Source organism: Phaseolus vulgaris, chromosome 4 (genome assembly GCF_051622355.1).
Source record: "Phaseolus vulgaris cultivar YP4 chromosome 4, ASM5162235v1, whole genome shotgun sequence".
Classification (NCBI taxonomy): domain Eukaryota; kingdom Viridiplantae; phylum Streptophyta; class Magnoliopsida; order Fabales; family Fabaceae; genus Phaseolus; species Phaseolus vulgaris.
Window position 1 is genome coordinate 27,155,080 of NC_143501.1, and position 72,089 is coordinate 27,227,168.

The 72,089-nt window shown below is 44.0% G+C and overlaps 1 protein-coding gene across 2 annotated transcripts; it reads right to left on the reverse strand.

Moving 5' to 3' along the window:
* Positions 1-5,766: 5,766 nt before the first annotated feature.
* LOC137837518 (uncharacterized) lies at positions 5,767-36,074 on the reverse strand. Of its 2 annotated transcripts, XM_068646533.2 has the most exons (3): positions 35,720-36,074; positions 34,890-34,970; positions 5,767-6,534 (listed from the first exon to the last, which is right to left on the reverse strand). In XM_068646533.2, the coding sequence occupies exons 1-3, from the start codon at positions 35,876-35,878 to the stop codon at positions 6,151-6,153; spliced, it is 624 nt and encodes a 207-aa protein (XP_068502634.1). In that variant the 5' UTR covers positions 35,879-36,074; the 3' UTR covers positions 5,767-6,150. The 2 variants fall into 2 exon arrangements, with proteins under 2 accessions (XP_068502634.1, XP_068502633.2); XM_068646532.2 differs by lacking the exons at positions 34,890-34,970; positions 35,720-36,074 and adding an exon at positions 7,346-19,537 and having other exon boundaries at positions 6,395-6,534.
* Positions 36,075-72,089: the final 36,015 nt, after the last annotated feature.

Sequence of the window (72,089 nt, forward strand, 5' to 3'; positions counted from 1 at the left end):
CTGAAAAAAGAGGAGGGGTAGGGGTAAATTGTTTTTGAAAGATTTTCGCAATTATTGGAGGTAGAGTGAAAGGCTATGAAGAATTAATCAATGGAAAATATATCTAGCCAAATATAAAATTGTTTTTAAGCTTTATGCATAAAATCAACCGGTTGCTTTTACGAAACAGTCAATATTTTTTATCAGCAATTTATAAAAACAAAGTTAAAGTAGTTTAAAGAGTGTAAGGATAAAGAGATTCACACAGAATGTTTATACTGGTTCACTTAACACCTGAGCTACATCCAGTCCTCAGAAACCACTGAGAATTCACTATTTAATCAACCCTAGATTTCAAACTACACACACTAAGAGTGATGATCTTGAACCCCTCAAGAACACACACCACTCCTTGGAAAAAACAACAGCAAGAATGTTGATCTTGATCCCCTCAAGAACACACAACACTTCTTGGCAACACCAGTTCTTTATAGAAATACAAATCAAAGAGAGAAAGGAATAGAATACACCTGATACAATCACCAATTGGATTGAAAGAATACACAACAACCCTATTCCACTCTTAGCAAAAAAATCAAAAGCCTTAAGCAATCTTGGAAAAACTTATTTTGAAAGTGTTAATTTGAATGTCGCGTAACCAGGAGCGTATAACCATTTATTTATACTCCAATCCGTTATTAAAACATTTAATGACAAAGCCAAAAATCAGTTTTAAAACAAACAAAACAGATTGAATCAGTTAAACTGAATTCTGTTAAAGATTTTCAAAAAACAGTCAGTTGATTTTTCGAAATAACCGACTGAATTCGTTTGACAACAAAGTCAACCAAAGTCAAACAATTTAAAAACCATTCAAACAAGCTAACAGAAAAAGCAACCGATTAAAACGAGAAATCAACGGGTTGTTTTTTTGCTTCTCTTTGAAAACACATTTTTTTCAAAAGGATTAAAATCAAATAACCTTGGATCAATTCTATGAGTGAATTACAAATTCAAACTACCCAAAACACACCCAGAAACCCATAATCAAAGTCTTCAAGCAATCCACATAGATTTGTTGACATCAAAGTCAATGTTCAACAATTGTGTTCTCCTCACTAGTTGAGGTTTTCTTCTTGGGCACCATAGAATCCTTGGCCGCCCTCATCCTTTTGGCACGCCTAGTCAGCTCAACCTTGTTGATTGAAGAGAGCATGTTATTTGCAAAACAAATAAAGATGTAGTTTCAAAATTCATGAATCATGGGCTCTTGAAAGCTGAGGCTAAAAGAGGGGTACACCAATGTAGATCTTAAGAGCACCCGGAAGGTATTCTTTGTCAAAAGTGTGGGCGTCTCGAAGTCAACTTTGAGGTTATCCAGGAATTCACATTTACCTCGTTCCCTTGGGGACAAACCGTCAAGACGCTGAGCACTCTGGAATCGGGGGTTCGATGACCAATACTGTACCGACCAATCCTCGGATGTCGTTGACTACTAGTAGACATGGGGCCACGTAAGCTAGGTCCCACGAGCAGCGTGGGCCAATGCCTTGCAGACGGCATGCACAGGGTATCGAGGAGTGGTCAGGCGTCGGTCACATAAGTTGGGTCCCACAAGCGGTACGCCCAGGGTGCCTCACAGACAGTACGCCAAGAGGGTCGAGGAGTGGTCAGGCATCGGTCATCAGGATATGCTTATGTGTCCTCGGACATCGGCAAGTCAAACAGCAGAGCTGGGCCACGAGAGGTGGATCCCAGACAGCACACCAGTTACCAGTTAGGGAGAAGCCTAGATCACGAGGGGCCCATGCGTGTGGTGTGGATGATGCGTTCAGACATAACACAACTAAAGAGCCACTAGAAGAGATAACGCCCGTAAGGGTTATGTTCTAGGGGTAAACTGCATGCATGGCACGTGAACAGCTAGGGCACTCCCAGGACGGATGGCCCCAGAGATTAGGTGCACAAGTTGGTACCCAGGTGGTCATCCCGTCAGAGGTTGCACTCCAGCGAGGGAGCCTTACGTGTTAGATTGCCCTAAGAGTGGGTGATAGCGGCGCTAGGGCACACCCCCAGTAACCCTAATTGCGGTTAGCAAAAATAGCGAAAACCCTAGAATATATAAGGGGAAGTAACAAACCTAATGAGGTATGCAACATTTACACGAATACACACACAGATTACACACAGAGATTTTTACAGCTAAGTTTCGGTCCTAGCCCAATACTGACTTGAGCGTCGAAGTGCAAACAGCCTCTAGGGCGCCCTTTTGTCTTTACATTTTCAAGTATTTGATCGAAGAAAGACACGAACGAAGGCAGGGAAAATTGGGCGTGTGATCGTCGTAGTCGTACAAAGGTAATCGAGTCAACCGGCAGGAACAAATACAAAGGAAACCATCTAGCAAAGATGGATCTCCGGCCGAGGCGCGAACCTTTATGAACCGACCTTTAATGTTTTTGTAGGAGGATTGAAAAAGGGTAAGTAGACCTCGCCCGGGAACACCACTCAAAGAAACCCATAGTTGTCGATCGGATTGTTTGAATTCAAAAAAGTAAAAGAACAATTCCACAATGGACGAAATGTTGAGCTAGAAACATAAAATAATGAAGGCTCAAATGAATGCCTAGTTGTTCGGATGCAACTGGGCAGGAGCCACGTTGAGCTCAGTCAATATCTCTTTTTCAAAAATTGAGAAGGGAAGACACAACAAAATTTTGGTAAAAAAGGTGACATAGAAAAAGCATAATGACCCCTCTGGGTCTAACAACTCATCACTACATATCAGCTCACCCACTCTGCATACCACAACTTTCATTAAACTCTCATCTTTTTTTATTAGACCACCCCCAGTCCCTCAATACTCTAACTTTAAAACGAGTAGTATAAACTTGTAAAAGAGGGTATGAAAGTGACACTCTCCCTCAACCATTATCACTGAGGCCTTCGCGAAACTGTGCCATCCATTGATGCCTCGAAAACCGCGAGTCAACCACCCTCTAATTCAATGTCTTGTCACACAATTAAACCTCTTCGCCTCGCCATGCTTGACTCGAGGTTGGGGGGCTATGTACTGGTCAGATGTGTTCGGGGCTCGACCCGAGCACTTAAGTGCGTTATTCTGACCCACTTAGTCTATAAAGGAAGAATGCTTAGCTCGACCCAAAAACGTTGATAGGCCCAATAACGCATCAAGTAGTCGGCCCAAACAGTTGACAGGGTATTTTGATAAGATAACTAAAATAAAAAATAATTGAATGAACAACTGAATGAACGAGTCACGAGTCACAAATATTTACTCTAAGATTCGATGAAAACTAAAATTTAGAGATAATGTTCTACCTGCACCCCTAAAATAACAAGGTATGTTAACAGAATATTTTTATCTTTATTAACTCTTGAAGGGAGATCTACAAATGCGATAAAAGGGTCTTAAGACCCTGAATAACGGTGGAGTTCCCATCACTGTAAATTATAAGCATCTCGAAGCAGCAATAGCAAAAAAGGAAATTCAATTCAGAGTTTACTACCAAAGTCTGATCCAGGTCAGCTGACAAGAACACTCACAATTACAATAAATCATCCTCCCAAATCCATTCTACCATTCCTGAATCCAAACAACCTCACACATCTTGTCCAATCCTCGCAAATTCACTCTCTTTTCTTCCCACAAATCCTCTTCTCAATCCAAACACATCATTAGAAAATCAAAGAGATTTCTTAAAGGGGAAGAGATAATGAAATATGTGAAAGAACTATTGAGAAAACAAACCAAATAGAAAGGTATATTTCCTTTAGTGGTATTAAAGGAAAGAGGACACACAATCTCTCAATGCCTAAATTAATAAACATCACTAAATGACCTAAAAGAGTTAAAAAGATAAAGATTCGAAAGAAAAAGATAAAACAAAAGTATAATACTCTTATTCTACTCTAACTCGTTATTTAAGTGTGATGATTTTCTTTTGAAGGAAATCAAAGTAGTTGTTCCTAAATAGGAATGCAAAATTATATATTTTTTAACCCTATATGTTCATAAGTGATTATTTTTTTATGAAGAGAATCGAAGAAGTGATTCCAAAGATTGAATGCAAATCATCAAATGAATTTGAATTTTCAAAGACACTTGATATTGTAACGAAGAAGCCTTTGCTTTTCCAAGTTGTTGAAAAGACTAGTGATAATGAGTATAAACTTTAGTTGATCAATGTTACATTTATTATGGTTGACTTAAACTTATTTTATACAAATAATTATCCAAAATGAGGACATTTATTTAACAGTGAAGTAATGAGATCTTGTCAATATCCAATTATTTTCAGTATCTTTTGTAATGGATAAAATATCCAATGATTAAAGCAAGATATGAATTAAAAAGGCTTTTTAAAGCTTAATCATATGATCAAACTAAGAACTATGTCATATTACATTGTGAAGAAATAATTTTGGGAGCAAAATGAGAGTCTAATGCTTTATACCTAAGATGCATGTGTGGCCTAGAGTTTATTTAATTTGGAGGGTATTTCTTTTTTCACACTACCCCACAAATATGAAAATTTCCACTTTAATTTTTTATTTATGAAAAAATGGTTTTTTAATTATATAATCAGAAAATTATTTTTATCATGAAAAAACTTTTAATTTGGAGTCTTTTAGATTGTGCAATCTCAACTTTTTTACTTATGGTTTTTTACTTATGGATTCACTTTCGAATTTCATAATCTAAAATAATTTTTTGCATTGAAAAAAAGATTTTAGATTATTCAATCTAAAAATTCTTTTTAAAAAAAAAGCTTTTGAGTTGTATAATCCTAAATTACACAATTTTGATAAAAAAACAATTTTTTTCTTGAATTCATTCATGACACAACTCGTATATAAGGGTAATGATAAAGACGACAATGGCGAGGAGGTGACAACAACAAAGGATGAGTGACGGTAACAAGGTGTAGTTTTGCCTTTTAACCATCCTATAGAAGTGCACATGGAAACTATCGGGTACAAAACGAAATGGCCTTGGGTGGATTGCTTAGTTTTAGGATGTAAAGAACCAACCGAAACTCATTTTCTATTTTTCATGAATTTTCATATTTAATTTTGATATAATAAGTTCATTTAACTCTACATAGTTTTAGATTAATTTTTTTATGTTTACTAATCTTCCCAAGTCATTATAATAGTTCGTGGAGTTTTAATTCTAGTGGAGATTTAATGCTTTCAAGAATTAACTCCTTGGTGGAATAGAATAAGCCTAGATTATTAGGAATAAAAGTATGTTGAATGAAATGAGTTTTTCTCCTCTTTGAAAGCTTCACGTATTTATTGGGAAAACACTTACCTGTTCGTGTAAACATTTGTATAATGAAAAGGAAAAACTACAAAAAGAAAGATAAGTTTTTGGTCAATAAAATTGTTTCAGCATGCCTACAAATTTTATATTTACTTAGAAATCTTGACTTGAGAGCAAATTATTTAATCCTCCCTTTTAACTTACTTAAACATCTCTCTTAACTTACTAAAACACCTTTTGAGGACAAAATTGTATGGAAATAATCATGCTTCAAAGGAAATGATACCTCAAATATAACAATTGAACATAGAAATAAGAGTTTATTTCAATTCGTTCAGAAATCTCATCACTTAGAAGTGGAGGTCCTTCAATGGAATGGGGGAGTTAAAAATGTGTATTGAAGAACAAAAACAAATGAGTCTTTTTTTCTGCAAGTAACCTCAGATAGATCTTTGAACACACAACAGGCAAAGGAAAGCCAGGCAGGCACCAACAACAAAATTGAAGCTGTAAATTGGCATAAAGAGAAAAATTATGTAAGAACAGATTTACATATGAAACTTGAGATAGAATCAGCCCCTTTCATTGAAAAGACAGGCTTTTTGGTGAAAGGGGGAGGGGTGAAACAATTTAAGGTACAAAATAAAACGCTTAAAAGCTGATCAACAAAGAACTTTACAAAAACCACTAAGACCCCAAACTAATCACCCGGTTGACATAAGCATAGTAAAAGGTTAACAGAATTGGGTCCATCCTCCTCTCATTTCTTGCACGATCCAATGACAAAACTCAGATATGGAATTTCCAGGTTGTTGGCTTCTTCTGCAGCTGTTGCAGAAGGCTGGTGAGATAAGGCCCAATTGATAAACCAATATACAGGACTAGTCTGCATGCATATCCATGGCAGAATCATTGGAGCTCACTACTACTGATTCCCTGCCTTCCTGGGGAAGAAAGCCAAGTTCAGTGTTCCGGTTTCCATTGCCCCCCATGGAGGGACCATTGCTGTAGCATCCTCCCTCACTGATTTGATAATGTTGAAGGCTTCGGCGTATTGGACTTGACAAGGCATTCGAAAACACAGAATTCTTTGGTTGATTTTCACCAGGTTCAGCACGGAGTCCTTGTGCAGCTATAGTTTGGACAAAAGATGCTGAAGTGACTGGAAAGCCCAAGCTGGGGACATGCATTGTTGGTTGTGACTGGTGGTGTTGCAGTGGTGCTCTAGGTGACATAGATGGCTCTTCACAATAATCCAGCTCACTCTGCAAGAGGAATGGACTTTCATTTACTTCACAACCAAAACCAATAAAATCAATAATTTTGAAAAAGTGAGCATCACAAATGGCAAAATCGACACTACATGTCTTTTACAATGTTATTATTACCCACTACAATTTTCAACGAAGCATCCCAGGTTCAAATCCTGTAAACAGCCTCTCTGATTGCAGATTGGGTACATCTACCCTCCCCCAAAATCAAGATATCTAAATTGCAACATGAACAAAAAGGTTGCATAATCTGACCATTTTATTGCCATGTGTGGCAAGTATAATCCTACAAATGTTCAATCAGGCAAAACAATAAAGGAACTTAACAATCATCAATCCCAAGGAAATTTGTATTTGCATAAAGCCTAGAATAACTACAAAAGTTTTATCCCAATAAGTGAGATCAGCTGTATAGATTGCATGACATCACCAGACTCAGTTAAAGGATAAAATACTAAAGGATATTGTTGACCATAAGATCAATCTTAACTCTTTTCTAGTGTCCTTATTGGTCAATATTCACAACCACGGAGTATATCTAGATGTATAGCACTATGATAAAACTCTCCTTTGAGTTTATAGGGTACTTTGTAATCACAAACATTGGAAAGCCCAAAGATGGATTAAAAGAATTCATACAATTGTGCTTGCATTGAAATAACACATGTATACTAATACAATTCACCTGTTATATAAGTACAGAAAGTGAAACATGGAGGGAGCAAAACAGCTTTTATCCATCGGAGAAATCAAGATGGGTTTTCCCACTTGGAATTTTAAACAAACTTTTACACAATTAACTGACCAGAACTTTCCTAGATGAGTTATGATCCTGCCGGCAACTCGAACGTGGAGGAATCGCTTCGTAGCACTCTCTGCCCTGTCCACGCGACTGCGTCTCCTGCAGAATCACCCTCAGAACCTTCTCTTGGATCTCCAAATGTGACCTGCAAAATACACAGACGGCGCCTCTAGCGGCCGTTTGCACTCCGACGATCAAGTTAGTTCAACAGAACCACCAGAAACTGGAAACTTAGTAAAAATGTGTATCTGAGAAAAACTTGCACTCTGTTTTTCTTCTCCTCCCCCCTCACTCTCCCTCTGGTTCCTCCTTTTATCTCTCTTTCCCTGTTTCTGGGCATAACAGAATTCTGTTATGCTTTTCTGGCATGTGTCAGAACCCTGTCGTGCTTTTCAGAGACAGCGTACCTTCAGAATCAGCAATGGGGAGCGTGAGAGTCTGCGCATGCCTGTGCTTGGCTGCGCCTGTCTGTACCTTTAGCGGTACGGAGTGCTCTTTTATCTGGACCGCGCCCCTCTCAGATGGTGACATGTGGAGGCCTGCAACTCACATCTAACCACACACGCGTCACTTACTGGAAGGGCTCTAGCGCCTCTCTTTGTCTGCCTAAGTTACGCCCTTGCGGAGTAACTTAGGATGCTTCTCTTATCTGGGTAAATTGCATACTCTTAGCAGAGCGTCGGGTGTGGCTGGTCTAGGCGCACTCACCAAACGTCACTCTCTGCGTAGGCGACTTACCCTTCGGGATGACACGCACGTAATGGGTTGAGGGAATCACCAATCACCGACTGGCTTACTAGTTCCCTCAGGCCACTCTCGTGCATGATTCCTTGAGGGGTGCTCATGCGAGGTCCATGCGTAACGCTCTCGCTGGGAACCTTAGTTCCAGTTTAACTGCGTGTAACACGAGACCCCGATGACAATACACCCGATGACTGATCAGTGTTTATTCGCTACTCGCGCTCTGCCCTCAGGCGCGAGTCTGGGAACTGGTCTGCTGGTGGTCACTTGGCTACTGACCACCGATCACCATTCTGGGTGATCTATCCCCCGACCCCTCTGCCGTCTGATCTGTCGTTCGTAACTTGGCTACTAACCACCGATCACCTCTCTTGGCGATCGTCCCCCTACCTCTCTGCCACCTGGTCCACGTGTCACCCTGCGAGTGGTCCACGTGGTTCTCTGATGCTGACGTCATCGACTACCGATGACCGATCGGATCACAAGCCCCCCAGTCTCGAGTCGAGAACTCGTTCTCAGCGAAGAGACTAAGTGGTCGTGCCCTCAGTCCACGTGGCAAGTGGGGCCGCCTCACGTGCCACCTCACGTGCTGCTTCTTTAACGTTTGGGCTTCCTTCCTTAATCTCGCGACACGTGGCACCATCAACGGCCAGCGTTGTGCGTCGCTAGCGCTTCTCTTATTCAAAATGGCGCGCCCTCCCACTGTTCCTCCATCTTCTTCATTTGACTCCCAAACTCTCCGCGAACTTTTCTTCTGCGCACCCATCTTTCTTCGAATTCTCTGTGATCCTATACTCCTACGATCATTCAAAGGTATGGTTTTTCTTTTCCCTGGCCCCCTTTTGGTCATCTTTACTGATTGCATTTACCATTCTAGTTATCATGCATTCACCGTCCCTGTTTTTCTTCTTCTCAACCCGCGCTAGGGTTTTTCTCATGTTTCCGTTTTGACTTCTGCCTCCCCTTCTTTCTCCTTTACCTGGGCATTTCTTCCTCATTCCCCCTCTATGTTTTTCACCGAACCATCCATCACTCTCTCCCTTTCTATTTCTGACCCTTCGTTTTCCTCCATTGCAGCTATCTCTCGATGGCTCGCTTGAAGCAGACCGCTCGCGTCCTTGCCTCTTCTTCTGGTGCACAGCCCTCCGCGAGTGCACCAGCTTCGCCACCGCCTGTTGTCACCTCATTCCATGACAACGCCAAAGTCTATGACTGGGCCCCTCTGGCGTTGCTATCTGAAACGTCCATCTTGCTACCTGAGGACCATCTTAACTCGCTTCTGAGCCAAGACCCGGATGAACCCTCGTGTTCCATAGACAGGGAAAACGACTTCCACATCCGAGTCCGCATCCCTCCCCGAGGGATGCCCATTTGCGCCGACGACAGGGCCACCAATGGGGTGCCCTTCGTTTTTGTTTACTCCGCAATCTTCAAAAGGTTGAGGCTGCGACTCCCCTTCACCTTCTTCGAGAAAGAGCTGATGATGGAGTTGAACGTCGCGCCCTGCCAACTCCACCCCAATGCCTGGGCCTTCATCCGGGCGTTTCAGATTCTGTGCAACCACTTTGGGCACAACGCCTCGGTGGAGGTGTTCCTCTACTTCTTTGAGGCGAAGAAACCAGGGGACAGGTTCTGGGTCAGCCTGAACGGGGTTGCTGGACGGGTGCTTCTGGGCCTGTACCAACAGTCCTTCAAAGACTGGAAGGGCAGATTTTATATGATATCCGCCACCCCACAAAGCCCTCATCTGCTCGAGGGGTACCCCCTCTACTGGGTTCCCCAGGTTCAATTTAAAAAACCCAAGGACCTCGAGACCATGGCCCCTTACGAGCGCGAGCTGTGTGGGCTGCTCCTGGGGGCTAAGTATGACTCCGCTCGCCTCATCAAGGATGAGTTTGATGTGGTTTCCCTGAAGAAATATATAGGTAGTTCCTTCTCTGCCGCCCCTTAGGACATTTATACCTCCTCATGCATGCTCTCATACTTTTCACCTTGCTTGCGTCTTTTAGCTGTCTAAATTTCCTCTTTCTTGCCTATGCAGATTCAATGTCAGGGAAAGATAGGAGGTTGGCGGTGTTGGAGCTCGCTAAACGCCGAGTGGCCAAAGGGACTGGCTCTTCCTCTTCCACCACCGAGCCAATCGAAGCCCCTCCGCTCTCGGTCGCGCCAGCCGAAGGCCCCGAGCAAGGGAAGAAAAGGAAAAGGCTGGTGAAGGCTTCTTCGCTGGTACCTGCTGCTGCCGCTGCCTCAGTGGAAGAGGAAAGCTCAGGCTCCCCCCTCATTCACCGCCAGAGAAAGAAAGCAGTGGCTGAGGGGGTCTCGTCTCTCCAGCCTGGAGGGATAGAGGTGGTAGAGGTAGAGGAAGGTTCACCACCTCACTCTCCCCCTACCCGACCGACCCCAGAGCCCGCATGCCCACCTTCTCCTGGCCAAAAATCGCCCCCAACCTCTCAACCGCCAACTTCCTCCCCAGCAGGCCAATCACCTGGTCCATCCGCTCACCCTGCTGGGGGTGTTTCTGCTCAAAAAGAGTGTGCCCCGCCTCCAACGACAATCTCCACCGCCAATGCTGAACATGGTGGGTCTGGCTCGCGCCCAAGCAACACTGGAGCCAACCATGAGAACTTCAGTAGAGTTATCTCCATGGTGCGACAGCACATCAGCAATGGGGAGCTCGTCGACTGGAGCGGGGAGGAGATAGACGCACACCTTGCCAAGCAGGTGGTGCTCTCGCTGGAGTTCTCCACCCAGCATCGCAAGCAGAAAGCCCTGGAGAAAAGGGTGAAGGAACTTGAGCACGACAACGAGTCGCTGCACAGTGACCTTGAAGCCGCTCAGGGGTCTGTCGAGCTGTTGCGAGGCATGGTGGAGAAGGCCAGGAGGGAGTACTTGCTGCAGGTCCAGGAGACCATCAAGATGGAGATCTTGATGGGGCAGACTGTTGGTCCTCTGGACTGGAAGGTGGCAGAGTTACAGGCTGAGAATTCCTCTTTGCTCGAACGGAGTCAGATGGTGGAGGAGTTACAGGCTGAGAACTCCTCCCTACGCCAACAGGATTCTCAGCGGGTGGAGATGCTCAAGGCCGCCAAGGAGGCAATTGCTGCCGCCGAAAAGAAGCTTGAGGAGGCAGTGGGCAAGCTGTCTGAAGCTGCCTCCTCCCTTGCTACCCTTACCACGCAGAGGGATGCTGCAGAGGCTTCGAGGCGAAGTCTGGAGGCGGAGAAAGAGGACTTGATGAACGTGGGCGTCGATTCCCTCATTGATGGATTCGAGCTGGCGCTCGAGCAAGTCCGCTGCGTCCTTCCAGAACTGGACCTTGCGCAATTCAGCATTCATCACTCGGTAGTAGATGGGAAACTTAGGCCTCCTACTCCCTGAATCTCTTCCTTTTGTAATTTTGACTTCTTCTTGGTTTCAATTGCTCGATTTTCCTTTGTACTTTCTTTGGACTCCACTTACCTTTATGTGCGCGACTAACTGTTAGCTAGTTTAGGTTCAGCGCGATCTTGGGCTTTACCTTTCCTTTCGCACACGACTAAGTGTCAACAACTCAGGCTTAGCGCGATCTGCTTCTCTTACTCTTTGCGCGCGACTAAGTGTTAACCAACTCAGGCTTAGCGCGATCTGCTTCTCTTACTCTTTGCGCGCGACTAAGTGTTAACCAACTCAGGCTTAGCGCGATCTGCTTGATCTCGAATGGCTGTTCCCTCAGCTTGGTGTTTGACAGTTCTCGTGCGCTGCTTTGTACTACTAGCCAATTACTGACGACTCATCGGTGATCGCTCTTTAGTCCTTACTTAGCTTTCTCTGTCGCTCTAGCGCTAAGTGCATAAAGGACCTTGACATCGATTGCTCAAAGTGAGGCCTCATCTTGGGGAAGAGGAAGTGTTTCTCGCTAACCCCTTTCCCTTTCCCCGAGGTCATCACCCTTTGGCGGGTTGAGTCGCTCACTCCCTGTCTCACTCCTGGGGTGAGAAAGGTTTTCTGACTGAGAGTTTTACTGGGCCAATATTGGTGCATGCCAAGTGGGTAAAGGACGTTTTGTCAAAACCTTTCCTTTCCTTCTCTTGGTCTTACTAGCATCCCTGGCCTTTCAAACCTTTCTGCTTGCGCTCACACCTGGGGTGAGGAAGACTCAGATCGGTGCCAGCAGTTGCGCCTAGGGCAAGTAGGGCCTAACCAATCACCTGCACTTGCACCTGGGGCAAGGAGGATTTTAACCTTAATACTTGAGAACACTTTATATGCTGGAAATTTTTCTCTAATTGGGTGGCCTCGTTAAAAACCCTCTTTAGGGAAAAGAGTGCCACCCTTGTCTGTTCAACTGTTTCCACCACAAACAAAGCATGTGCTTTTTAGCGTGAGAACGCCATTACCGTACAATTTTAACTGAAATAAAATTTTAAATGGGTGGCGTTCCACGTTCTGGGGATTGCTCCTCCCTCCAAAGTCTCTAGGCGATAGGCTCCGTTCTCTAATGTCTCCACCACTCTGTACGGGCCTGTCCACTTCGGGGATAACTTATTCTGCATGTCATTCTGATGCGCCTTTCTCATCACCAGATCACCTTCCCAGAAGCGCCTGGGCCTCACTTTAGAGTTGTGCCTCCGCTCTACTCTTCTCTTCATGGCTTCAGCACTGACTCTGGCCTCCTCTCGCACTTCGTCTAGCAAATCCAGATTCACCTTACGCTCTTCATTGGACTTTTCAGCAATGAAGTTCAAAAATCTGGGGGAGCTCTCCTGTATCTCTACAGGAATCATGGCGTCTGTCCCATAGACAAGGCTGAAGGGTGTCTCATGGGTGCTGGACTGTGGGGTGGTGTGGTAAGACCACACAATTCTGGGGACCTCCTCTGCCCAGCCTCCTTTGGCCTTGTCTAGCCTCCGCTTCAGCCCCCTGAGCAGCACTCGATTTGCTGACTCCACCTGCCCATTTGTTTGTGGGTGCTCCACTGATGCGAAAACCTGTTGTATCTTTAGCTCTTCACACATCTTTCTCAACTGATGACTGGTGAACTGGGTGCCATTGTCAGAAACCAGCCTCTTGGGTATTCCGAAGCGGCAGACAATGTTCTTCCAGACGAAGTGTTCGACTTTCTGTGCAGTGATGTGTGCAACTGGCTCTGCCTCCACCCACTTAGTGAAATATTCGATGGCCACAATGAGGAACTTCATCTGCCTTGTCGCCAGGGGAAAAGGTCCTAGGATGTCAATCCCCCATGTATGGAATGGCCACGGGCTATGGATGGACCTCAACTCCTCAGGGGGCGCCTTGTGCCAATCTGCATGCAGCTGACATTGTTTGCATCGCTGAGCAAACCTTATGCAATCCTCCTTCAGCTTCGGCCAGTAGTACCCCGCGCGGAGTACTCTACTTGCCAAAGCGCGACCACCCACATGGCTTCCGCACACCCCCTCGTGCAGCTCAGACATGAGTCTGGTGCACTGCTCGCCGTGTACACAGATCTGCGCAGGGTGAGAAAATCCGAATCTAAATAGGCTTCCATCTATGAGAGTAAACTTACTTGAACCCCTCTTTATTCTTTTGGCCTCTGCCAGATCGAGCGGGAGCACACCATCTTCTAAGTATAGCCGGTATGGCGTCATCCAGGTATGGGGTTCCTTCTCCGCGTGGACCTCCATCAACTCACCGATCTTTGAGGGTCGCGATCTCACCCTCGGCGCTCTCAGCGTCTCTTGAGTCAACGACCGATGACCGATCGTTAGACGCTCCATTGACTTGTATACATGAAGCACCTGGTTGTCTGATACGAACGCGCGCGGCACCTTCAGGGTCTCCTGAATGACAGTCCTCTGCTTCCCCCCTTTGCCTGAGCTGGCCAGCTTGGCAAGCAGGTCTGCTCGGGCGTTCTGCTCTCTAGGTACATGCACTAACTCAAACTCGGCGAAAGACGTCTTCAGGAGCTGCACATACTCCAGGTAGGCTGCCATCTGGGGGTCCTTTGCTTGGAACTCCCCGGTAACCTGCCCGGTGACCAGTAACGAATCGCTCTTGGCCAGCAGATTTCTTGCTCCCATTTCCCTTGCTAGCAACATTCCCGCGATCAGGGCCTCGTACTCCGCCTGATTGTTGCTAGCTTTGAAGGCGAAACGGAGGGACTGCTCAATCAGTACCCCGTTTGGCCCTTCCAGGATGACCCCAGCACCGCTTCCCTGCTGATTAGAGGAGCCATCCACCGATAACACCCATCGAAAATCTAGCCCTTCTGCAGGTGTCGCGATGGATGATAGCTCGACTACGAAGTCCGCGAACACCTGCCCTTTGATCGGTCCTCGGGGCTCGTACTGAATATCGAATTCCGATAATTCCACTGCCCACTTGACCATCCTTCCTGCCACATCAGGTTTCTTCAATACATTCTGGATAGGCAGATCAGTCATAACCACCACTGTGAAGCTGTGGAAATAATGCCTGAGTCTTCTGGCTGAGAATACCACCGCTAGAGCAGCCTTCTCGAGGGCCTGGTACCTGGTTTCAGGGCCTTGCAGCACCTTGCTGACGAAATAAACAGGCCTCTGGGCCTGGTCCAGCTCTTGCACCAGGACTGAACTGACTGCCCTCTCCGTAACAGCAAAGTATAGACGGAGAGGGATGCCTACCTGGGGCTTTCGCAAGACTGGTGGGCTTGCCAGATATCCCTTCAACTTAATGAAGGCCTCCTCGCACTCCTGCGTCCAGAGAAATCTGCTGTTGCGCTTGAGACACTGGAAGTATGGGTGACCTTTCTCCCCACCAGCAGACATAAACCGGGACAGTGCTGCCAAGCGGCCGGTGAGCTGCTGCACCTCCTTCACCGTCGTTGGGCTCCTCATCGCCACGATCGCCGCACACTTCTCCGGGTTAGCTTCGATTCCTCGCTCTGTTAAGAGGGTGCCCAAAAACTTCCCAGCCTCTACACCGAATATGCATTTCTCAGGGTTGAGCTTCAGCCCATACTTGGCAATGGTGGTGAATAGCTCTTCCAGATCAGCTGCATGATGCTTCTTCTCTTGGGACGTAACCACCATGTCATCTACATAGGCGTGCACGTTCCTTCCCAGCATGGGCGAGAGCACCCTATCCATGAGCCGCTGGTAGGTAGCCCCCGCATTCTTCAACCCGAATGGCATGACCTTGTAGCAGTAGCAAGACCGTTCCGTCATATACGCGGTCTTGCATTCGTCCATTGGGTGCATCCTGATCTGATTATACCCTGAGAAAGCGTCCAAGAAGCTGAGTAGCTTTCCCCCCAAGGCGCTATCGACTAGAGCATCTATACTGGGTAAGGGGTAAGAATCCTTGGGGCAGGCCTTATTGAGGTCAGTGAAGTCCACGCACATTCTCCATTTGCCGCTTGCCTTCCGCACCAGTACCACATTCGCTAGCCACTCGGGGTACTGGATTTCTCTGATATGCCCTGCGACAAGGAGCTTCTGCGCTTCGTCGTGGATCACCTTCCTCTTCTCCTCGTTGAATTTCCTTCTTCTCTGCCGTACCGGTCGAACCATGGGGTCCATTGATAGACGATGGCAGAGGAAATCGGGGTCGATTCCTGGCATGTCGGATGATGACCATGCAAAGGCATTCATGTGCTCCCCGATCACACCCATGATCAGCCTTCGGTCTTCTTCAACGAGGGATCCCCCCAGCTTGAATTTTCTTCCCCTGATGTCCACCTCGACCCATCCTTCAACTGGGTGGGGCCTCCTCTCACTGGCAATGACCGCTCTCGCGATCCCTGACTCGCGAGGAGTGATCGTGCCTTGTGTCTCCCTGTCCGCCAATCGCTCTCCGCGCACGCCTGGTGGTGGTTTTGTGGTGACGTGGCACACACTTCTTTTTTGCTTCAAACTGTTCTCATAACAGCGTCTTGCCTCAGCCTGATCCGATTTGATGGTTATCACGGCCCCTTCCATCGACGGCAGCTTCAACTTCATATGCCTTGTCGATGGTATTGCGCCCAGTCTATTGAGCGTTGGCCTCCCCAACAGGACATTGTACGCGGAAGGGGCGTTCACCACCAGGTACTTTATCCTTTCCGTGCGGGCTGCCGTTCCGTCGGTGAACGTTGTCCTCAGCTCGATGTATCCCCGCACTTCTACCTGGTCCCCTGCGAAACCGTAGAGACAACCAGTATACGGTCTCAACTGATCAGGGGACAACTGTAGCTTGTTGAACGTTGGCCAGAACATGACATCCGCCGAGCTTCCTTGATCCACGAGTACTCTATGCACTCGTCTTCCTGCTGTGATGAGAGAAATGACCACAGGGTCGTTGTCGTGTGGGACAACGTCTCGTAGGTCAGCCTTCCTGAAGACGATGTCCACCTCAGGGTAATGACTCTCATCCACTGCATCTACCGCCATCACAGATCGAGTGTATCTCCTTCTTTGTGAAGCTGTGCATCCCCCACCAGAGAAGCCTCCAGCGATCGTCTGCACTTCCCCATGCACAGGGACTTCATGCTGTTGCTCTCCAGTTTGGGATCCTGACGCGCGATCACCCTGTGGCTCACGCAGGTAATCTGCTAGAAACCCAGACTTCACCAACTCTGCCAGTTGGTGTCCCAGCGCCAAACAGGAATGAAGTGTATGTCCAAAGGCCTGATGAAACTCACACCATTCATTCTTTTTCCTTCCGAGTACCTTGTCTGTCTTCTCTGGTACTCGTAGTCTTGCTGCTACGGCAGGAAGGGCGATGAGGTCCGCCAACCCCACCATGAAGTTGTATCTTGGGGGCGCGTTATTCTCCCTTGCACGCCCCTTACTCTGGTCTTTGCCTGGTGCGTAGGGACGAGGTTTTTCCCGCACCTTCTTCCCCTCTTTGGCCTCATGCACCCTCGCTTGCTGCGGTTTTCCTTGCCCTCCACGCGGTCTGGGTGGTGCAGCACTTCCCCTCTTCTCAGAAACTTCTGTTTCTGCCGCTATGTGCGCCACCGCACGCCGTCGGATCTCTGCAAAGGTGCTGGGATGGCTCCTGATGAGAGACTCACTGAAAGGGCCTGGCAGCACTCCCTTCTTAAACGCGTGCACAAGCATGTCTTCATCTTTGCTGGGTAGTCTAACCACTTGAGCTCCAAAACGGTTGAGGTAGTCTTTCAGCGACTCCCCCTGGTATTGGCGTACGTCGAACAGGTCGTAGGACACCACTGCAGGCGCCTTGTTGACGATGTATTGTTCAATGAAGAGCTTCGAGAACTGAGAGAACGACGTGATATGCCCTTCCGGTAAACTCACGAACCACTCCATGGCGATTCCGCTCAGTGTGCTCATGAACATCTTGCAGTATACAGCGTCTGAGCCCCCAGACAACATCATCTGGGTGTGGAATGCCGTCAGATGCGCCTCCGGGTCTTCTACCCCTTTGAACGACGCTTTTACCCCCACCAGGTTGGAAGGCACCATGGTTCCCATAATCTCAGGGGAGAATGGCATGGGAAATGCCCTTGGAGGTGAAGGATGCCCAGACACCCTTTCGTCAACAACGTGCTCCCTCCGCGCCTGCAGCGTTCTTCTCAACTCTTCGTTGACACGATTCAGTTCGTCGTTCCTGCTTTGCGACGCGGCCAACTCCGTCTGCATCCTTTCTTGTTCGACTTTCGACGCTGCTGCGTTATCCTGCAGCGTGCGCACCATTTCCAGGACCTGCGCCATTGTCACAGCTCCTTCATCAGCGGATGGCGCGGGTGATGGTTGTCTGTTTCTAGGCATCTTCTCTATCAGAGGAACTGATAAAACTCTGGTGAGCTTTAAAACTGTGGTATATATGGGACAACGATTCACTCGTGCCCCACGGTGGGCGCCAAATGATCCTGCCGGCAACTCGAACGTGGAGGAATCGCTTCGTAGCACTCTCTGCCCTGTCCACGCGACTGCGTCTCCTGCAGAATCACCCTCAGAACCTTCTCTTGGATCTCCAAATGTGACCTGCAAAATACACAGACGGCGCCTCTAGCGGCCGTTTGCACTCCGACGATCAAGTTAGTTCAACAGAACCACCAGAAACTGGAAACTTAGTAAAAATGTGTATCTGAGAAAAACTTGCACTCTGTTTTTCTTCTCCTCCCCCCTCACTCTCCCTCTGGTTCCTCCTTTTATCTCTCTTTCCCTGTTTCTGGGCATAACAGAATTCTGTTATGCTTTTCTGGCATGTGTCAGAACCCTGTCGTGCTTTTCAGAGACAGCGTACCTTCAGAATCAGCAATGGGGAGCGTGAGAGTCTGCGCATGCCTGTGCTTGGCTGCGCCTGTCTGTACCTTTAGCGGTACGGAGTGCTCTTTTATCTGGACCGCGCCCCTCTCAGATGGTGACATGTGGAGGCCTGCAACTCACATCTAACCACACACGCGTCACTTACTGGAAGGGCTCTAGCGCCTCTCTTTGTCTGCCTAAGTTACGCCCTTGCGGAGTAACTTAGGATGCTTCTCTTATCTGGGTAAATTGCATACTCTTAGCAGAGCGTCGGGTGTGGCTGGTCTAGGCGCACTCACCAAACGTCACTCTCTGCGTAGGCGACTTACCCTTCGGGATGACACGCACGTAATGGGTTGAGGGAATCACCAATCACCGACTGGCTTACTAGTTCCCTCAGGCCACTCTCGTGCATGATTCCTTGAGGGGTGCTCATGCGAGGTCCATGCGTAACGCTCTCGCTGGGAACCTTAGTTCCAGTTTAACTGCGTGTAACACGAGACCCCGATGACAATACACCCGATGACTGATCAGTGTTTATTCGCTACTCGCGCTCTGCCCTCAGGCGCGAGTCTGGGAACTGGTCTGCTGGTGGTCACTTGGCTACTGACCACCGATCACCATTCTGGGTGATCTATCCCCCGACCCCTCTGCCGTCTGATCTGTCGTTCGTAACTTGGCTACTAACCACCGATCACCTCTCTTGGCGATCGTCCCCCTACCTCTCTGCCACCTGGTCCACGTGTCACCCTGCGAGTGGTCCACGTGGTTCTCTGATGCTGACGTCATCGACTACCGATGACCGATCGGATCAAGTTATTTTTCATAGAAAATAATAATAATTATAACTATTAATAGTGAGTTTATGCCAATTTCAACCTCATAAAACCAGTTTGTAAGATGAGGTTTACAGCTCACTTATATATTATAATATGGTCTTATTTCTAGCCAATGTGGAATTTCCAACATAACCCCCTTACGCTAACTCAAGTATGTAAATATCTTTAGATAGTCTACTAGGAGACTAATATCAATAGCATAATAGCTCCAAAGAACTTGGCTAGAGTAGGACCTAAATAACTCAGATACCATCTTAGTGAGTTTGTCTAACTCAACCTCACAAAAGCAGTTTATAAGATGAGAATTGCATCCCATGTATATATTATAATATGACTTTATTCTTAGACAGTGTGGGATATCCAACAATAATATACATCATAATAAGTAACATTTTAAACAATGCATAAACTACACTATTTCATATTATGAAAAACATTAATGATTAAATTAATCTCAATAATTTAACAAAATAACTATTAACATTCATTCAACGGTCAAACTTGACATCTCAAACCAGAGAGAGAAATAATTGCAACACCAAAAGAAATAAAGGACAACAAATGAAAAAGGCAAAAGGCTTGTTTGTTAGACCAAAGAAAGTGGCCAAAGAGAGGTCAACGATGTTGACCTTGGTTATGGAGACTAAATTGAATAATTAAGCAAGCATCCCTACAAGTTTCTTTGTTATGTAACTCTTTTAAAAAAAAAGAGTTGGTAGTTAGGTTTGGTTCTGTTTTCAAACAGAACAATCGTGTTGTAATTGAAAGTGTGTTTATAAGCCCTTCAAGGGTGCGCCAAAGTTGAGCAATTCTTCGAATTAGAAGACACCTCAATACGACAAAGAGCAAGATTACTGTTGTTTTCAATGGAGGGCAAGGCTTTTGTGTGGCAGCGTCATTACATTAAGACTTTTGATTTCCAACGACAATCTTGGACACAAATCTTGAAGGATGCGGCTCAAAGATTTGATGATGGCGCATTTGATGACTGATCCTGCCTGTTGACCGAAACGCTGGAGCCTTGCCTCGTCAAACCTGGATCGACTTCTGCGCCGTGTTAGCCTCCGTCCTTCACCGCGATCCACCTCAAGAACCTGCAAAAGAAAGAACGGCGCCGCTGCGGCCGATCACGCTCCAACGCCCAAGTCAGCGACTGAACCACCAAATACTAAGAGAAAACTCAAGAACTCTAAGGAACCGTGCACAAATTCTCTCTCAGCGTACTCTCATTCTCGCAGTTGTAAAGAAGTAATCTAAACGCGTGCATACCTCAGAAGTTCATTAGAAACTCTTATATACCTGGGCACTTTCTCTCTCCTGGCAGTTACACATCTGGACACGTGGCTCGCATCCAGCTGTACACGTGCCATCATCTGGAGCATCCTTGACTTAGGCGCTACTTCTTACTCTTCAGGTTTTTTGGCTAAGTTACTTATGCATGATACAACTCAGTGCATAGCTGCCTTTGAGCGTGATCTCTTCTGGGTGGCGAGTTCGGGTGCCTTCGTACACACCTTCCCTGTGGTCTCGCCGGCCGCCTTCATGATCTGCCCTACCTGCTTCACCGTATATGTTCAAGTAAGCTGTCTCCCGACCTCATCCTCTGGCCAGCTAGGAAATGACTATCTGCCTTTACCTTCGGCGGTGTCCTTATTTAGGCAATCTCTAATCACTTGGTCGCCCGGGTTCACATCTGGCGACTTCATCTTCAACCCGGTGACCGCCGGTTTAGGTATGCTGGAGATCGGAGCACGCCAACTTAATAACTGGCGACTACACGAACCCCCCGACTTCCTTCCCTTCTGCCAGCCAGGTGTCCCATCCAACACGTCTATATAATAGCTCGATGCCACGTCATCACTTCCGACTACCAGGGCGGTACACAAGCCCCCCAGTCTTAAGCGAAGACTTGTCCAGCGAAAAGACTAAAGAAGTCACATCACTACCGATCTACGTGGCGCTGGCGCAGAATTCCAAACGTTCGTACTTTCTGCTTTCCTGACGCTCCACCAAACATTCTCCCAATCGCTCGACACGTGGCTTCATCAACGGTCATCTTTAGTTGTCGTTTACGGTTCCAAAAACCATTTGAAAAACCCTTAAACCCATTTCACTTCTACTGTTCCATCACCTCTTTGCCTTCTCAAACGCTCTGAGTTTCTTCTGCAAAAACCCACGACGCTTCTCAACCTTCTGAATCCTCAACTTGCTTCAGCGTTCTTCTGATTATCGAAAGGTACTCCCTTTGCTTCTTCTGTTGAGTTTTCCTGCATTTTAACCGATTCACATCATCCATTAACTGCCTGGTGCATACGCTGTGGGTTGTTTCTTCTGCTTCTCCCTACTCGTAACTTAGGGCTTCGTCTCCACTACAACGAACTTTCGTTCGTTCGTTTTTCACCCTTCCTTCACAATCGAGTCAACCTCTGCAACCTTCGCTCACCTTTCCCTTTCTTTTTCCTTTGCAGTTTCCGCGATGGCTCGTTCAAAGATCACCCCGAATCCTCCTCCCTCGTCACGAAACCCTCCATCTCAAGCTCATAACCCACCGCGAGCACCTGGTGCTTCCTCCTCCCAGGCTGAGAGGCCTGCAACCTCTCATCCCAACCTTGCTCAGGCAACTCCACCCATCGCCGGAGGTGCCTCCATTCCTTCCCCCGACTACAAGAAGCTATACCCATGGGCCACCTTGACTTTGCTGAAGGAGACTTCTTCAGTAAACTCTCCCCTGGCGGTGCTTCGATTGAAGAAAGGGGACGAGCCCAACCTTTCATTCCACAAAGAGCATGACGACAAGCTGATGGTGCTACCTTGCCCCCCCGACGTGCCAGTTTGTGCAGACGACAAAGGGAACAACGACGAGTTGTTCTGCTTTGTGTACACCACTTTATTCAAGAAGGTGAAACTTAGGTTTCCCTTTACTCGTTTCGAAAGGGAGCTACTAACCGAGCTCGACATCGCCGCCGCCCAGCTCCATCCCAACAGCTGGGCATTCGTGCGGGCGTTTCAGATCATATGCGCGCACTTGGGACTACCGGCCTCGGTAGACGTGTACCTTTTTCTCTGTTCGAGGCCAAGAACCCTGGGGATCGCATTTGGGTGAGCCTGAACGGGATTGCTGGGAGGTCGATCCTCTCTATCTTCCAGCAATCCTACAAGGATTGGAAAGGCAAATTTGTCCAAGTGCGCCAAAACGACCAGGACGCTTCGCTGCTCGACGGCTTTCCCTTGTACTGGGTGAACAAGGGAAACAAAGACTCCAAGGGAAGCTTCAGGAAGCCAAGAAGCCCTGACCACATGGGCGCCTTGGACAAGGACCTGTGCCTCTTCTAGAAGAGCGTGGCAGCCGCGAACATTACCTTTCTTACCTCCGCAATCATCTCCTTTGAGTTCTTCGAGGGCCAACTCGAGGCTCGCATAGGTTAGAGCTTACCTTAACATCTAAGTCATTGCCCTGTGCTGTACCTCTGTTAACTGTTGCTGGGCGTCTTGTCTGTTGTGCACAAGACTTGGTTTTTATTTTCTGCATCACTTGTTTTCCTCATTTGCATATCTACTCATGTGTTTATCTTTCTCTTTGAGCTGACCTGTATACCTTTGTATTATGCAGATCTCATGTTGGGCAAAGGAAAACTGTCTGAATTGAGGGCGCTCGCCCGAGCCCATGGGTTGGCGTCGGGCTCCCAGACTGTGCCCAACTCGGTGGTGGAGATCGCCGCTGCCCAGGGCAGATCGCCCCCTAAAGGCCCAGCTCCTTCAGAGGCCCTGCCCGCCCCACAACGTAAAAAACTCATCCTTAGGAAGCCAAAGAGGAAAACCCCTCAGGTGGTCCATGAGGATGAAGAAGAAGACGATGAGGCGACTGAGGACGGCCTCATTACCAAGAGAAGAAGGGTGGCGCCTTCTTCACCACCTGCTCCACCTCCTCCTCCAACATCAACACCGTCCCCACCACCAGCTCCCACTCCGATACCGACTTCTCCCCCAGCTGCAACACCGCCGGTTCAAGCAGTTCCCTTGGCGGCTGCACTCCCCGTGATTGAGGCTACTGAGCCTAACTTCATGGAGAACCCCCCAAGCACCTCCACGCCATTTGTATCTACTGGAGGGGGTCCTCCTTCAACAGCCTCAACTGCGGAAGCTGCACCAGGCGGGGATGAAGGGGCTCACAACTCACCCATCATCATCACCGAGTCCCCCTCGTCACCACCACGCCAAGAAGCTCCAACTCACCAACCAATTCAAGAAGGTGGTGGCGAGAACCAGCAACAAGCTCCCCAGTGCTTCCACGAGCAAACCTTTCCCTCGCGGTCAAAAGGGTGTGGGAACCCTTCTCAGCAAAACTCAAGATGATGGCAGAGGATTTCCCCTCCATCATATCAAAAGCTGTGGAGAGTTCCAGCAAGAAACCCCAAGAGGAGAATCGCCTAATAAGGATCGAGGCGGAGAAGTTGTCCTGCAACCTTATGCTGGCGGAGATCGATCATTCGCGAGTGGAGGATGCTATGAGCACCGAGCTGCGGGTGGCACGCAAGGAAGCCACCGATCTACGCCATAGGGTGCACCTCTTAGCTCAAGAGAAGATCGAGCTGGAGGGCAAGTTGGTCCCCTATCGTCTCAAGGTGGCTGGCCTGGAGGCGTCGATTAAAGCAGATGCCGCCAAGGTAGAAAACCTTGAGAAGAGGTTTGTAGATCGGGAGGTCCTCTTGGGGAAAACTGAAAAAGAGAGAGATGACACCATGGCTAAGCTCGCCGAGGCCAAAAAGGAAAACGAAGGGATCGCCGCAGAGCTGGCCCAAGCGCAGGTGGAGAACAAGAGGGTTACTGAAGACCTTCTTCAAGCTCGGGAGAGGGCTGAAGAACTAAAACAGCAGAACGAGGGGCTCAAGAAGCAGATTGAAGAACTCGAGCTGAGCTCTGGCCAAATCCTCGCTGCTGGGTTTGACGCCGCGCTGGAGCAGTTCGCCTGCCAATACCCTGATCTGGACCTCTCCATGGTGTCTTTAAACAACGAAGTGGTGGATGGGAAGATCGTTCCTTCTGAAGACTAGCTGATTCCCTCCATTCACTTATTCATCTGTTTTCTCTTTGCGCAAACTTCTTGTAATAACTTTCCTCTTTTGTATATGTATTTTGAACTGATACCACTTTATTATAGTTTTTTTATGCCTCTTCCTACAATTTCTCCGTTTGCCTTATCTCTCCTTGTACAATTCGCTTCAAACGAAATTAACTTAGCAATTCTGCGGGCACAACTTGTTTACTTGCTGCTCAAACTATCAACTTTCGAATAACAGCATTCTAATAACTCATAAACTTTTAAAAGCAGCGAACTTCGTCGTAAAAGTACTCACTAAACAGCAAGTTTCACTTCAACTGACGGCTTAAGGCATAGCTTACCTCATCTGCTCCATCAAATGGGCCTTTGCTCGTGCCACCGCCCGAATCCGAGCGCCAGAGGGTCTTGGCAATGTAGGCTTCCTCTTGCCCTCACAACTTGGCCATTGTTCCCTCATCTGGGGGTAGAGGCGCCTTTTGGATCCTTCTCTACCTCCCTGAGCTTCAGAACAAAGAACCGGGTGGCTGGGCGTTCTCTTCGAACCTACCTTAGCCACCCTCTGAACTTCTTCCACCCTTTACACCATACCTGAACTCGTTCAAGACGAAAAGGATTTTATCTTGCCTGAACTCGCTCATCGGCGAGAAGGTCTTTAACTCGCCTGAACTCGCTCATCAACGAGAAGGTCTTTAACTCGCCTGAACTCGCTCATCGGCGAGAAGGTCTTTAACTCGTGCCTCTACATTGCCCCAGGGGCTACATCTTCTCTCCCCTAGAAACACTGAGGACTTTTCACTGATGCCTCTACATTGCCCCAGAGGTTACATCTTCTCTCCCCTGGAAGCACTGAGGACTTTTTGCTGGTGCCTCTACATTGCCCCAGAGGTTACATCTTCTCTCCCCTGGAAGCACTGAGGACTTTTTACTCTAACTCGCCTACACTCGCTCGGCGGCGAGGAGGTCTTTATCTCTTTCTCGCCTCAAGACGCACGAGGGCGTTGAGGTCTTTTAACTGGTGCCTCCGATCGCCTAAAGACGATGAGGACTTTAAACTTTAACTGATGCCGCCAATCGCCGAAAAACGATGGGGACTTAGAAACTTTTTAGAAAGCATGCAACATAACTTCAAAACTTGCCCTAAATCACGTTCGAGTGACAAGGTTTTTTTTCTCTTCAAAACTTTCGCAATAACAACAAGCATGCAATCTAAGCAACTTTAAACTTCGAAAACTCTTCTTTTATTGGGTGGCCTCATTAAAAACCCTCCTTAGGGAAAAAAGAGTGCCCCCTTCAAACTGTTTTAACAGAAAGCTTGCAAACTCTACGTGTTTGTTTTTACTTACAAAGCTTTTAACTGTAATATAACTTGAGGTGCGTGGCGTTCCAAGTGCGAGGAATCGCCCCTCCTCCCAACGTTTCTAAGCGGTAGGCGCCGTTCCCGAGCGCCTCGGTTATCCTGAACGGTCCCGTCCAGTTAGGCGACAGCTTGTTCTCCATTTCGTACTGGTGGGCCTTCCTCATCACCAGGTCGCCTTCTCTGAACTGCCTTGGCATCACCTTCGAGTTATACCTTCGTTCAATCCTTCTCTTCACCGCCTCAGCCTTCACTCTCGCCTCCTCCCTGACTTCATCCAGCAAATCCAGATTCAGCCTTCTTTCCTCATTCGAGTCTTCCGCTACAAAGTTCTGGAATCTCGGCGAGCTCTCCTGGATTTCTACTGGAATCATTGCGTCGCATCCATAGACCAGGCTGAATGGGGTCTCATGGGTTCCTGACTGCTCGGTGGTGTGGTACGCCCAGACTATACGGGGTACCTCCTCAGCCCAACTTCCTTTGGCTTTCTCTAGCCTTTTCTTCAAACCTCTCAGCAATACCCGATTGGCCAACTCTACTTGGCCATTCGTTTGAGGGTGCTCGACAGATGCAAATACTTATTGAATTCCCACCCCTTCGCACAGCTTCTTCAACCGGTGACTTGCAAACTGAGTCCCATTATCTGACACCAGGCGCTTGGGCACACCAAACCGGCACAAGATGTTCTTCCACACAAAGCTTTCGATCTTGTGCGCGGTGATCTGGGCCACTGGTTCTGCTTCGATCCACTTGGTAAAATATTCAATCGCCACTTCCAAGTACTTCATCTGCCTGGTCGCCAGTGGAAAGGGTCCCAGAATGTCGATCCCCCATGTATGAAACGGCCAAGGGCTGTAAATCGACTTCAACTCCTCGGGAGGTGCCTTGTGCCAATCAGCGTGCTGCTGACATTGCTTGCAACACTATGCGTACTTCTTGCAGTCTTCCCTCATTGTTGGCCAGTAGTAACCTGCACGGAGAGTCCTTGCAGCCAGAGCTCGACCCCCGACGTGGCTTCCGCAAATCCCTTCATGGAGCTCGGCCATGATTCTTGTACATTTTTCTCCGTGCACACATTCCAGGAGTGGGTGTGTGAACCCAAACCTATACAGCTCGCCATCAATCATCGTGAACTTGCTGGAGTTCTCCTTTATCTTCCTGGCCTCCGTCGGATCCAGCGGGAGAAGGCCATCCGCCAGGCATCGCTTGTACTGTGTTACCCAGGTGTCTGGCTCATGGGTCGTGCAGACCTGCGTCATGTTCACCTTCTCTCCCCGACATGCTCTTATTCTTGGCGACCTCAAGGTCTCTTGAGTCAAAGACCGGTGACTCCTCGCCGCTTTCTCCGTCGATTTGCTTACCTGAAGAACCAGGTGATCTGCCGCAAATGCTCTGGGTGTCTTCAGAGTTTCTTGGATCACCGTCCTCTGCCTACCCCCCTTGCCTGAACTGGCGAGCTTGGCTAGCAAGTCAGCTCGGGCATTCTGTTCTCGGGGTACATGCACCACTTCAAAGGAGACAAAGGAACTCTTCAACTCCTGGACATACTCTAGGTAAGCCGCCATTTGTGGATCTTTAGCCTGGAACTCGCCTGTTACTTGTCCCGTGACCAACAGCGAGTCACTCTTAGCCATCAACACCCTAGCTCCCATCTCCTTGGCCAGCAAGATTCCGGCGATCAGCGCCTCATACTCTGCTTGGTTGTTGTTGGCTTTGAAGGCAAACCTTAGGGACTGTTCAATCAGCACTCCGTTGGGCCCTTCCAAGATGACTCCAGCACTGCTACCCTGCTGGTTCGATGATCCGTCCACTGAAAGCACCCAACGAAAGTCATCCCCTTCAACTCGTGTTGCTTCTGACGAGAGCTCGACCACGAAATCTGCGAAAATCTGCCCTTTAATCGGACCTCGGGGCTCGTACTTAATATCGAACTCCGACAGCTCCACCGCCCACTTCACCATCCTCCCAGCGACGTCGGGCTTCTTCAAGACCTTCTGGATGGGAAAGTCGGTCATCACCAGTATTGTGAAGCTGTGGAAATAGTGGCGTAACCTTCTCGCCGAAAAAACCACTGCCAGTGCAGCTTTCTCCAAGGCCTGATATCTTACTTCGGGGCCTTGCAGCACCTTGCTGACAAAATAAATAGGCTTTTGAGCCTGATCTTGGTCTTGGGCGAGCACCGCACTCACCGCCCTATCAGTCACAGCGAAATACAACCTGAGAGGGGTCCCCATCAGCGGTTTGCACAAAACCGGCGGGCTCGCCAGGTACTCCTTAAGCTTGATGAAGGCTTCTTCACACTCCTTCGTCCAGGCAAATTTGTTATTCCGCCTTAAACACTGAAAATACGGATGGCCCTTCTCTCTGCTGGCCGACACGAAACGAGACAGGGCGGCCATCCGACCTGTAAGCTGTTGCACTTCCTTCACGGTAGTCGGGCTTCTCATCGCCAAGATGGCAGCACACTTATCAAGATTGGCTTCTATTCCTCTCTCAGTTAAGAGGAACCCCAAGAACTTCCCAGCCTCCACGCCAAAGATGCACTTCTCGGGATTCAGCTTTAACCTGAACTTGGCGATCGTAGTAAACAATTCCTCCAAGTCCGCAACGTGCTTGCTCTTCTCTGGCGAGGTCATGACCATGTCATCTACGTAGGCTTGCACATTCCTTCCCAGCATTGGTGCAAGTACCCGATCCATCAACCTTTGGTACATGGCCCCCGCGTTCTTCAGCCCAAATGGCATCACCTTGTAGCAGTAGCACGATCTCTCGGTCATGAAGGCGGTCTTCTCTTCATCCCTGGGATGCATCTTTATCTGGTTGTACCCCGAGAAGGCATCCAGGAAGCTCAACAACTTACACCCCGCAGCATTGTCGACCAGGGCATCTATACTTGGCAAAGGATATGAATCCTTTGGGCAGGCCTTGTTCAGATCAGTGAAGTCGACGCACATGCGCCACTTCCCATTGCTCTTCTTTACCAGCACGACGTTGGCCAGCGACTCAGGGTACTGCACCTCCCTGATATGGCCTGTAGCGAGGAGCTTCTGGGTTTCGTCTCTAATCGCCTGCCTCCTCTCCTCGTTGAACTTCCTTCTCCTCTGTCGTACCGGTCTGACCTGGTTGTCCATCGCCAAACGATGGCACAAGAAGTCGGGATCGATCCCGGGCATGTCCGAAGTGGACCATGCGAACGCATCCAGATGCCGCTCTATCACCTTGGCGATCTGGTCCTGGAGCTCAGCCTCTAGAGATCTTCCCAGCTTGAAGATTTTTCCCCCGATCTCCCTTTCGAGCCACTGCTCGACGGGTTTTGGTCTGGTTTCTCTGACGATTACCGCTCTGGCGATTCCCAGCTCCCTCGCTTCCTCAGGGCGATTCCTCACCTCTTCTTCCTCTAGACCGGCGTTCTCCTTCCCCAACTCAGCATCCACCATCACCACGTCGCTTCCGGCGGTCTCCTCGATTACCGTCGGCCTGGGCTTCACACCGGGAGGCGGGGTGGTTGTCACGTAACTCACGGACCTCTTGTTCTTCAGGCTATTCTCATAGCACTTCTTTGCTTCTTTCTGGTCGAATTTGATGGTGATCACCACCCCCTCCATAGATGGCAGCTTCACCTTCATGTGCCGGGTCGAAGGTATAGCGCCTATTCTGTTGAGCGTGGGTCTTCCCAACAGAATGTTGTATGCTGAAGGAGCGTTTACGACAAGGTACTTGATTTTCTCTGTTCTCGAGCCCGCCTCATCCGTAAACGTAGTCCTCAACTCAATGTACCCCCTGACCTCCACCTGGTCGCCAGCGAAACCATACAAACACCCTCCATAGGGCCTCAGCTGGTCAAGGGGTAGCTCCAACTGCGTGAAAGTCGGCCAGAACATCACGTCTGCTGAGCTTCCTTGGTCCACCAGAACCCTGTGGACCTTCCTTCCTGCCGTGATCAGCGAGATGACTATGGGGTCGTTGTCATGAGGCACAACGTCCCGAAGATCTTGCTTAGTGAACGTAATGTCCACATCCGGCGAGTGGTCTTCGAACATGTCCACCGTCATCACAGACCTCGCATACTTCTTCCTCTGTGACGCGGTGCATCCACCACCTGAGAAACCTCCTGCAATGGTGTGGATCTCCCCGTGAGTGGGCATCTCGTGCTGCTGAGCCTCACCACCTGTGGGCTGGGAGCTCGACGCGTTTAGGAACCCGCTCTTGACCAGGTCGTCGAGCTGGTATCCTAAAGCCAAACACGAGTCCACAGTGTGGCCAAAGCCCTGGTGGAACTCATACCAGGCGTCTGGCTTTGGTCCCAACACCTTGTCGCCCACCTTCTCGGGCGCCTTCAGCCTAGCTGATATATTGGGAATGGCGATCAGATCTGCCAACCCCATGACAAACTTATGCTTTGGTGGGCGATTATACTCCCGACGTGCTGGCTGAGGGCGCCCTAGGCCCCTGCCCTTATTCTTCCTTGGATCATAAGGATGGCGAGTCCTCTGATCCCTCTTGGCCGCCGCTGTCTCCAGCACCCTCTGTGGCTGGATCCTGGTCTGGGCACGTGGCCTAGCGGGAGCCACACTTCCCCTCTTCTCAGCGACCTCACTTTCATCGGCGATGTGGGCCACCGCAAGTCGCCGAACCTCTGCAAACGTGGCGGGGTGAGCCCTAATCAACGCCTCACAGAAGGGTCCCGGCAGCACGCCCTTCTTGAACGCATAGACCAGCATCTCTTCGTCTTTGGCCGGCGAGCAGACCATCTGCGCCCCAAAACGATTCAAGTAGTCCCTGAGGGACTCTCCCTGGTACTGCCTTATGTCGAACAGATCATAAGACACCCTAGGCGGCGCCTTGTTCACTATATACTGCTCGACGAAGATCTTCGAAAACTGTTGGAAGTTGGTTATGTGACCTGTAGGCAGGCTCACAAACCATTCCAGCGCCGTTCCCTGGAGTGTGCTCACAAACATCTTGCAGTACACGGCATCCGATCCCCCTGATAGCATCATCTGTGTGTGGAACGTGGTGAGATGTGCCTCAGGATCCTCCACACCGGTAAAAACAGCCTTCACGGGTGCCACACTCGTAGGGATTGGCGTGTCTGTAATCGCCTGAGCGAAAGGCATAGGGAAAACGCGGGGCGACGTTGACGGCGCAACCTCTTCAGCGACTGGACGCCCTCGCTGCTCCTGAAGAGCTTGACGCAATTCCTCAGTCACTCTGCTAAGCTCTTCATTCCTGGCCCAAGAGGCGACCAGGTCCTCGTGCATTCTTGCCTGCTCTATACGCGAGGCTTCCACATTCGCCTGTAGCGAACGCATGATTTCCACCATCTGTGCCATAGTCATGGCGCCTTCAGCAGCAACGGGCGCAACTGGACTTGAACGGTTGCTTCTCATCTTTCTCATGAAAACTTGACAAATCACAAAGAGCGACGAACAACACCTTTCTCAGCGACGATCGATTCAACGAACAATCGGTCAGAACTTCGCTGAACTCCGAAGAACTTCAAGAACACAACTTCGACAGCAAAACCTTCATAGAAACTCGCGACTCCACCACAAACCACCGCTTCCTCCGCGAAAATCGAAACAAGCGGCGAAACTCAGATCTTCACCGATTGAAATTCGCGTAAGCAGCGAAAAACCTCACCTCACCGAACAAGAAGTCACACGAACGGTGGAAAACGCGAAGCTACCGAACAAAACAAAACTTAGATGAACAGCGGAAAATGGTTGCACCAGCACACAACCATACAGAAACCGCAGAAACATCCAAGAACTCACGTTGTGGATGGGAACAGGTTTTACACGGCCTCACGGTGGGCGCCTGATGATCCTGCCTGTTGACCGAAACGCTGGAGCCTTGCCTCGTCAAACCTGGATCGACTTCTGCGCCGTGTTAGCCTCCGTCCTTCACCGCGATCCACCTCAAGAACCTGCAAAAGACAGAACGGCGCCGCTGCGGCCGATCACACTCCAACGCCCAAGTCAGCGACTGAACCACCAAATACTAAGAGAAAACTCAAGAACTCTAAGGAACCGTGCACAAATTCTCTCTCAGCGTACTCTCGTTCTCGCAGTTGTAAAGAAGTAATCTAAACGCATGCGTACCTCAGAAGTTCCTTAGAAACTCTTATATACCTGGGCACTTTCTCTCTCCTGGCAGTTACACATCTGGACACGTGGCTCGCATCCGCTACTTCTTACTCTTCAGGTTTTTTGGCTAAGTTACTTATGCATGATACAACTCAGTGCATAGCTGCCTTGGAGCGTGATCTCTTCTGGGTGGCGAGTTCGGGTGCCTTCGTACACACCTTCCCTGTGGTCTCGCCGGCCGCCTTCATGATCTGCCCTACCTGCTTCACCGTATATGTTCAAGTAAGCTGTCTCCCGACCTCATCCTCTGGCCAGCTGGGAAATGACTATCTGCCTTTATCTTCGGCGGTGTCCTTGTTTCGGCGATCTCTAATCACTTGGTCGCCCGGGTTCACATCTGGCGACTTCATCTTCAACCCGGTGACCGCCGGTTTAGGTATGCTGGAGATCGGAGCACGCCAACTTAATAACTGGCGACTACACGAACCCCCGACTTCCTTCCCTTCTGCCAGCCAGGTGTCCCATCCAACACGCCTATATAATAGCTCGATGCCACGTCATCACTTCCGACTACCAGGGCGGTACAATGATCTAGTGGCTGAATTGGCTCGTTTAAAATAGGGAAGTTATTTAGTTGATTATTTGGAAAATTTTGATACTCTTGTTGGTCAGAGTTATGGTTTTTGAAGAAATTGCTTTGAGTGTTTTCTTGTCAGGTTTAGCCGTGAGATTGGAGAAATCAGTTTGTTTACACAAACCTTCTACACTTCAAGAAGCGATGCAATTAGCCAGTCTCTAGGAAGATGTATTACACAAATTGACCATGGGGTTTCAATGGGCAGTTCAAATGAGCAACATTGGAATTTTAAGATAGGGAACCAGTCCCAATTTTACAATAAATCTGCACCTATTATTACTTTGCAATCTCATTCTGTACCAAGTTCCTTTAAGTCGGTGTTAAGATTGGAGAGCAAGACTAATACTACAGGTTCTATTTCAATGAAAGAGGTTAACGAACGTTCTAAGGGGATATTCAAGTTTTGTGGTGAAGAATGGGATAAGAACCATCTAACTAAATGTAAGGTTTGGGGCAAATTAAATGCTATTTTTGTTTCCCAAGATCAGATGGGGGAGGAGGATGAATCAAATAAAGATGTTGAGATGGATTTAATAACACAAGTCTGGATTTGCCGCCGGATTCGCAAGTACATGTTTCTTTACATGCAATTCAAAGAGTGGTTGGTGGAAGTACGTACAGTTAACTGGTATGATTAAAAAACAAAGGGTTCCATCTTTGATGGATACAGGTAGCACCCATAACTTTACTAGTCAGAAGTGGATGAAATCATTGGTTTAAAGACAGTTTTCATCAATGATTTTTCAGTAATTATGCGTCGGATAGACAACTCAAAATCACTAAACAGTGTCTTGGTGTTGAATGGCAGTTTCATAATCAGACTTTTTAGGCTGTTTTTTGGTATTACCTAGCATGGTAGTAAGTATCATGCGATACAAGATATGATTCATACGGAACGATACGTTTTTGCTCTTCCACGATACAAATCGTGTAAATAATCATTTTTGCTCCCGTATCGCACGATACAAGTGTGAATCGTTCCAAAAAATCGCATAATCGCTTATGTATCGTTCCTTGAATCGTTCGATGTATTTGGGTTTGCTAAAAACCTTAACTTTTTTAACCACGAACTTGCTTCTCCTTCAACTATGATTTCCCTCTTCTCTTCCAACGGCCCAAACATAGTGACGCATGGAGAACGACAACGAGAGCAAATGACGAGGAAGCAAACTGCAGGAGGAGCGGGAGGTGCGGTAGGAGCTGGCGGCGTCTGAGGCACGGGAGACGCATACCAACTTGTGCTCTTCCTTATTCCGATTGTCAAGCAACACCATACGAAAAGGAAGAGACAACTGCAGCAGCAGTAACAAGCCCATGGAAAATGAAGAGGCACTTGTGCAGCAGACAACCCTAATGTTGTCTCTCCTTGGGCCACCAACCCAAATATATTTTTTTCATTTAACAAAGGAGTTGGGCCATATAATCCAGCCCAATTCAACCATTATAATATTAATCTAAAATGGTACAACCACTCTTTTTAAATTTGGTTGTGAGTATTAATTATATTTTTACATATTTATATGTTTTATGTTATATTTTTTAAATGTTTATGAATCATACAATTCGCAGTACGAAACAATTCACGATTCGAAATATAAGCTCTCCGATTCACAATTCAACTACCATGTTACCTAGTACTAATTTTGGAGTTATTTTGGTCATGCAATGGTTTCAAACATTAGGGGAGATTGTATGGAATTGTACGCAGCTAACTATGACCTTCAATCATAATGAAGATAAGGTGTCTTTAGTAGGAGAAAAAGAGCAAAATGATAATGTTCAGATTTCCATTAAACTTAAGCCTGCCGAGGGTCAACCAATTTTATTGGCCATACAAGGTGTAGCTACTCTTCAGATTGCATCACATTCTCATATTTGGAGTTTGAGTGCAGAGCAACAACAAACATCAACTGGACAATTTATTAAATCAGTTTGAAGATGCTTTTCAAGAACCTACCCAACTTCCACCACCTAGAAGGTATGACCATAGAATCATTTTAAATAGTTATCGACTGAAACTGAAAGACAAAACAATTGTTATCGACTGGATTTATTAGGGAGAGTTCTAGTTATGAGAGCAATGAGAGTTAGAGTGGTCCAGAAGAGAGGTGAGATTAGGGTTGGAATCAACTTTAACATTTTTCCCCACGTGCAAAAGTAACACTTTCCTAATCCTAACTGGTTTATAGACCGACTATAAGAAGCCTTTTGTAAGGCTTGGTTCAGAAAGCTTATATATTGACAACCTCAAGCGAAAAATTTAGCCCATGATCCGATCAATAGTCCACTACAAGGTTTTAAGACGCAGTCTATCCACAATCCCAGATGTAATTGCATTAGCCATATATTCCTGCAATTTTCTATTATTGTACATGTAATTGCAATGCCACCAGAACCACAACTTTAAAAACATTGATATAAGAAATAATATCTCAACTAAACCAGTTTTGCTAATCTTTTGACCTTTTGTGAGTCAGTAATACGTAACTCATTTGCAAGAACCTATAGTCCAAGACAATACTCCATACTTGTGTGTTATATCTCTGTTTGCTACAGAACAATCCCCCAATTCCAACAGTCCAAACATGCAAAATGACACTATATTATATGCTAGAGGAAGAAATGCCAAACCAACCTGAATGTAGTTGAGCACATCAACTGTTCCAACCCTTGATCCTCCTTCTTGTTGTCTCCAAATCCACTGATAAACTTTTTCCTAAATAAGAACATCCCGCAACAAAAATATAAACACATGGTCAAGACCCCAAACACAAGAGCAAAGCACGTGAATAATTATGCTGCAGATACAACTCGAAAAGTGGAACCTGCAAAAGTTTTGATTCACAACACCAAAGAAAATACGTATATATAACGATACCTACTTGCAACTACACAACCAATAAGCATACATGAAAGATGAAAGAAACAGCACGATGAATACCACTAAAAATGAGGTCAATAAGGAAGTCAAAACAAATCCAACAATCAATAAGAAAACATTAGTTAAAAAAAAAAGAGAAGCAGCTACAACTTGTTCAAATAATGTAGACTCAAACTGTCTAGCAAATGTAGACTCAAAATGAATAAACTCTGATTCAAGCAAGACAGAACAGGAAAAAACAAAACATTCCACATTTTCAAATTCCCCACAATAGCACAGACAATATACAAACAAACAACAAAAAGCATAGATTTTTCATCCAAATCTAATCTACCCGAATTCAAAATTAAACACAAAAGCACATTTCAATTTTAAAAAACTTCAAAAAAATATCATGTTCTCTATTTAACCAACCAAAACAACAACACAACAATCCAAACTCCCAAAAACCGATCAAAAGAAAACCCAAATAAAAGAAAAAGAATCAAATCCAAATTACACTTTTCCAAAAAAAAAAAAAAACTCTTTTTCTTAGCAAAATGGATAACGACAAGAAACAGCGAAAAAGGGGCGAGCTTTATTACGAGAGATTGGCGTTCGCCGGCGTTGAAGGAGAACTTCTGGTGGTTCATGGTGTGCGTGTAGAGCTGGGAGAGGGAATTGGCGGCGGTGCAGAAGGAGGCATAGAGGGTCCGATCGACCTCGTCGAGGCTGGTGGTGATGGACTTGCGCTTCTTGGCCATGGCAGAATCGTGGAGAGAGGGTTCGAGGTGGTTCCTTGAGATTTGGATCACAAGGGTAGGTGTTAGCGGTGGCAGAGGAATGGGGTGTTTGGGTGCACTTTTACAGAGGAAGAAAATAAAAGGTTATGAAGAGACAGAATAAAAGCTACATGCATTGCTCCCATTGTTGGAAAATGTTTATAAACTTGTTTATCTCATCTTTTTCATTTCTATATTATAGTAAATACTTATATTTTAATTTCTTAAAAATTAAATTAAAGATAAAACATATAAATAATAGAAAATATTTCTTAAATTTTAAAATAAAAATTGAATTGAATGATGGTACATTTTGAATTTGGTTTGAAACATGTATCGGTCGGTACCGAAGGACTAGTTTTGGTTTTGGTGACCAATTGAATAAAAAGAAATACCTCTAAGTCAGGTAATAAATGACGATATTGAGTTACAATAACATTTAATATTTTGAAATGTGCGGAAAATATCTCGACAAATTCGTTAAAGGATGGTACAAATATTCTTCAAATACTCTAGTATACCAATATATCTTCTTATAAATAAAGGATAGTGTTATAAATCAGTTAGCAATTGATATTTGATTGATTCATCCCATCACAACAAGGGCCTGTAACTAAACACTTTAAATAAACTCTTTACAGAGGTGTAAGATACGCATTAATCAACTTAACAATATACATTCTTTACATAGAGTACTTACTTGAGCGTTGGAGTGCCTTTTTTAGGTCCACCCCGATCGAGCACCATTAATAAGAGGAAGAGACCTAAAGGAAGGAGAAAAAAGACTACCGACACATCAACAATTGTACAACCAGATTCAGGTACTATCTAGGACCTTATTTGTCTATACAGGTACAATTGTCGCCTACCGTACGACTGAGATAGTTGTCAATTTCAACATCAAGCCCAGATTAGCAACGATGGTGTCAACAAGGAACAATACCAACAATGATCAAGTCGCAGATGAGCAGATCACACTAATCTAAACCCTCCAAGCACAAATGGAGGAGATACGACTAAAAGGCATTGAAGATCAACAACGGAATGAAGAGGATTGACATCAGAATGAAGAGGAGGTACGCCTTCTTAAGGAGCAGAATAATCACTTCAAACAACAACTTGATGGGACCGAACGAGAAAAGCAATCTCGAACATAGACTCATTAGAGTTCCACGCATACCACTCAGTATGCAACGAGTCGACCGCATCATACGTCATTTATGGCCCTCCTTAACGTAAAGCAGGAAAAGGGGGAATCCCTACGGGCATTCATGGAAAGTTTACGCAAGGTTTGCTTGAGCATCCAAAGTCTCATGCCCAAAATAGTCATGCATCACTTGGTTTCGGCAATCCGATTAGGTCGGTTCACCGAAAGTTTGATCAGGAGGCTCGCTAAGGATCTTGACGAATTGAGGAATCAAACAACCAAATTCATGCAGATAGAGAAATTGACCGTTTATCATATAAGCACCCGATTAGAGAATGGGGGACATAAGGGAAGGGAGAAAGATGGAGGAAACCAACCCATCTCTGGTCGGTCGAGTAGGAACAGAGATCGAAGGCCTCAGTTTTTTAATTACACCCCATTAAATGTTTCACGGGGTAAAATTCTTAAAAAAACACTACAAGATTATCTAATCTCGGTACCAAAGCAGTCGCATTAGCCAAGGATTGTTGACATGACTAAACAATGCCAATACCACTACAACTTCGACCATTCGACCGAATCATGTCAGGTGTTGAGGGATAGAATAAAAGAACTCATTCAAGCTGACCATCTACACAAGTTTGTACGGACCGATACTAAGTCATACCGATCCCCACAAAGGGAGAGGAACCTACCAAGGAATCGAGAAGGGCAATATGATCGACGTGGACGGAAGGGCTCACGACGCTTTGACGATAACTCCCACTCGGCTAAACACAAACGAAGAAGTGAAAGTCCAGTGTGAAAGACTCGGCCACAAAGCAAGAGGCCGCATAAACAGGCAAAACACGACGTTCGGGAGGTCATTAACTCCATAGCCCTCTCTAGAAGGTCGAGGCCTAAAACATATACCAGCACAAGTAAACACGATCGCTAGGGGATTTGCTGGAGGTGGATGTTCAAGTTCCGCTTGGAAATAGCATCTTCAGGCTATTACGTCAGTTCATTCAATATCTATCAGGAATCGATCGAGGATACCGTCAATCACCTTCACAGATGACGACTTCACTATTATCGACCCATCCCAGGATGACCCTATGGTGATCACCGTGGAAATAGATAAATTCGTCATCACTGAGGTTCTAGTGGATCAGGGAAGCCCGATCGATATCCTATACTGAAAGACTTTCAAGAAAATGAGAATTTCAGACTCAGAAATCCAACCCTATGACAAACAAATTGTCAAATTACTTGGCGAGTGGTGGATACATGGGGTCTCATCAATCTGTACACCATATTTGGGGAAAAGTGGTATCTTTGCAAGACAATAAAAATCAGGTATCTTTTGCTAAATGCAAATAAATCGGCTACAGGCAATAGTATCCGCCCTGCATCTTGCAATGAAATTCCCATTGGCCGTCGGTGACATCGTAACGGTCCATGTCGATCAGAAGACAGCTCGTGAATGCTATGTTGCAAGTTTAAAGATAGAACCGACCAGTCGACTATATAAAACCTCACCATGCTAACGGTCAATGGGAAGAAGAGGACGTTCTCCAAGGCATAGAGAGACCATTAGGGAACGAGCCTGAGACAGCAAAACCAAAGAGCATATGGTCATTTTTGTCGATCTTGACCCTCGGCTCGATGAAGCACGCATTGGGCCTAGCGAAGACCTTCCCTCTCTTTCCCTCCGATAGATGATCACATAACACATATCGAAACATCCTTAAAGTCGGACGACAAGGAATTGGTAAGTCAAACTTTGATTAATAACGCTGATTTGTTTGCTTGGACAACTACTGACATGCTCGGGATTGGCCCGGATATTATTACACACCGCCTTTCCATTTACAAAGAAACCAAACTAGTAGCCTAGAAAAAATGAAAGATGGGTGAAGAAAAGCGTGAGGCTGTGGGACATGTAGTCGAGATGTTGGTAACGTCCGACTTCATAAAAAAGGCACACTACACTACATGGTTGGCCAATGTGGTCATGGTCCAAAAACAAATGGTAAGTGGAGAATATGTACTGATTATACTGACCTAAAGAAAGCTTGTCCCAAAGATTCTTATCCCCAACCAAGAATTGATCGCCTCGTTGATGGAGCGACTGGTTGATAAGTGCCAAATTTAAGTAATATTTCATATTAAAATATAGACACTTATGAGTATTAATTGATAAAATAAGTAAAAAATGAAATTATACATTTTTACATATTTTATTATTTTAATTTAAATAAGAACAATTTATTCCTAAATTTGTGTTAATTTCAGGTTTCTATGGAAGAATGGAGATAATTGAACGAAAGGAAAATATACAAAGCTAAAAAGAGAAAGTAGGAACACATAAACACTCACCAAAGCTGGCCAAACTCACAAAAAGTCAAGATGCCGCAGTGGATCTTGCTCAAGAGAGCTCAATCTAGGAATGTTGGACCTTTTTACGTTTTACTCGCCCAATAGCGCCCAAACGAGAAGTCACTTAAGCCTAAGCAAAATAGGTTAAATAGAAGGGTTGAGGTAAACCCTAGTATGCAAGATTGAGAGGAAAAAACCATTGAGTGAATTGTAACCCAATTGGGAGAATAAGAGGTGTGAGAAACATTAGAAGAGGCATTCGTCAAGGAGAAATATCTTGGATCTTCTTTTCATGCTTTCCCTGCATGTAATAGTCATCATGTGTGGCTAATTCAACCCTTTGGGATTGGGAGTAATCTGTTCAAACTCTTATGTATTGAGGTGATATCTAAACATAATATTTTGTTCTTGATTGATGATTGGTATTATTGTTTTGCTTCTAAATGATTGGTTTACATAATCTAGAATCTTAAATTTGACTGAAAAGTATTTTTAGGGTTCTGACCTAAATGATAATACTTAACATATTTGAGTGTTAGGTATAGACTTGAAATGTTAATTGCTATAAATGTATAACCTTAATGAGAAGTTATTTTTATAAATATGCGAGAAATCTATATTTAGGAAACATCTTAATAATTTTATATGCGAGAAATCAATATAAATGATTTTTATACGGGCATCAATATCAATCAAAGGACACAATATTGTCATGCTAATCAAAATACAAAAAAGTGAGAAAGATGAAACCCAATCCCTATTTTTCCAACTGAAACAACAAACTCTTTGACTTGTTTTCATATTAACCATTGCCGTCATAACAACTTTCAACAAAATTTTATTATTTTGTTTTATATTTAGTGAATCTTTTACTTGATTATTCAACTGTTCTTTGTGGGTTCAATATTCGTCCTTAGGGACACATTATTGCTTCTGACAACGCGGTGCACTTGCCTTAAAAAGTCATCACCGATCACACCATCTAGAGTTTCTTAGATGTATATTCCGGATACAACCAAATTCAGATGCATTTAAGAGACAAAGAAAAGACAACATTCGTGACTGACTGCAACAACTTCTATTATGAAGTCATGTCATTCGACCTAAAAAATGCAGGTGCCACCTACCAACGATTATTGGACTGCATTTTCAAGGGGATGCTTGGCCGAAATGTTGAAGTCTACGTGGATGATATTGTCGTTAAGTTTGACTCATGCCAACAGCTTACAGGAAGTGTTTCAAGCCCTTCGCGACCACGACATGAGACTTAACCCCAACAAGTGCGCATTCAGAGTGTAAGGAGGAAAGTTCTTGGGTTTTATGCTCACTCATCGTGGCATATAAGCAATCCTCGAGAAATGTCAGGCGATCATCGAGATGCGCAACCTCAAGAATGTCAAGGAAATTCAAAGACTGATCGGGTGGTTTACAACGCTCTTCAGGTTCGTTCCAAAACTAGTGGAAAAAACCAAGCCTATTGTGCACCTACCCACTCTGTGCCACTCTTAACCAAGAATAATGGCTATATAAAGCAATGCAATTAGGTGTTGTTTTCACACAAACAACCTGTTGTTTTTTCCTCTCCTTCGTTCTAAACTTTTCTACAATGTGTCAAAGATACTCTTTGATTTGAGCTATGGCTGGAACTCCTCCATCTACTAAAAGGATGAAGTCCAAGGCTGTTAGAAGTGGTGGAAAGCTTGAAGGGTGGTTCTCAGGAGATGAATAACTCATAAACAAATACCTACATGAAACTAGTAGGAAAAGTGTGAATACACCAAAGCTTGTGTCCTTCACATGGATGAAGCAGCAAAATCTATTCATAGTGAAAAGCCTCCTCAAGGAACAAAGATTGAAGAGATTTCTTGAGCTAACTAGAAACACATATCTAGATTTAGTAAAGGTATTCTACACTAACCTCGAGTTTGATGGTAACTCACTTGTTTCTCATGTGAAAGGTGTATACATGGAGATTACAAATGTTGTGTGGTATGCTGTGACCGGATTAAAGTACTCTAGGCTAAGGATCAACAGAGGAAACCTAGGAATTGTTGAAGAATTCAACAAAATGTAGTTCTACAAAGGTTTTCTCAAGAATCCTCTCTCCAAAGTGAAAAACTTTTCAGTAAAGTTAAAGCTTGAAGAAAGGTTTATAGCCTTCATAGTGTCATGTATCATCACACCAAGGGGGAGCAATCACTCCACTCTCTCTGAGGAAGATCTCCTTCTGATCTATTGCATCATGAATAAAGTGAAAATCAATTGGATTCACACCATCAAAGAGCATATGCAAAAGTCCATGAGGTTATGTGATTTCCACTATCCCTATGCTATTTTAATCTCTAAGTTTCTTCATTATTTTGAAGTGGATATAGAAGGGGAGCTAGCTGAAGTAATCAAGCCCTCTAGTGAGATTAATAGTGGATCCCTAAGTAAAATGGGATTTACTAAAATTGGTGGAAGATGGGTGAGCAAGGATCATGATCAAGCTGGCCCAAGTGGAACAAATGAGGGAGATGAATCTGAAGATGCAGCAACACAAGATGGACCTACTACTGAGGCTCAAGAGGTTGATCATAATGATGCTTACATGGGAGAAAGGATGACCACAATGTCACCTTTTGAAAGATTGATGATGAACCGCATGGACACCATTGCTGAGAATCAAGATTCAATAATATGGAGTCACGTTTCTCAACTCTGGATGAACAAATTGAAGAAGTTTAGAATCAGATTATGGAACTCCAATTTGAAAGGAAGGACAATCCTTCTTTTTAGTTTATTGCTTTAATATTCGGGTTTATTTTTTTTCCTTCATGCTGTTTTTAATCCTTCCTCTTGTTTATTTGAGAAGACAAATAGGGGGAGAGATATGTTGGGATTTGTAAGGATTTGTAATGTTCTTTTGTGTGCTTTTACTGCTTTTGAACATTGCTTAGTCACTGAAATTTTAAAACTGTTAAAAACTCTTATACAAAATTTCAACCGGTTATTCCTGCGAAATAACCTATCTGTTTTTGCACCTTGTATGTTTGTTAGTTTCACATCTGATTTGGCTGATGTTCCTTATAGAAATCACCTAGTGAGGACTGGTTTCTGGTGCTTATTTGATTGGAGTAGATTACCCTGTGTTTGTATGTTTGCTCATGAATGCAAGTTGAACAAATTCTAAACAAAGAACATTCGTAAAAGCATCCCAAGGATTTGTCTCCATCAAATAAGGGGAGATTGTTAAACATAAGAGCTTTGATGTGTCAAATCCACATGAAGCTTGAAGTTGTGCTGCTTTTGGTTTGGGTTTAGATTAGATTGTTTAGAATCTTTGTAAAAGATCAGTTCTTAATCCTTGCACAAAGCTTGACCAATCACTTTTAAAGAAACAAAGTGTTTTTCCATGCAAAGGGAAAACAACCGATTGAATTATCGATATAATCGGTTGTTTGTCACTTAACTGGCTTAAAGGTTTTGAAATTGTTTTTTGAATTGGCTATGCAACTTCCTGATCCATTCAACCGGTTAAATCGTGGTTTCAACCAGTTAAATGTGTGTTTTCATAACAATTTTTTGAAAACCTGTTTTAACTGTTTTAGCTGATTAAAACTGCCTTAAACAACTAGATTTCAAGTGCTATAAATAAAGCCCTTCTTTCAAAGCAAAAAACAACAAAAAAATACAACAAGTTTTGATACAAATTTGAGATCAAAGAGAGATATTAGTCTTTTGAAAGAAGTTTTTCAAAGTTGCAAGATTACTGTTTAAGCTTTGCTCTGGTAATAAGATATGATCATAGGGCTTCCTGTTTTGTGCAAATTCAGGTGTTTTCTATTCTTGTCTAGATACTTGTAATAGTACTTCCTTTATCTGTAATTGTGTTTAAAATCCTGTAAAGACAGCGAGTGTTCTGTCTTGAAGTGTTTGGTGTTGCAAAGAGGGTGAGTGGATCTTGTAGGTTTTCAAGGTCACCTCTTCGTGGTGTGGTGTTGTAATCTGGATTTGATTACTAGTGGAACTCAAAGGTTGTTCTGAGAACTGGATGTAGCTCAAGAGTGAGTGAACCAGTATAAACCTTGTTGTGTAAATCTCTCTATCTCTATCACCTAACAACTGTTTGATTTTATTCTATTTCTGTTGCTGATATAAACAACCGGTTAAATCGTGATTTTAACCGATTAAAATTCTGAAAACAATTTCTGTATCATTTATTTTATTGCTTTCCTGAATTTCTTATCTGTGTTTGTTTGCTAAAGGTTCATTCTTAATCAAATCTTTGCGAAAATCTTTCATAAACAACTCACCCCCTCTTGTTTAAGCCATCAATTCTTACAAAAATGGTTTGGAAAAGTTTTGTCTTTGCCTTTGTTGTCAAACAAATTTTAACAGGTTGAAATTTCGAAACAACAGGTTGTTTGACACTTAGTGGATTTTAAAATGATTTGGGAAAACTTTGTCTCTGCCTTTGCTGTCAAACAAATTTCAACAAGTTAAAATTTCGAACCAACAGGGTTTTTGAAACTTAGTGGATTTTAATGCTGTCAAATAAAAATCATCCGATTGTTTTGCTGAAAACCTTAACCAAATTCTGTTAAGTGGTTTTTCTATTTTAAATGATTCCAACAACTTTTGGGCTTTTGTTGTAACTGTTTTAACCATTTGATTGAAAGATAAAAATGTGGTTTTACGCTCCTATGCATTAACTAAGTAAGAGAGATGAATAAAAAATAGTTTTCAAGTTTTCAAAGAGCTTTTGGATAATCTTAAATGTGGAATAGGATTGGGTCTTGTATTCTGAACTTTGATCTTGTGATTTACCCAGGTGTATTCTATTCCCTTCCTTCTTAATAATTGTATTTTTGTGCTGGTGTTGCCAAGAAGTGCTGTGTGTTCTTGAGGGGATCAAGATCAACGTTCTTGGAGTAGTGTGGTGTTTGCCAAGGAGATGTGTGTGTTCTTGAGTGGTTCAAGATCATCACCCTTGGTGTGTGAGAAATCCTGTAAAGTCAGAAGGTGTTCTGACTAGAGGTGTGTGTTTGGCAAAAAGGGTGAGTGTGTCTTGTGGTTTCAAGATCACCTATTTGTGGTTGTGTTGTTGTAATCAGTGATTGATTACATAGTGAATTCTCAGTGGTTTTTGAAGACTGGATGTAGCCTAGGTGTTAAGTGAACCAGTATAAAATTTTTGTGTGAATCTCTCTACCCTTACACTCTTTAAATTGATTTAAATTTTCTTTTACAAACTGCTGATAAAAACAACCGATAGTTTCGTAAAAACAACCGGTTGATTTTCTCCATCAAGCTTAAAACCAGTTTTGTATTTGGCTGGACAGATTTTCCATTGATTAATTATTCATAGCCTTTCACTTAACCTTCAATTTGGCAAAAATCATTCAAAAAGAATTCACCCCTCTCTTGTTTTAGCCTTTTAATTCTAACAAAGTTCTCCATCCCAATTAACTAAAAACTACTTAGTTTTCTCATGGTTGCCTGCCTTCTTAATTGTTTGAGATAACTCGTCGACTCAAGATCTACGTGCGACATGATGGTTGTAAAACACAAACGAATTAAGCACCTCATCAAAGTGATGAATACAACCGTTTACAAGAAGTTCACTTACCAGTAAAGTTCGTCCACCTCTTGACGTCTCGTACAAAGTTACCAACTCCTGAGTAGGTAACTTCTTCACACTCTTCTTCACGATTTTCTTCACACTCTTCTTCACATTCTTCTTCCAATTTTTATTCACATTCTCTTTTCACACTCTTGTTCAAATTCTTCTTCACATTTTTCTTCACATTTCTCTTCACATTCTTCTTCACATTCTTCTTCACATTCTTCTTCACAATCTTCTTCACATTCTTCTTCACATTTTTCTAAACATTTTTTTTCACACTTGTACCGCCCTGGTAGTCGGAAGTGATGACGTGGCATCAAGCTACAGTGTAGGCGTGTTGACAAGACGCCAGATTTACAGAAGGCAAAGAAGTCGGGGGGCTCGTGTAGTCGCCAGTTATTAAGTTGGCGTGCTCCGATCTCCAGTATACCAGAACCGGCGATCACCCAGTTGAAGATGAAGTCGCCAGATGTAAACCAGGCGACCAAGTAATCAGAGATCGCCGGAGCAAGCACATCGCCGAAGATGAAGGTGGTGCAGATTATGAAGGCGGCCGGCGAGACCACAGGGAAGGTGTACGAAGGCACCCTAACTCGCCAATTCCAGTAGAGATCGCGCTCCCAAGTTAGCTATGCACTGGGCAGCACTATGCATAAGTAACTTAGCCAAAAGAGAGTCAGAAGCAGCGCCCAAGTCAAGGAGGCTCCAGATGATGGCACGTGTACGACTGGATGCGAGCCACGTGTCCAGGTCTGTAACTGCCAGGAGAGAGAAAGTGACCAGGTATTTAAGGGTTCCCCAACGAACTTTTGAGGTACGCACGTTCAGATTGTATTCTTTACGCTTGCGAGTTCTTGAGCATACTGTGAGAGAGAACATTGCACGGTTCCTTGAGAGTTCTTGAGTGTTTGCTCTTGAAGTATTTGGTGGTTCAGTCACTGACTTGGGCGTTGGAGTGCGATCGGCCGCAGCGGCGCCGCTCTGTTCTTTTGCAGGTTCTTGAGGTGGATCGTGACGAAGGACGGAGGTTGAAGCGGTGCGCACGTCGATCCAAGTTTGACGAGGCAAGTTCCAACGTTCTGGTCAACAGGCAGGATCATCACTCTTATTCACATTCTTCTTCACATTTTTCTTCACATTTTTCTTCACATTTATATTCACATTCTTCATTACATTGTTCTTCACACCCTTCTTCACATTCTTCTTCACATTCTTCTTCACATTTTTCTTCACATTCTTTTTCACACTCTTATTCACATTTTTCTTCACATTCGTTTTCAGACTCTTCAACACATTCTTCATCATATTCTTCTTCACACTATTCTTCACATTCTTCTTCACATTCCTTTTCAAATTCGTCTTCACATTCTTCTGCACATTCTTCTTTACACTTCTCTTCACATTCTTCTTCACCCTCTTCTTTACACTTTTCTTCACATTTTTCTGCACACTCTTCTTCACATTTGTCTTCACATTCTTCTTCACATTCTTCTCCACACTCTTCTTCACATTCTTCATCACATTCTTCTTCACATTTTTCTTCCCATTCTTCTTCACACTCGTCTTCACATTCTTCTTCATATTCTTCTTCACAATCATCTTCACATTCTTTTTTACATTCCTCTTGACACTCCTCTTCACATTCTTCTTCACACTCTTCTTTACACTCTTCTTCACGTTATTCTTCACACTCTTATTCACATTCTTCTTCACATTCTTCATCACCTTCTTCTTCATATTCTTTTTCACATTTTTCTTCACATTTCTCTTCACATTATTCTTCACATTCTTCTTCACATTCTTTTTCACACTCTTCTTTATATTATTTTCACATTCACTACAAAAAAAGTGTATATTGTGGCGCTTATTTTTGTATAAAGTGACGTTTATAACCGCCACAATATACGCTTGTGGCGGTTTCTCAAACCGCCATAGAACTGGCTGCCACAAAGTTTAATGTGACGGTTTTACGCTACCCGCCGCAACACCCGCCACTTTAAACATAGTGTAAGTAGTTACAGTTTTTATATGTAAGTAGTGTCAGTTATAACTGTCACAATTTACATTCATTGAAGAAGATTTTGGCGCCATAATATACGTAAGTAGTGGCGTTTTTAACTGACATAAATTTAATTCTAAACAAATAAAATTTAACCACCACTTTTTTATAATTTTTTTTATAATCTGTTTTATACGATTAACCTAAACATAATATATTTTCATAATAAAATAAAATAATGTATAAGGTTATAATCATTCATTCATTTCATTGAAAATTAAAGTACACATAATAATGCTCAAAATTTTATATGTAATTGAAAATTAAAACACATAAAAAGTTCATATATCCCTAATCAAGTTTAAAATTACAACACATAATTGTTCAAAAGTTCATACATCCCTAATCAAGTTTAAAATTAAAACACACATCCCTAATTAGTTTTGCTTCCAGCACTTGATCCTATTATTTGATTAGGTGATGGAACACCACTTCCATTATTTGATACCTGAAATAAATAATTTTAAGTTAATGAATTTGTATGTTTATAATTATAAAATAAAAGACACCAATAAATATTTAAATATATTAATATTTCATTGGTGAATGCATGAATGAAATGAAAGATTCCCTTTTAAGGACAAAACTCATCTTTATCCTTACCTTTATATTTATTATTTAATAGGTATAAAACTTTTATCAAATCCTGTATTCATAGAAGATATCTATTCTCCTATGGTTACAAAAATATTAATTAAATAAAATTTTATAAAACTAAAAATTATATAAAAAAAATAATATTATAAAGGATTCAATATTAAAAAAATAATAAAGACAACCTTTTGTTTCAATCCTTTATTTTTCAGTTTTGGCTTTTATAAATGATTAAGACCAGTCTCTAACATTACCTAACAATAGCGTGACACGGGTGTTAATGCATAACTTGTAATACAGTATGTCATCAGAAATCATTTTTCAAATTTAAAAACATCAAAATCATCAACTTATTTTTTATACATTAATTATATTATTGAAGTTAAAAAAATAATTAATCAAAGTGGAAATTTGGCCTTCCCTTGATTGCAATCAAGGTGTTTGTTCCTGATCGAGGGGATGGACTTAAACGATTCAGACTTGTACTGCCCCTACTGCTTCTGTGACTCTTATCCATCTAAAACAGGAAGGCATTGAACATATGATGGATGATCAGTATAAGCACAATTACATTTTTTTATACGAAAAAAAAATCAAAGAACTTTTCCCTATAAAGATATAACAATGCACGAATATAACAATATAAATGCATTCAAGCTCACCGTAGAAGATCTCGATATGGCAATGGGTTTACTTTGAGGCCTTCCTCTGCTTCCAAAACTAGTCATTGATGGCTCATCATCTAACGAAGGAAACATTGGTGTGTCTCGGGGCGCTAATAACCTTTAAAACGAATGGTACATACATCAGTGAGGTAATCAGTGATGAGCATAAATAAATTGATTCATATCAAAGTCTCAAGCTTTGCGAGCAAGAAACTTGAATAACTATCAGCATGAAATACAGATAATTGGATACACGAATTTTATATTTTGAACACATTAAACAATGTAATCTAATAGGAAACTCAAAACATGAAAAATAACTCACCAGTCGTAATCACTCTTGTCACCATCATTAAGCAACTCACTACTTTCTCCTTGACCAGGAATGGAGATTCCAGGGTTTACATCAGAAATATGTTTCAACTTTGTAGCTGTATAATAACACCCCATGCAAAAGAAATGCAAGAATGTTAACCAAAAACAACAACCAAAAAAAGAAACATTCTCTTCGTATGATGTAAGTAAAGAGAATTACAGAATGAGTCTTCCAAATCATCTGTCAACTAAAGCAAAAAGCTCTCCTTCTCTCAGGATTGCATTTCATTGAACAAAGAGAGATCATCGTTGATGGAGATCAAGCCCAAGAGAACATGGAGGCCACTCATCAAGCTCAAGAAGAGGTGGAGGCACAAATGGAGGATGCCCATGGAGGTCAAAGTCCACCTCAAAGGATTACAAGAAGCATGTTCAAAGCCTTGGGAGCAAGAGGACATTTATTTTCTCTTTTTGTAGTGTCTTTAGTTGAAGGTGCTTAGAGGGAAACCTTAGAAACCTCTTTTGTTATAGCATCTTTTAGGTTTTAAATAGGACCTTTAGGGGGGTGTATTAGTAGATAGGTGTAGGTGTAGTTTTTGGGAGGTGTCATAGTAGAAAAAGGTCACACCTCCCATGTGACTTGTTTTTGGTGGGAATTTCAAATGAGTTTATTTGAAATTTCCCACCTATTTTTCAGCACCTTAGGCTATAAATAGAGGTGCTTCCTTTGTAAAATGGAGATTTGAATTCATCTAAAGAAACTATACTCAAAATTGGAGTGAGCATTTGGAGAGCTTTTGAGCTTCTACTCTAGTCTTATCTTGAAGGACCATGGTTTCCTCAAGTGGCGGCTTCCACACTCATCTAGGAGCATCCATACTTCTAGTGGCGTGATCATCCAACCTATCTTCCATCTTCATGAGCATTCTCTTCTCCTTCCTTTCTTCTCTTTCAATTACTCTTGTTGTCTTGTGTTCTTGAGCATTTTTTGGTTCGGCTGTCCTTAATTTTCCAGCACCTATGTTTTGGTTTTCTAAATTCTGTTCGGTACATTTGTTTGTGTTTTAATTCTGTTCGGTCTTCTCTTTTATATAATTCCTTTGTTGATTCAATTTGACAATATTTGGTTCATCCAAATGAGTTTGGGAATTGGTACTTGTTTTGGTGAGTTCTTGACTTAGAACCATGATCCAACTTCTAAGAAAGTGCCTCTTTATTTTCCAGCTCAAGGTGATTCCTCAAAGTGTCAAGAATCTTGTTCTATGTGGCTATTGGAATCACATCATGTGGTATCAGATGGACTTGGGGTGGAGGTCTCCTTCTCCTATGCTCATCTTCACGACCAACATCATTTGAAGAAGCTCTTGAAGATGGTCTATGAGAATGATGTCCATCATGGATAGAAGGAGATGGTCTAGTTTGTTTGACCTCCATCTTTTGCAATTTCTCTTCCAACCTTCTAATTGTTCTTTGAGCTTCATGTAATTCACCAAGAATTGAAGCTTTGGAAGGAGAATTCTGCTTGGAGGATGCATCACTTGAAGATCCAGCCATTTGTAATTAAAAAACAGCAAACACACAAAACAGCAAACAAGTTAAAAATTAGCAAAAACAGTGAGCTTTCCAATTGAAACTGCCGAAGTGAATTTAAGGCTGAAAAGATATCACTCTCAAAGAAATAATGTTCTTGCACCAATCTGATCTTGAGGCCTTGGAATCCTCAAATGAAATATGTCAAAGCAAGCACACCAATCTTAAGAGCAAACCACCACAAAACCAATGAAACAATAAAGACAAACAAGAAAAGGTATAAGCAAGGAAAGGTAATTGCAAAAGGAAAACTATGTGTAAGACAAACTCAAAGAGTAAGAATGAAAGACAATCAAGAAAATAAAGAACTCAATGAGAAAAGTAGGCACACAAAAGAATACCTAAGGAAAAGCACTAGAGTAGATGAAGAAAACAAAAAAAAATTTAGCTACTGGAAATTTTTTTTTAATGCAAACTGTGTTTGATATTCACTGATTTAACTGGAACGTTGTAGAGCGAACTGGATTATGAAATTTATACCACAGAAACTTCAAGATGTTAACTCAAAAATGGCACTGGAATCAATTAAAAACAGTAAGCCAATTGAGAGAAATAAATTTTTTAAAATCACTGCCAGAATACCGTATTTTTTTCGGCAGGAATGTACACTTTTTTTATTTTATTTATCATTTTTTGTGTACTTCATATTTTTGAATGATTCTTTTTTCTATTCTTTTCTAACACTTTCAATATCTCAAATCCAGAATTTCAGAATTTTACAGTACGTAAATCAATTGCAATAAGGAAAAACAGTAAGCACTTTTTTCAGAAACAGAGGAATCCTAATAGGAATAAAAAAACAGGATGATGAACTAGCAAAGACATAATAGAAAATGATGTATTGGAACTTGTATAGGTCTAGAATACAAGTATGAACTCAATGCTAAAAAGAAAATGCTCAAAGGATCAACATCAATTCAGAAAAAATATATGACACCAAAGCAAGAAACAATCAAAACAATAAAAGTACTACTAGAAGTAATGACATATATGGAATAACATGACTAAGACAAAACTTAACAAGATTCAAAAATTAAAAGACACAACACAAATTGTAACAAGTGGAAGGAAGCTTAAGGTAAACTCTAGGAAGGATAATGCCATTCCAAAAGAGCAACCATACTCATAAGAATTATGAGTGCCATAAACCTTTCCACAAACACTTGGAGCAAAAGAAAAACAGCAAGAATACTCAATTAAAATTCTAAAACAGAAACTTAAATTGCAAGAAAAATTAAAGAGCTCTTGAAATAAAGTGCACACAACTCAACAATTAAACAAGAATGAACCTAAGACTCATGATACCACATGATGTGATTCCAATAGCCACATAGAACAAGATTCTTGACACTTTGAGGAATCACCTTGAGCTGGAAAATAAAGAGGCACTTTCTTAGAAGTTGGATCATGGTTCTAAGTCAAGAACTCACCAAAACAAGTACCAATTCCCAAACTCATTTGGATGAACCAAATATTGTCAAATTGAATCAACAAAGGAATTATATAAAAGAGAAGACCGAACAGAATTAAAACACAAACAAATGTACCGAACAGAATTTAGAAAACCAAAACATAGGTGCTGGAAAATTAAGGACAGCCGAACCAAAAAATGCTCAAGAACACAAGACAACAAGAGTAATTGAAAGAGAAGAAAGGAAGGAGAAGAGAATGCTCATGAAGATGGAAGATAGGTTGGATGATCACGCCACTAGAAGTATGGATGCTCCTAGATGAGTGTGGAAGCCGCCACTTGAGGAAACCATGGTCCTTCAAGATAAGACTAGAGTAGAAGCTCAAAAGCTCTCCAAATGCTCACTCCAAGTTTGAGTATAGTTTCTTTAGATAAAATTCAAATCTCAATTTTACAAAGGAAGCACCTCTATTTATAGCCTAAGGTGCTGAAAAATAGGTGGGAAATTTCAAATAAACTCATTTGAAATTCCCACCAAAAACAAGTCACATGGGAGGTGTGACCTTTTTCTACTATGACACCTCCCAAAAACTACACCTACACCTATCTACTAATACACCCCCCTAAAGGTCTTATTTAAAACCTAAAAGATGCTATAACAAAAGAGGTTTCTAAGGTTTCCCTCTAAGCACCTTCAACTAAAGACACTACAAAAAGAGAAAATAAATGTCCTCTTGCTCCCAAGGCTTTGAACATGCTTCTTGTAATCCTTTGAGGTGGACTTTGACCTCCATGGGCATCCTCCATTTGTGCCTCCACCTCTTCTTGAGCTTGATGAGTGGCCTCCATGTTCTCTTGGGCTTGATCTCCATCAATCGTCCTTCTCCCGGATGATGAATCCACTCTCAAGACTGTGCCCACGCTTGTGACTATCAGCTCTAGGCTTTTTCCCAGGAGAGAATCTCAATGCCGGGGAAGGTGGCATCTCCACTACCAAATACAGTGTCACACAACTGTCACCCCAAGCTCTCCACACAAGCCAAAACAATAAACCTAATAAACCTTCTACACCCCCAACGAGCCACCCATAATTAAGCTCAAGCCTAAAACAAATTTAAGCACCAACAATCAATTCAGTGAGAAAAGAATTACCCACTTGTTATATTCTCTTGGTTCATTAGATTAGATTAACAACACCCCTGAATGAAGACAAATTCAACATATTAAAATAATGACTCGTGGCAACAATTGTTCCATTAAAATGCAATGCAACCTCGACATTCATTCAAATCATATGCAACAAATATCCAAAATCAATTTGACTCAGAAACCCCAAAACATTTCCCAGTTACAGATCCCAATTGTAAGGTTGACAGTTAAATGAGAACCTAATTCAAACCCATAATTTAAGCTTGGGACCCACCAAACCGTCGTTGAAGTTGAAAGCAATGTAGTAAAATTGAGCACTGGGAATAAGTAACAGTAGTTGTAGCAGTTGGGCTTGACTTACCAAATTTCCAAGTCAAAATTGCTTGCAAAAGAGTGTGGAATGTGGAAGAGTGCGCTTAAGATCCCAAGTTCGAAGATAAAACAGAGCTTAAATACCAATTACAATGCCACAAATTTTTTATTAAACACTCGGATCTATAGCATTCATGGCTCTGTCCGAGCAACCAAAGTACATATCGAAAACTAGAATGATCCAAAGTAATTTCCATTCTCAAAATTTGCACTTTATTAATAGTGAAAAAAATGCTTTGCACAATAATTCCAGATTTAAGAACTCACTAATTTTAACAGAAAATTATTAGACCTCTCTTTCAAACAATTTACCGCATCCTCCCTGTGCACGAGCTTATCTACATCGTGAATGTCCTACAAATTTTAGCATCCTTGGAGTATAGCATCGCAATGTTCTTGCTCAACAACCTTGCATTCTCTCGCACCTCTGTCATCAAGAACACCGCCTTCTCCTTGGAGTCCAGATCTCACCGCTTTATCGTCGTCACGAACTCTGACACGAAATCCTCTACCACAACGATGCACGAGGCGACGCAAGCCACCGCACTGGAGATCATGAGTCGCTTCTCCTTGCGATTATTCTTCACGCTCCTTGCGAAAAATTGCACAACTATGTTAATCGAGACATAGCATGAAGAAAAATGGGGGTTAGGAATGAATTTTCAACACAAATATATATTAGGGTTGAACGGAAAAACGTTGATTGTTAGAAAGAGAAAGGGAAATGCAGAAGAAGGAAACTATAGGTTAGAAGTGAAAAAAAGACAAGTGACAGTTGCTACCGAAAATGTGAAAAGGAGTAATACTCGTGCGAATGGAAAAGAACGGAGGGAAACAATGTGAATGAGAAAGAGACCCTTAAAGATTTACTATGACAATTTTAATTACAATTGACATAATAACTATTTTTTATCTAATTTAAAATAATTACAGTCATATAAGTCAAATCAGATTTTTAAAAATAATTAGGAATAAATTAATTTCGGTAACCAAAAATATTTTAAAAAATAATTGGAAATAATGAGGGAAGGAAAACTTGTTTTTATTCTAAAGGATAATTATGACAGTTGAAAATGACGTATTTTGAAAGATAATTGTGACAGTTAATCAAATGACGTATTATACTATAATTTGTGGTGGTTATTAATAACCGCCATATTAAAACTGTCACTTTTTACACGATTTTTTGTAGAGATTCCTCTTCACAATCTTCTTCACACTCTTCTACTCGTTCTTCTTCACATTCTTCATCACAATCTTCTTCACACTCTTCTTCACATTCTTCTTCACATTCTTGTTCAAATTTTCTTCACATTCTTTTTCACACTCTTCTTCGGATTCTTCTTCACATTTTTCTTCACATTCTTCTTCACATTCTTCTTCACACTCTGGTTCACATTCTCCTTCACACTCTTCTTCACATTCTTTTTCACATTCTTCTTCACATTTTTCTTAACATTCTTTTTCACACTCTTCTTCACATTCTTTTTCACCTTTTTCTTCACATTTCTATTCACATTCTGGTTCACATTCTTCTTCACACTCTTTTTGACATACTTCTTCACATTCTTTTTCACATGTTTCTTCACATTTATATTCACATTCTTCTTCACACTCTTCTTCACATTTTTCTTCACATTCTTCTTCACATTTTTCTTTACTTTATTTTTCACACTCTTCTTCACATTTTTCTTCACATTTGTTTTCATACTCTTCTTCACATTATTCTTCACACTATTCTTCACATTCTTCTTCACATTCCTCTTCACATTCGTCTTCACAATCTTCTATACATTATTCTTTACATTATTCTTCACATTCTTCTTTACATTTTTCTTTACATTCTTTTTCACACTCTTCTTCACATTCTTCCTCACATTTTTCTTCACATTTCTATTCACATTCTTGTTCACACTCTTCTTCACACTCTTCTTTAAAGTCTTCTTCACATCTTCTTCACATTCTTTTTCACACTCTTATTCATATTTTTCTTCACATTTTTCTTCACAATTTATGTTCACATTCTTCTTCACATCCCTAATCAAGTTTAAAATTAAAACACACATCCCTAATCAGTTTTGCATCCAACACTTTTCTTCACATTTATATTCACATTCTTTTTCACATTCTTCTTCACACGCTTCTTCACATTTTTCTTCACATTCTTCTTCACAATTTTCTTTATTTTATTTTTCACACTCTTCTTCACATTTTTCTTCACATTCGTTTTCATACTCTTCTTCACATTCTTCTTCACACTATTCTTCACATTCTTCTTAACATTCCTTTTCACATTCGTCTTCACATTTTTCTTTACATTTTTCTTCACATTTTTCTTTACATTTTTCTTTACATTCTTTTCCACACTCTTCTTCACATTCTTGCTCACATTTTTCTTCACATTTCTATTCACATTCTTGTTCACACTCTTCTTCAAAGTCTTCTTCACATTCTTCTTCCCAATTTTTCTTCACATTCTTTTTCACACTCTTATTCATAATTTTCTTCACATTTATATTCACATTCTTCTTCACAATTTATACACATTCTTCTTCACATCCCTAATCAAGTTTAAAATTAAAACATACATCCCTAATTAGTTTTGCTTCCAGCACTTGATCCTATTACTTGATTAGGTGATGGAGCACCACTTCCATAATCTGATGCCTGATATAAATAATTTTAATTTAATGAATTTGTATGTTTATAATTATAAAATAAAAGACACCAATAAATATTTAAATATATTAATACCTCATTGGTGGATGCATGAACTAAATTAGCTGCCACTGCAACAAAATGTTCTGGAACATCTTTTCTTGAAGCAATATATGCAAGCAAAGTGTTCATTTGATTTTTCACAGTTGCAAGGTTTTTTTCCATTTGAGTTACCTTGTCTTCCACATTTGACGAAGTTGAACTAGAGGAAGCACGGTTCATACCACTTAGCCTTGTTGTGGATCCTTTGAAAGCAAGGCTGGGACAAGCTCCATATGATAGCCCTCTAACTCGACCCGAATGCTCCTTACCAAATATGACACCAATTAGATCTTCTGGAGATATATCTGAACCACCTTTTGGATTTGTCAACATTAGTTCATCATTTTTTTCTTGGATAAAATTTAAAATAATCAAAAGAACAACATATACTTGTTAGAATATATTATGCAAGTAGTCTAGTATATCATCATGATCAATACATCATCATCAAAGCAGTCCAATATATCATCATGATCAATACATCATCATCAAAGCAGTCCAATATATTTCTGTGATCAATACATCATTGATCCTGCCTGTTGATCAGGACGCTGGAGCTTTGCCTCGTCAAACCTGGATCGACTTCTGCGCCGTGTTAGCCTCCGTCCTTCACCGCGATCCACCTCAAGAACCTGCAAAAGACGGAACGGCGCCGCTGCGGCCGATCACGCTCCGACGCCCAAGTCAGCGACTGAACCACCAATTACTAAGAGAAAAACTCAAGAACTCTAGGGAACCGTGCCAAGTTCTCTCTCAACGTACTCTCGTTCTCACAGTTGTAAAGAAGTAATCTAAACGCGTGCGTACCTCAAAGTTCGTTGGAAACTCTTATATACCTGGGCACTTTCTCTCTCCTAACAGTTATACATTTGGACACGTGGCTCGCATCCAGCTGTACACATGTCACCATCTGGAGCATCCTTGACTTGGGCGCCACTTCTTACTCTTCAGGCTTTTGGCTAAGTTACTTACGCATGGAGCGCAAAGCTGCCTTGGAGCGTGATCTCTTCTGCATGGCGAGATCGGGTGCCTTTCTATACGCCTTCCCTGTGGTCTCGCCGGCCGCCTTCATGATCTACTCTACCTGCCTCACCGTGTATGTTCAAGTAAGCTGCCTCCCGACCTCATCCTCTGGCTAGCTAGGAAATGACTATCTGACTTCATCTTCGGCGATGTCCTTGTTTCGGCGATCTCTAACCACGAGGTCGTCTGGGTTCGCATCCGGCGAGCTCATCTCAATACGAGCCCGGAGCACGCCAACTCAATACCTGGCGACCACTCGAGCCCCCCCGACTTCCTTCCCTTCTGCCAGCCATGGGTCCCGCTCAACACGCCTTCATAATAGCTTACTGCCACGTCATCACTCCCGACTACCAGGACGGTACAAGGATAAAACCCCAAACCAGATTTTCCAAAAACACATTTTTGGGATGCAAAGACAATTTCAAAGTTGGATTTACCCTTTGAAAGTTTATCCACAGTTCTTATAAGATAGTGGATCTTACTCTCAAGAGTTTTACAATTTTTACAAATCTTGGACTCACTCAAGTGAGAAGAATTTTTGCAATGCATTTCAAGTTTTTCAAAATCAATTTTTGACTTTGAAAGTATAATTGTTAGAATTGAAATCTCTAGTTTTCTTGTTTCCATACCTTTCTTTGTTGGATTCTTTGTTGTGATTTCTCTTCAAGAATTTGCTGAACTTTTTGGACAGCAAGCTAAGGTTTTCTTCCTAATTTTCATCACTTGAATCTTGCTTATTCTTGTGCTTGGCAGCTTTCAAGGCAATGTTCCTTACATGCTTGTCCTCACTTTCTTGAACATTGAGTCTATTCATCTCCAACTCATGTTCTCTAAGCTTTCCAAACAAGGAGGCCATAGTCAAGGATGTCAAGTCCTTTGATTCAGAAATTGTCGTGACTTTAGGTTTCCAAGATCTATCAAGACACTTGAGAATCTTGATGTTTATCTCCTCTTTGTCAAAGGTATTTCCAAGACTCATTAGATGGTTGATGATATGAGTGAATCTCTTTTGTACTTCAACAATTGGTTCTCCCTTGAGCATTCTAAACATCTCATACTCTTGTATTAGAGTATGTTTCCTAGCTCTCTTCACATCATTTGTTCCTTCATGGGTGACTTCTAGAGTATCCCACATTTCCTTAGCCGATGCACATTGTGAGACCTAAAAAATTCATCCGAATTCAAAGCAGAGGTTATGATATTCTTGGTAATACAATCAAACTTGGCCTTTTTATTTTCAGCATCAGTCCATTGGGACCAAGATTTTTCAATAGAAGATCCATCCTTTTCAAATTTAGGAATAAAAGGGCCATTTTCAATTGCATCCCAAATTCCTTTATCAAGAGATTCAACAAAGATTTTCATTCTAACTTTGCAAAACTGATAATTCAAACTACAAAACAAAGGTGGCCTGCTTTTCAGCCTCCCCAAAAGGTAGTTTTTCAGCCATAGAAAAAGATTTTAGGATCAAACTTGAATATATTTCAAGTACCAAGCTCTTGATGCCAATTGTTAGAATATATGGCCTTAAACAAGAGAGGGGGGTGAATTGTTTAAGAGAGGTTTTTGAAAAAATTTCAATGTTTAACAAAATTCTTTGTGTGAATCCAGAACAGAAATCAGGTTAGCCAAGAATATAAGCACTAAAGCAGCAAAGAAATAGAAAAACAATCGGTTGTTTCTTCGAAACAATCGGTTGTTTATACCATAAAAGCTTAAAGAAGAATTTAAATAAGTTTAGGGTAAGAAAGAGATACACCAACAGTTTATACTGGTTCATTCTTAAACTAAGAGCTACATCCAATCCCTAGAAAACCACTAGGTAAAACACTAAGTAATCAAACAAGATTACAACACACAAACCACCAAAGTAGTGACCTTGAACCCTTCATGAAACACACTCCCTTTCGCAAAACACACCAAGAGTATTGATCTTGACCACCTCAAGAGCACACAACACTCCTTGGCAACACAACACCAGAAATACAGTAGGTTGATAAGGGATTACACTTGTTTACAGTACAAACTGAAATCAATACAATTGCAGTCCTATTCCACTCTCTTTGAAAACCCAAAGCTTGATGTGAATGTGCAAATCTTGAAATCAACTTTGTCACAGCTGAAAAACTCAAATCTGTTTCTCTTTCTTGTTTGAAAACATAAACAAACCATTTATATTTTCCAAAGATTGGTCAAAGTAATTAATGAAGGAGTGTATTCAGTTTGGAATCATTTAAAGCACATTCAACAACCAAAACAGAATTCTCTTAGGATTTTCAAAGAAACAATCGGTTGAAACCACGAAACAACTGATTGTTTGGTTTGGCAGTTAAGTCAACCAAACTAAAACAGTTTTCAACCTTTTCAAAAACTCCTAAGAGTAAAACAACAGGTTGATTGGACAAAACAACAGGTTGTTTTTCACTTAGTTGGAAAAACACTTTATTTTCTAAAAGGTTTTAAATCACATCAGTTTTAGATTCAACAAAGGAGTGAATCACATTCTATTCTACCCAGATCCCTCCCAAAACACAACAACAACACCAGTCTTGCATCAAACACATAGGATTTGGATTCTCCAAAGCACTTGATCACTCTTGATCAACAATGTTCCAACTGGATTAAACATGGAACAATGGGCTGTTTATGTTGATTATCGTTTGAGGCCTTCTACAGTGGTATGGTAAACTCTGTTTTTTTATATTATTTATAAGCTTACTTTAAGTTTACACAAAACTGATTTCATTTTCACTTTGTAGAACATGTGTAATAGAAATAGAGATATAAGGAAGAAACAAATTATTTCGCACACTGGTGGTGCTATGTGTTTGTCAAGAAGAAGATATAATTTGGTATTTGTTTGCTTATATTGTGCTCTCTATTTAATATATTACAATTTCCACCACATTATACTTATATTATTATTGTTGAACATATAGAAAATTAAGACTGGTAAAAATATTGGACGAGCTTAAATGTGGAAGATCACACATAAGAGGAAAAATGGCACATATGTGAATGATGAGGCGCTGGAAATTGGGGTAAGTGTTTGGACTGCTTTGATGATGATGTATTAATAATGATGATATATTTGACTGCTTTGATGATGATGTTTTGATCAGCATGATATACTGGACTGCTTTGATGATGATGTGTTGATCAAGATGATATATTGGACTACTTTGATGATGATGTATTGATCATAGAAATATATTGGATTGCTTTGATGATGATGTATTGATCATGATGATATATTGGACTGCTTTGATGATGATGTATTGATTACAGAAATATATTGGACTGCTTTGATGATGATGTATTGATCATGATGATATATTGGACTACTTTGATGATGATGATATACTGGACTGCTTTGATGATGATGTATTGATCATGATGATATATTGGACTGCTTTAATGATGATGTATTGATCATGATGATATATTGGACTGCTTTGATGATGATTGTACCGTCCTGGTAGTCGGGAGTGATGACGTGGCAGTAAGCTATTATGAAGGCGTGTTGAGCGGGACCCATGGCTGGCAGAAGGGAAGGAAGTCGGGGGGCTCGAGTGGTCGCCAGGTATTGAGTTGGCGTGCTCCGGGCTCGTATTGAGATGAGCTCGCCAGATGCGAACCCAGACGACCTCGTGGTTAGAGATCGCCGAAACAAGGACATCGCCGAAGATGAAGTCAGATAGTCATTTCCTAGCTAGCCAGAGGATGAGGTCGGGAGGCAGCTTACTTGAACATACACGGTGAGGCAGGTAGAGTAGATCATGAAGGCGGCCGGCGAGACCACAGGGAAGGCGTATAGAAAGGCACCCGATCTCGCCATGCAGAAGAGATCACGCTCCAAGGCAGCTTTGCGCTCCATGCGTAAGTAACTTAGCCAAAAGCCTGAAGAGTAAGAAGTGGCGCCCAAGTCAAGGATGCTCCAGATGGTGACACGTGTACAGCTGGATGCGAGCCACGTGTCCAGATGTATAACTGTTAGGAGAGAGAAAGTGCCCAGGTATATAAGAGTTTCCAACGAACTTTGAGGTACGCACGCGTTTAGATTACTTCTTTACAACTGTGAGAACGAGAGTACGTTGAGAGAGAACTTGGCACGGTTCCCTAGAGTTCTTGAGTTTTTCTCTTAGTAATTGGTGGTTCAGTCGCTGACTTGGGCGTCGGAGCGTGATCGGCCGCAGCGGCGCCGTTCCGTCTTTTGCAGGTTCTTGAGGTGGATCGCGGTGAAGGACGGAGGCTAACACGGCGCAGAAGTCGATCCAGGTTTGACGAGGCAAGGCTTCAGCGTCTTGGTCAACAGACAGGATCATCAGGCGCCCACCGTAGGGCCGTGTAAAACCTGTTCCCATCCACAGCGTGAGTTCTTGGAAATTTCTGCAGTTTCTGTGTGGTTGTGTGCTGGTGCAACCATTCTCCGCTGTTCGTTCGAGTTTTGTTTGGCGTTTTCGAAGTTTCTACCGTTCGTTTGGGTTTGTTCAGTGCCGGGAGGTTTTCCACTGTTCGTTTGAGCTTTCGGTCGGTTTTCTTGGAGTTTCTTGCTGTTCGCGCGGTTTATAATCGGTTGTTCGGTGCTTTTCCTGTTCGTTTGCATTTCTGGCTAGTGCATCGGGAGCTTGTTGAGAAGCGGTGGTTTTGTGGTGAAGTCGCGAGTTTCTGTGGAGGTTTTCTGCTGTTTGAGTCCACGTTCTTGAAGTTCTTCGGAGTCCACGAGGTTCTGACCGATTGATTGCTGCATCAGTCGTTCCTGAAGGTGTTGTTCATCGCTCTTTGTGATCTGTTAAGTTTTCATGAGAAAAATGAGAAGGAACCGTTCAAGTCCAGTTGCGCCTGTTGCTGCTGAAGGCACCATGATTATGGCGCAAATGGTGGAAATCATGCGTTCGCTATAGGCGAATGTGGAAGCCTCGCGTATAGAGCAGGCAAGAATGCACGAGGACCTGGTCGCCTCTCGGGCCAGGAATGAAGAGCTTAGCAGAGTGACAGAGGAACTGCGTCAGGCTCTTCAGGAGCAGCGAGGGCGTCCAGTCGCTGAAGAGGTCGCGCCGTCAACGCCGCCTCGCGTTTTCCCTATGCCTTTCGCTCAGGCGATTACGGACACGCCTATCCCTGCGAGTGTAGTACCCGTGAAAGCTGTTTTTACCGGCGTGGAGGATCCTGAGGCACATCTCACCACCTTCCACACGCAGATGATGCTGTCAGGAGGATCGGATGCTGTGTACTGCAAGATGTTCATAAGCACACTCCAAGGAACAACACTGGAATGGTTTGTGAGCCTGCCTACAGGCCACATAACCAACTTCCAACAGTTTTCGAAGATCTTCGTCGAGCAGTACATAGTGAACAAGGCACCGCCTAGGGTGTCTTATGATCTGTTCGACATCAGGCAGTACCATGGAGAGTCCCTCAGGGACTACTTGAATCGTTTTGGGGCGCAGATGGTCCGCTCGCCGGCCAAGGACGAAGAGATGTTGGTCTACGCGTTCAAGAAGGGCGTGCTGCCGGGACCCTTGTGCGAGGCGTTGATTAGAGCCCACCCCGCCACGTTTGCTGAGGTTCGGCGACTTGCGGTGGCCCACATCGCCGATGAAAGTGAGGTCGCCGAGAAGAGGGGAAGCGTGGCCCCCGCTAGGCCACGTGCCCAGACCAGGATCCAGCCACAGAGGGTGCTGGAGACAGCGGTGGCTAAGAGGGATCAGAGGACTCGCCATCCTTATGACCCAAGGAAGAATAAGGGCAGGGGCCCAGGGCGCCCTCAACTAGCACGACGGGAGTACAATCGCCCACCAAAACATAAGTTTGTGATGGGATTGGCAGATCTGATTGCCATCCCCAATATAGCAGCCAGGCTGAAGGCGCCGGAGAAGGTGGGCGACAAGGTGTTGGGACCAAAGCCAGACGCCTGGTGCGAATTCCACCAGGGCTTTGGTCACACCGTTGACTCATGTTTGGCTTTAGGATACCAGCTCGACGACCTGGTCAAGAGCGGGTTCCTAAATGATTACTTGCTAGACAGAAGGACAGGGGGCGCGTCGAGCTCCCAGCCCGCAAGTGGCGAGGCTCAGCAGCACGAGATGCCCACTCACGGAGAGATCCACACCATTGCAGGAGGTTTCTCGGGTGGTGCATGCACCGCGTCACAGAGGAAGAAGTATGCGAGGTCTGTGATGACGGTGGACATGTTCGAGGACCACTCGCCGGATGTGGACATTACGTTCACAAAGCGAGATCTTCGGGACGTTGTGCCTCATGACAACGACCCTATAGTCATCTCGCTGATTACGGCGGGAAGGAAGGTCCATAGGGTTCTGGTGGACCAAGGAAGCTCGGCAGACGTGATGTTCTGGCCGACTTTCACACAGTTGGAGTTTCCCCTTGACTAGTTGAGGCCCTATGGAGGGTGCTTGTATGGTTTCGCTGGCGACCAGGTGGAGGTCAGGGGGTACATTGAGCTGAGAACTACGTTCGCGGATGAGGCGGGCTCGAGAACAGAGAGAATCAAGTACCTCGTCGTGAACGCTCCTTCGGCATACAACATTCTGTTGGGAAAACCCACGCTCAACAGAATAGGCGCTATACCCTCGACCCAGCACATGAAGGTGAAGCTGCCATCTATGGAGGGGGTGGTGATCACCATCAAATCCGACCAGAAAGAAGCAAAGAAGTGCTATGAGAATAGCCTGAAGAACAAGAGGTCCGTGAGTTACGTGACAACCACCCCGCCTCCCGGTGTGAAGCCCAGGCCGACGGTAATAGAGGAGACCGCCGGAAACGACGTGGTGATGGTGGATGCTGAGTTGGGGGAGAAGAACGCCGGTCGAGAGGAAGAGCTGAGGAACCGCCCCGAGGAAGCAAGGGAGCTGGGGATCGCCAGGGCGGTGATCGCCAGAGAAACCAAACCAAAACCCGTCGAGTAGTGGCTCGAAAGGGAGATCGGGGGAAAGATCTTCAAGCTGGGAAGATCTCTGGAGGCTGAGTTCTAGGACCAGATCACCAAGGTGATAGAGCGGCATCTGGATGCGTTCGCATGGTCCGCTTCGGACATGCCCGGGATCGACCCCGACTTCTTGTGCCATCATTTGGCGATGGACAACCAGGTCAGACCGGTACGACAGAGGAGAAGGAAGTTCAACGAGGAGAGGAGGCAGGCGATTAGAGACGAAACCCAGAAGCTCCTCGCTGCAGGCCATATCAAGGAGGTGCAGTACCCTGAGTGGATGGCCAACGTCGTGCTAGTAAAGAAGAGCAATGGGAAGTGGCGCATGTGCGTCGACTTCACTGATCTGAACAAGGCCTGCCCAAAGGATTCATATCCTTTGCCAAGTATAGATGCCCTGGTCGACAATGCTGCAGGGTGTAAGTTGCTGAGCTTCCTGGATGCCTTCTCGGGGTACAACCTGATAAAGATGCATCCGAGGGACGAAGAGAAGACCGCCTTCATGACCGAGAGGTCGTGCTACTGCTATAAGGTGATGCCCTTCGGGCTGAAGAACGCGGGGGCCACATACCAGAGGTTGATGGATCGGGTACTTGCACCAATGCTGGGAAGGAATGTGCAAGCATACGTAGATGACATGGTCGTGACCTCGCCGGAGAAGAGCTAGCACGTGGCGGACCTGGAGGAATTGTTCGCCACAATCGCCAAATTCAGGTTAAAGCTGAACCCCGAGAAATGCATCTTTGGTGTGGAAGCTGGGAAGTTCTTGGGATTCCTCTTAACTGAGAGAGGAATAGAAGCCAACCCTGATAAGTGTGTTGCAATCTTGGCGATGAGGAGCCCGGCTACCGTGAAGGAGGTGCAGCAGCTTACAGGTCGGATGGCCGCTCTGTCTCGTTTCGTGTCGGCTAGTGGAGAGAAGGGCCATCCGTACTTTCAGTGCTTAAGGCGGAACAACAAGTTTGCCTGGACGAAGGAGTGCGAAGAGGCTTTCGTCAAGCTTAAAGAATACCTGGCGAGCCCACCGGTTCTGTGCAAACCGTTGGTGGGAACCCCTCTCAGGTTGTATTTTGCTGTAACTGAGAGGGCGGTGAGTGCGGTGCTCGCCCAAGACCAAGATCAGGCTCAAAAGCCTATTTATTTTGTCAGCAAGGTGCTGCAGGGTCCGGAGGTGAGATATCAGGCCCTGGAGAAAGCTGCACTGGCAGTGGTTTTCTCGGCGAGAAGGTTACGCCACTATTTCCACAGTTTCACGATCCTGGTGATGACCGACTTGCCCATCCAGAAGGTTCTGAAGAAGCCCGATGTAGCTGGGAGGATGGTGAAGTGGGCTGTAGAGCTGTCAGAGTTCGACATCAAGTATGAGCCCCGAGGTCCGATTAAGGGACAGATTTTCGCAGATTTCGTGGTCGAGCTCTCGTCAGAGGCCACGCGAGTTGAGGGGGATGACTTTCGTTGGGTGCTTTCGATGGATGGATCGTCGAACCAGTAGGGCAGTGGTGCTGGAGTCATCTTGGAAGGGCCCAACGGCGTGCTGATTGAGCAATCCCTGAGGTTCGCCTTCAATGCCAGCAACAACCAAGCAGAATATGAGGCGCTGATCGCCGGAATCTTGCTGGCTAAGGAAATGGGAGCTAGGGTGCTAATGCCTAAGAGTGATTCGCTGTTGGTCACAGGACAAGTAACGGGCGAGTTCCAGGCCAAAGATCCACAAATGGCGGCTTACCTGGAGTATGTGCAGGAGTTGAGGAGTTCCTTTGTCTCCTTTGAAGTGGTGCATGTGCCCAGAGAGCAGAATGCCCGAGCAGACTTGCTAGCTAAGCTCGCCAGTTCGGGCAAGGGGAGTAGGTAGAGGACGGTGATCCAAGAAACTCTGAAGACGCCCAGAGCATTTGTGGCAGATCACCTGGTTCTTCAAATAAGCAAGTCGACGGAGAGAGCGGCGAGGAGTCACAGGTCTTTGACTCAGGAGACCTTGAGATCGCCAAGAATAAGGGCACGTCGGGGAGAGAAGGTGAACGTGGCACAGGTCTGCGCTACCCATGAGCCAGACACCTGGGTGACCCAGTACAAGCGATGCCTGGCGGATGGCCTTCTCCCGCTGGATCCGACGGAGGCCAGGAAGATAAAGAAGAACTCCAGCAAGTTCACGATGATTGATGGCGAGTTGTACAGGTTTGGGTTCACTCACCCACTCCTGGAATGTGTGCACGGAGAGAAATGTACAAGAATTATGGCAGAGCTCCATGAAGGGATATGCGGGAGTCACGTCGGGGGTCGAGCTCTCGCTACAAGAACCCTCCGTGCAGGTTATTATTGGCCTACAATGAGAGAAGACTGCAAGAAGTATGCGCAGTGTTGCAAGCAATGTCAGCAGCACGCCGATTGGCACAAGGCGCCTCCCGAGGAGTTGAGGTCGATTTACAACCCTTGGCCGTTTCATACATGGGGAATCGACATCCTGGGACCATTCCCGCTGGCGATCAGGCAGATGAAGTACTTGGTGGTGGCGATTGAATATTTCACCAAGTGGATCGAAGCAGAACCAGTGGCTCAGATCACCGCACACAAGATCGAGAGTTTTGTGTGGAAGAACATCGTGTGCCGGTTTGGTGTGCCCAAGCGCCCGGTGTCAGATACGGAACTGGTGTGCCCATCCTCTGCCATCATCTTGAGTTTTGCTGAGAAGGGTTCCCACACCCCTTTGACCACAAGGGAAAGGTTTGCTCGTGGAAGCACTGGGGGAGCCTGGTGCTGGTTCTCGCCACCACCTTCTTGAATTGGTTGGGGAGTTGGAGCTTCTTGGCGTGGTGGTGACGAGGGGGACTCGGTGATGATGATGGGGGAGTTGTGAGCACCTTCATCCCCACCTGCTGCAGTTTCGGCGATTGAAGGAGGATCCCCTCCAGCAGATACAAATGGCGTGGAGGTGCTCGGGGGGTTCTCCATGAAGTTAGGCTCAGTAGCCTCAACCACGGGAAGTGCAGCTGCCAAGGGAACTGCTTGAACCGGCGGTGTTGCAGCTGGGGGAGAAGGCGGTGTTGGAGTGGGAGCTGGTGGTGAGGACGGTGTTGATGTTGGAAGAGGAGGTGGAGCAGGTGGTGAAGAAGGCGCCACCCTTCTTCTTTTGGTGATGAGACCGTCCTCAGTCGCCTCATCGTCTTCTTTTTCATCCTCATGGACCACCTGAGGAGTTTTCCTCTTTGGCTTCCTGAGGATGAGCTTCTTGCGCTGTTGGGCGGGCAAGGCTTCTGAAGGAGCTGGGCCTTTAGGGGGCGATCTGCCCTGAGCAGCGGCGATCTCTGCCGCCGAGTTGGGCACAATTTGGGAGCCCGACGCCAACCCATGGGCTCGGACGAGCGCCCTCAACTCGGCTAGTTTGCCTTTACCCAACATGAGATCTGCATAATGAGAGGGCATACAGGTCAACTCAAGGACAAAGATAAACACATGGGTAAGTATGCAAGTTAGACAGACAAGTGGTGCAGAAAATAAAGACCAAGTCCAGTGAGCAACAGACAAGACGCCCAGGGATGGATAACAAAGGTGCAACACGGGGCAAAGACTTAAGCATTGAGATAAGCACTAACCTATGCGGGCCTCGAGTTGGTCTTCGAAGAACTCGAAGGAGATGAGCGCAGTGGTGAGGAAGGTGATGTTAGCGTCTGCCACGCTTTTCCAGAAGAGGCACAAGTCCTTATCCAAATCATCCATGTTGTCGGGGCTTCTTGGCTTTCTAAAGCTTCCTTTGGAGTCTTTAGTTCCCTTGTCTACCCAGTACAAGGGAAAGCCGTCGAGCAGCGAAGTGTCCCGATCGTTCTGGCGCCCTTGGACGATTTTGCCTTTCCAGTCCTTGTAAGATTGCTGGAAGATAGAGAAGATCGACCTCCCAGCAATTCCGTTCAGGCTCACCCAAAGGTGATCTCCAGGGTTCTTGGCCTCGAACAAGAAGAGGAACACGTCTACTGAGGCCGGTAGTCCCAGATGTGCGCACACAATTTGAAACGCCCGCACGAAGTCCCAGCTGTTGGGATGGAGCTGGGCGGCGGCGATGTCGAGCTCGGTTAGTAGTTCCCGCTCGAAACGAGTGAGGGGGAACCTGAGTTTCACCTTCTTGAATAAGGTGGTGTAGACAAAGCAGAACAACTCGCCGTTGTTCCCTTTGTCATCTGCGCAGACCGGCACATCGGGGTGACAAGGCAGCACAGTCAGTTTATCATCGTGCTCCTTGTGGAACGACAGGTTGGGCTCGTCCCCTTTCTTCAATCGAAGCACTGCCCCGACAGAATTTACTGAGGAAGTTTCCCTCAGCAAAGTTGAGGTGGCCCAGGGGTACAGTTTCTTGTAGTCTGGAGAAGCGTTGGAGGCTCCTCCAGCGTCTGGTGGAGCAGCCTGAGCGGGGTTGGGGCGAGAGGTTGCAGGCCTCTCAGCCTGGGAAGAGAGAGCACCAGGTGCTCGTGGTGGGTTATGAGTCTGAGATGGAGGGTCTCGCGACGAGGGAGGGGGATTTGCGGTTATCTTTGTACGAACCATCGTGGGAACTGCAAAGGAAAAAGTAAAAGAGAGGTGAGCGAAGGTTGCAGAGGTTGATCTGATTGTGAATGAAGGACGAAAAACGAACGAACGAAAGTTCGTTGTGACGAAAGAAGTGGAAGGTGAAGCCCTAAGTTGCGAAAAAGGGGAAGAAGAAGGAACAACCCACAGTGATGGCATTTCATGTGTTCTTCTTGAATCAAAGTAGTGAAAAATGATGCGGAAGCAATGGGTGAGTGAAACAAAGCCCTCCTAGGAGTTGTGTTGGCTTTGAAGGTGCATGATGAGTATGGGTTTGAGAGGTTTGGCCAGCTCAAGGGAGAAAGGTGAAGGATTGAAGTTTATAGCCTAGATTTCTAGGAGAAGTAAAGCTAGTGCACAAAATTGGCAGCATAACAATACTCAATTAAACTTGAAAAATACAATGAGATAGCCTTCCTATTTATAGGCCATCTTGGACGTAAAAGGTAAGCTACTTTCTAATGAAAAGAAAACAAAAATTAAATGTAAAACCTAAGCCATGTGCCATGTGCAATGACCGGCCACACTAACCTAGTTTCTAGAATGTTTCCTTCACAAAGTGCTTTCTACACTATCCTATCTACTAAGTACCCCTAATGGGCCTTTATGCAACAAAGCCTTCTTTTCCCAAACCGTAGCTTGGCTCATGTGTGTGTGAAGCTAGACGGTCTAGGACTCTTCATAGATGCTCCTTATGTAGCCATGGCTAGACGCTCCCTTGTGAAGCTAGACGCTCCATTTGGAAGACTAGACGCTCCTTTGAGAGGCTAGACGCTCCTTTGTGAAGCTAGTCTTAGTCTTTTGGCTTTCATAGTGTGGTGAGCTTGGGCCCTCTTCCATCATCCCCTCCCTCTTGAAAAGGATTTGTCCTCAAATCCAATGCTTTTGCTTAGGGGAATGGTTGTGGCTGGATGGTGTCCATCATCTCCTCCTTCTTTTGAGAATATCTATCCTTAGATCTTCAGGCTTGATCTCGGATAGCAGCATCTTGTTTCTTCAAAGCTTGTCCTCCTGGATCAAACGTCCACCTATAGAAATAATCAAATAAAGCATAGGTGTTAGTTTGCAAATTAATTTTACTAGGTTGCCATTGTTGTTTGTCTTTTGGTGTTGGCAACCTTGGACAAGATTTCTCTTTTAAGGGTTGTGTGTGGCCTCTAATCATCTTTTGTATTTTAAAATGGTCATTTGTGGTTACCTTCTCTTGAGGCATAAATCCTATAGGAGATGGTAACAACTTAAAAGAAGAAAGATGATTGAGCACACACATAACTTTAAAAGTAGAAGTAGTTTTGTGAACTACTTGATGGTATGTTTGCTCATCTCTAAAATTGTGTGTGCACTTCATGATTATTCTAGGCATAATAGAAAGAGCTATATTTTCAAAAGTATTTTGACCATGCGTTTGAGGATGTTAAGCATTTAAAGTGTGCAACTTAGTTGCAAGTTTTCCAAAGGAAATCCTCAAATCATGGTTTGCGAAAGTTGGAGCTCTATTCAATACTATGCTTGAAAATAAACCATGAAGATGTATCACTTCTCTAGAGAAGAGTTTATCCATAACCATGAAGATTGAATTAAAACCTTTTGTTGTCCTAAGGAGTTTTAAAATGAAATTTGTATCTTCCCAAGGATCATTTGCAAAAGGTGAAGGAGTATAGAGTTCATGAGACTTTACTTTAGGTGTAGTTTGAAAACATGAGTTGTACTTAAAGTAATGTCTTTGAACCTCTTTTCTCATGGGTGACAAAAGTTTTCCTCTTAAAAGCTCTAGCGTGCGATCAACTTTCTTTTGTCCCATGAGTTCTCCTTCTTGATCTATGCAAGCTTCTTGTAAGGACTTTTCTTTTGTGCTCATGCTTGCAAGTGTTCCTTTACAAAAGGAAAGGCTAGGTTGTTCAACAAGAAGCATGTTTGTAAAGGTATTTTCAATACGCTTGACTTGTTGAATGACCTTGTGGGAAGGAACACTATTCTCCCACGCCTTTTGTTTCCCAAAATTTTTTTCTTTTTCTATTTTTTCTTCATCCCTTTTGTGTTTCATTTGTATTTGGTCTTTTACCACTTGGGCATGTGGTAAAGGGCTAAGTACAAACCTTTTATGCTTGTGGATAAAAGAAATCTCGTTAGTTAGACCATTATGTGAGGTTTTCTTATCAAATTGCCATGGTCTACCTAATAAGATGTGGCAAGCTTCCATAGGTACTACATCACATAAAACATTGTCTTTGTAGTTGCCTATAGAAAACTCGATTTCCACTTGTTTGTCTACATGTAGTTCTCCATCCTCATTGATCCATTGTAAATTGTAAGGTTGTGGATGAGGAACTACTTGTAGTTGTAATTTTTCAATCAATCTAGTGCTACAACAATTGCAGCATGACCCACCATCCACAATAAGAGAGCATATATTTTCTAAAACATTGCATCTAGTATGAAAAATGTTCTCTCGTTGTGTCTCAATGGGTGCACTAGGTTGATTGTGGAGGAGTCTTTGAATCATCAATAAGTCCCCCTCCAAAGGATCAATCCTTTCTCCTTCCCCTTTTTCTTGGGTACTAGGTTCATCTTCACCACTTGTGTATTCATCTTTTCCTTTTAAAAACAAAATTCTTTGGTTTGGACATTGTGCTTGCACATGCCCTCTTCCAAAACATTTAAAACATTTGGTGTCCCTAGCATGGATGTATGGGGTGGAGGCATCTTTCACTAAGGGTTTGGTAGTCTCTTTGGGTTCGTCTCTAGGTGTACTACCCTCCCTTTTAAAGTCTTTCTTGGGATAAGAGTTGGAGTAAGAACCTACCCTTTGACTTGAAGTTTTGCGCAAATTTTGTTGTTCGACTTTAATGCAAAGTTGAACCAAATCATTCAAGTCTTGATAGGGTAATAGTTCTACTCTATCCCTTATCTCAAGGTTGAGCCCACTTAGAAACCTAGATATGGTGGTGGTTTCTTCCTCTCTAATGGATGCTCTCATCATGTAGAGCTCCATTTTCTGCCTATACTCTTCCACACTTAAGTTCTTTTGTTGGAGTCTTTGGAGCTTGTCCATCAACTCCCTATGGTAGTAGGAAGGTATGTGGCGACGTCTTAGGGCTCCCCTAAGGTCATTCCAATATTCTATGGAAGGCTCCCTATGAAGACGTCGGTCTCTCTCTAAAGAGGTCCACCAATACATGGCATTGCTTTGGAAACTAAGGGTTGCTAAGGGTACCTTCCTTTCTTCACTCACCCTATGGCAAGCAAAGAGTTGCTCTACTTTCATCTCCCAATCTAGGTAGGCCTCTACATCTTCCTTACCATAGAAATGGGGTAGGTCTACCCTTACTTCCTTTGGGCTTTCTTGTTCCCTTTGTCTAGTTCTTCTAGGGGGTGGTTGGTAATAATCATTGATTCTACGGCTGCCCTCCCCTAGAGACTCAATACTTTGAGATGCATGAGTAAGCGTTTTTTTGGATTTTTGAGATTTTTGGGATTTCTCTTATTGAGCTTTAGCCAACTCATTGATTTTGTTTTCATTCTCCAATTGTCTAAAAGAGATTAATTGTACCGCTTGGGATACCTCTTTTAAAAGGGTTTTCAAAGATTTTACTTCACTTTCCATAGACTTTGGAGAATGAGAAGAAGAAGACATGG

Excerpts from the sequence above, each read along its gene's own strand:
- LOC137837518 (XM_068646532.2), bottom strand. The coding sequence starts at position 17,796 with ATGCCTAGAAACAGACAACCATCACCCGCGCCATCCGCTGATGAAGGA.